Raw genomic sequence first — 72,089 nt, forward strand, 5'->3', positions numbered from 1 at the left:
GGCCGAGGGCTAAATTAGGGACTCGGACATGGTAGACTCAAACGGGCCGAGGCGCAAACTCGGAGGAGTCGCTCGAACGAGGTCACTCGGACAGGCTGAGGCACTTGGGCCGAGAGCCGAATATGACACATGGCCGAGGGCCGAATCCTATGGCTCGGATGGTTTGACTCGGATGGCCGAGGGTCGAATGGTCCGAATGGTCGACTCAGACGAGCCGAGTAGGTTTGGGCCGAGTGGGCTGAATACAAAAGGGCCGAGGGCCGATTCTGAGACTCGGCCCAGAAGCGACCGCTCGGACGGGCCGAACGCGGTGCAACGTCGATAGCGAGAGTTCGATTTCGCTCGATTCTTGCTATTTAATCAATCGTGGCAAGCATAAACCTCCAGATCCTATTTAGGGGGATAGGGGAAGAGATTTGTATACCTTAATAGAGCTGTAGGCTCGTCGATGGTGCAATCGGATCGAATCGTGCGATGGCTCTCTCTCCCTCTCTCTCTCTCTCTCTCTCTCTCTCTGAAATGGTCACAAATGAGCTCTACCTTGGCCTCTTGGCTCTTATGCCCCTTCCCAGGTATAGTTTTGATGTCCCCAATCACTCACTTGCCGATCTTAGGCGTCACAAGGGAGCTTTTTACCATTTTTTGCATGATTTTTGCCATGTTTTACATTGTTTTGCAATAGTAACCCTACCCTTCTCCAGTGCGATTTCCTAATCCTAACCTACTCTAAATGCAACAAGAATCGAAAGTAAAAAACTGAAATAATTTCTCCATGTTTCCCAATCATCAAACAAACAAAATATCCCAAAATACTTACTTCTTTTGAAGATCAAAAACACCCAAACTTCCTACCTATCTCAAGCTCCATTTCGGGGATGAATCCCTTACTTCGATGCTCAATATGAGGCGCGCAAGTGCTCAAGCTTGAATCCATTGGTCCTGGCAACGGAACCAAAATGTGGGAGCTTTCGCTCAACCGCTAAGACCCACGGACCGCTTATTGTTTCAAGTGTTCCAAGCAGAGCACTAATGGCCACCTCTCACATAGCTGACGCGCCATCCATATCTACAGGTGTAGTGAGCTTACCTCCATGCCGTTCGAGTTACCTCCTCTCTCGTGCACTCCAGTACCTCCATGATCCAAGTGCAAGTTGCTTCAAGCAAGCTCCATCCTCAAGATCCACGCTCCAAGCTCCATCACCACAAGCAAGAGAAGAGAAGAGAAGAGACGAGAAGAGAAGAGAAGAAGAGAGGAGAAGATGGAGAGCTTCTCCACCCCACGGTCCCTCACCCTCACACACTCACTCCCTCACACTCTCACACTCCCTCTCTCAAGCACAAGCTCAAGCAAGCAAGAACAAGAAGAAGATGATGAGGAGGAGAGCCACTTTTTGCCACACACAAGAATGAGCTTCTCATTCACTTTCAACTTTATATACAAAACCCTAAATCCCTTTTGGGCGGTCATCCCCTTTTCCCCTTTTTTACATGGCTGGCCATAGCCTAGGCCCTTTTTCCCATTGTCCTTCTATCTTCCTAGCTTCCTTTCCACCACCCGTCTACATTTACAAATTGCACGGGTGAGAGCCCGGGGTGAGAGCCCGGCGCTCCTTGAATTAAACCATGATGCACTTGCGCCCTTTTACAAAAGTTGTGACTTGCACTTTTCCTTGTGTGCCTTTCTCCCTTGTTTAGGACTCTTTTCCTTGTGCGTCTTTGTCTTCCGTTTCTCTTTGCCTTGGCCTTTGTCTTTGTCTTATGCTTTAGCTTTTCCGGATTTTCCACCTTCGTTCATTTGACGGTTATATGGAACCATCTAGCTTTTATAATTTGAAGATTATAAGATAAATGCTAGAAAATGGTTCAAAAGAATAATATCTTTGAACAATTCACAACTAACATTTCAAACAAAGGTAACAAACTTGTCGAAGCATATAATCTATCCAACCTCACTTTTCTTATTGCAAGTCCTTTTTGGTTGTTGGCCCACAAGAAATATGCTTTCTTTGCTAGATCCACCATGCTCTTGAATGTTTTGCAATCCAACTAGGCCACCTTCTTAGCTCTGAGATGACTTTTCCTTTCCCTTGAAATCTATCATTGATGTCTTCAACCATATTAAAGTCACTAGCAAATACTTTTAGATGCCTCAAGTTTAGTAGGGATGACAAAGTTGTTATTCTTTCATGCCTGCAACATGGGGCATATATTGAAACAATGGTTGTTTCTTCTTCCACTTTCAAGTAGATTGCAACCCATCTCCTATTTATGCCTATTTCAATTTTGATTATTAGACTCTTGTACTTATCTTATATTCTTATAGGTACACCATGACTTCTTAGATTGTGCATTGTGTAGTAGTACCAGGCATACCTATTGTCTATTACTCTCAAATTTTTTATGAGCATGTCACCTGCTATCTTTATCTCTTGTAGGCAAATCACATATGGGAATGTTTGATTGTCATCCATTCCGGCCCTTGCAGATCGAGCTCTCTAAGGGTCTGTTAGCCCCTTAGAATTGAAGGATGTTATCTTAAGAACTTGAGCATGTAAAGTTATTATTTTGCTTTACATTTCTTCTACCCTTCCTTTTGCTTCTCAAAAGGATTGTTGCTACTTTCTCCTATCTTTGAGAAGCACCTTTTGGAAGCACTTCTAATCACAATTTTCTTTTTCTATGGTTGAGAGAGAAGTGAGGATCGTACATGGTATCCTCTTCGTTTGTGTGTGCATCCTCATCCACATATTCGATTATCACATTATTAGAACCTTCATTTAAGTCCAAATTAATGTGTTCATCATTTTCTTTGGGTGCATTCTCTACAATGTGATCTTGAACTTGTTGATTTAAAGTATTCCTTGATTAGAGTTGGTCCCTTGATCCCATCATGAATGTTTATGAACAAGGGAGTGTATCCTGTCCTTTTTTCTAAAAGTATTCTAATTATTATTGTTGGTATTATGGTTATTATTATTCTTTCTACCCTTCATGTTAACATTTAAGAAGGCATCAAAATTACATTTATCAAAGTATTAGTTCGTGGAGCTTCCTTTAGCTTCATTTTGGGACACTCACACACATTAAGTGTCCTACTCTTAGACATTTGAAACATGCATTAGGGAGGTTCTTGTATATCAAGGGCTGATTTTGAGCACCCTACCATGGGAACAAAAGATTAACAAACAACTTGGAGCTAATATCCATTTCAATCAATACTTGGGGGTACCACCTATGATTTATCATGTTTGTGGGTCTTTGCCTTAGAAGTTTACCTAACAAGGAAATCAACAATTTGATAAATAGATAGATGTTTCCTTGGAGATTCGTTAGCTCAACCCATATTGGCATCTTTGTTGGTTTGGTGTGTTGGGGGTCAAAATATTTTATCCATCTAAATAGCAACAATGGAGAAATTTTTAGCATCCAACCACTACCCTATGCCTAGGATATTAAGCATATTTTCCTTGGATTCAAACATCAAGAAGAAAAAGTTGTTGGGCATGTATTGCATCTCCACTAATGTATGGCCTAATGGCTCCAAATTATGTTTTATCCAAGCTTTAAAGGTATTCAAATGGCAAACATGGTCCATGATAAAGATCTATTGACATATGCTTTTCAAATTCATTGTTACATAGATTACGACTATTTTTTGGAACTAAAACCAATATTATTATTTATTTATTACCTTTGTCTTGCATTGATGGAGATTCTTGCGAATTTTCCCCCTTTGATTCTCCAGTTTTAGTTTTTGGTTTGCCTCGCCCATAGGCAGTGCACATGAGCTCAAGAGTTGAATTGAGGTGGACCAAAAAGGTTTGAATTGTGGTGCTTTTTTTGCTTCACTGCGCACACATGTAAATAGGTATGTAGGCTTGTAACAAGCTAAAATGATTGCAATAGAGATGCAACTACCTATCAAACTTCTACACATAGGTAATCATTGCATAGTTGAATTTTCAGGAGTAATACATAAAATTTCCATGGTTTCTGGAAGGTATTGTAGTTCAACTATGGTGGAGAAGATTCTCTTGCCATGTTAAAAAGTGTAAATTGTGGCAACCCTTTGTTTCACCACAAGAGGTCATGTGTGGAGGCTTTTAGGAGTGTTGGATTGAGTTCCAACAAGTGTGGTGTGGGGATGGGCTTTAGAGTTGCAATTGACCCTTTGTGATGCTATGCTTGCATGTTGAGGTGTCCCAATGTTCTCATGTCCTCTTGGAAGGATGCTATTGTAAACGCCCCGAACAACGTAGTATGCTTAACAATTATGATATTTTCTTGTTTTCGAGATTTAATATAAAAGAGAATGAACACTTAAAGCTGAAAATGAAAATTACTCACAAAATTACAGCCATGGAAATGTCAAAGTAATGGAGACAAGATTGAGGGTTGAAGATGGGCAACCCCCCCCGAAGGAATGTATTTCTGCTCAACCCAAGTCCCTTAGGGAAGAGCTCAGTTACAATCAACCTGAGAGTGAGAAGAAGTAATTCTCACTCTCACAAGATCATGCAAAGATGTACAAACACACATGCATTATCTATTATGCAATGATAAGAACTGATTTCTTTACAGTATGAGAGAAGAAAAAGGGGAATTCAGCCTTTCTCCATCGTTGATCAGCAGTACATGGATAGAGCTTGCTTCTTGTAGCTAAAATGGAAGAAAGAGCTCAAGAAGGAGGTGCTGTAATGAATTTACAGGCTTGTTGTCTTGTAAAACAATAGTGATAGAAGAGAGAATATGGAGGAATTTGATAATGGAGAAGTGGGGGATGATGATGGGGATGGATGGGGCCAGTTTCTGGCTATCTGTGGGTGCTGTACATGAGTTTACAGCAAAGAAAAATGATGTTGAATGAAGAAAAACGAGCTCTTATTTATAGGAGAGGGGAGAGCTAGTACAAAAGGGGAAAGTGGAGTAGCACAAGACAAGTGTCCAGCCACATGTCATGAGATGTGACAAGTGGTGGGACACTTGGAAACTTGTGTGACAAGTGTCTTGACACTTGTCTCTTCTTTATGGCCTTCCTTTTTGGGTTGAATACTGTCAAGAATAGAAACAACCAAATTTAGTAAGCACAGTCAGAGTACAGAACTTACTATTTTTAGAATGACATCCCTATTTTTTAGGACTAGCATTTTTAGGCTAATTCGAGGCTCCTAAAATTTAGGAACCTCCTAAAATTTAGGGATCTCCTAGAATTTAGGGACCCCCCCAATATGGGTATCATATGAAAGCTTTTTCCGTGTACATCGCAAAAATGGTATCCGAATCTTCATGTGACTTTCCTATGCAAAGAAATGTGCATTTCAAGCTTTCAACCCACACATGCACATTATACAAGCATTTCATGATCATGCCATCTTGTTGATTGTAACTGTCTGTTCTGGTGGATCTAGCCCACACTTCAAGGCATCAATCCTTTCTGTGTGCGAGTCTAACCCTGATATGCGTGAGTTCTAGTCACAGGCGCCCAATCGGGTCATATAGGTGGAAGTGTGAACTATCTTTTCTCTAACCCACCGTGTGGGTCCACCATAACCTGTGACCACTCATCAGTGGCCAGCTCCAATGCACTTTTCTTTATATCTAATTAGTGCAAAGGAAATAAATTTAATAAATCATTATATAGACAAATTAATGAGAAAGGATACAAATTCTGTTTCTATAGAGTTGTGACAGCCCTCTGGCTTTTATTCAAATGTCCTCAGCTGAAAAGCTTCTTGATATTGCTGTAGAATATCTGGGTAATCCTTCATGAATTTTTCATCTACCCATTGTGCATCTGTGGTGGGTAGATTCTTGAATTTTAGCAAGAATTTTCGTGTCACAAGGCCACTTCTCGTGGTTCGATCCTTGAGAAACAAAATCTTTTCAGGTTCCAAGAGTTGCTCTGTTTCTTCAACTTCTGGGGGATCTTCAGTAATGGGTTCCTTTGGTTCTGGTCCTATGTAAGGTTTTAGCAAACTTACATGAAAAGCATTGTGTATTTTCCAATGAGTAGGAAGCTCAAGTCGATAAGAAACTTCATTTATTTTCTCAATCACTTTGAAGGGTCCAAAGTATCTACTGGAGAGCTTTGGAAAAGATGAATTTTGACGAGAACCTTGTTTGAGCCTGCTTTTATCAAACTTTAGCAAGACATATTGACCTTTTTCAAAAGCCAAAGGTCTTCTTCGTATATCTGCTTGCTTCTTTTGTCGCTCTTGCGCAACTTTGATAGTGGCTCGAACTTGATCCATTGTTGTTTTTAAATCTGAAGCAAACTCATCAGCAGCAAAAATCTTATCTTTAGTGCGAATAATTGGAGGAGGAATCACTTTACCCTGTACTATTTCATTTGGAGCTTTCCCTGTGGATGAGTGCACTGTATTGTTGTAAGCAAACTCCAATAATGGAAGATATTTCTCCCATTGTGACTTATGTTCACTAACATAAGCTTTCAACATATCCAAAAGAGTGAGATTCATCACCTCTGTTTGGCCGTCAGTTTGAGGATGAAAAGCTGAGGAGAACTTTAAAGTGGTTCCCAAATTCTCAAATAAAGCACGCCAAAAGTTACTTGTGAATTTGGAGTCTCTATCTGAAATGATCTCAGAAGGCATACCATGTAATCTGAAGATATGTTGAATGAAAAGTCTTGCAGCTTGTGCGGATTTCAATGTTTTATGACATGGAATAAAATGTGATTGTTTGCTGAATCTATCAATTATGACCCAAATCATATCATGACCTTGAGGTGTTCTTGGAATACCTGAGATGAAATCCATTGTGATAGATTCCCATAGATCTTTGGGCACTGGAAGAGGTTGTAATAATCCTGGAATCTTCTGCCTATCATATTTGGATTTTTGGCATACCAGACAAGCCTCAATGAAGTTATGTGTATCTTTTCGTAATGTTGGCCAATAAAAGTAGCGCTCAATTGCACTTAGAGTGGCTGCCCACCCTCTATGCCCTGCATAAGGGGGTTCATGACTTTCTTTAAGCACCTTTTGTCGAACAGGAAGAGTGACACAAAGGCGATTGTTCATGAGAAGGTAACCATCTTTGATGGAATAATCTGGATGAGAACCTCCTTGCTGTAAATTTGACCAAATTGCTGCAAAATCAGTATCTTCATCATAAGTATTCTTCATCGTTTGAAAATCTTCATGATGAGCCACTGTAATAGTTGCAATGCGAGGCACTCTAGAAAGTGCATCAGCAACTACATTTTGTTTCCCTGGAGTGTACATAATTTGAAAATGAAACATAGACAAGAAATTTTCCCATCTTGCATGTTTCTCCTGCAAATGCTTTTGAGTCTTGAAATACTTCAAGCTTTGATGATCGGTTTTAATAAGGAATTCATTGCCTAAAAGATAATGTTTCCATATCTTTAAAGCATGAACCACTGCTAAGAGCTCCTTTTCATAAATGTCATACCTTTTCTCCACATCATTTAGACGGGGGCTTTCAAAGGCTACGGCATGGCCTTCTTGATTTAGCACTGCACCAATACAATCACCGCAAGCATCTGCTTCCACCACAAATGGTTTTACCAGATCTGGAATGATAAGAACAGGTCCAGAAGTAAGAGCTGTTTTCAGCCTTGTGAAGGCTGCCTTCTCTTTTTCCTTCCATTGGAAAGAGATCTTCTTCTTTGTAAGGTCATGAAGTGGAGAAGCCATATGTGCAAAATGCTTGATGAAGCGGCGGTAATAAGAACATAAGCCAAGAAACGATCGCACCTCATGTACATCACGAAGATGAGGCCATTCTTGGATTATCATGATCTTTTCAGGATCCATCTGAATCCCTTCAAAAGAGATGACATGCCCAAGGTAATTTATTTTATGCATGAAAAATTCACTCTTTTTACCATTTACCAAGAGTTGATTTTGTTGTAGTAATTGTAGAACAATTTCCAAGTGTTGATGATGCTCCTCTTCATTCTTGCTAAAGACAAGAATATCATCAAAGAAAGTACCGACATATTGTCGATGCTCTCTAAAGATGCGCTCCATCATTCGATTAAAGGTGGCTGGTGCATTGGTTAATCCGAAAGGAACCACCAAGAATTCATAAAGACCGTATGAAGTGCGGAAAGCAGTTTTGTGTACATCTTGTGGTATTACCCTAATTTGATGATAACCACTCTTTAAATCAATGCGGCTGAAAACCTTTGAGCCTCCTAGACGATCCAAAATGTCGTCAATTCTGGGAATAGGAAACCGATTCTTCACAATGATTTTGTTGAGGGCTCGATAATCAATGCACATCCTGAATGTGCCATCTTTCTTTTGAACAAGAAGAACCGGTGAACAAAATGGTGAGCTACTTGGCCTAATTAGCCCACGGTTGAGTAGGTCTTCGACTTGCTTTCTGATTTCTTCTTGTTGAGGACGGCTCACACGGTATGGTGCTATATTAGGAGGAGAACTGCCCGGAATAATATCAATATGATGGTCTTCTGGCCTTTCTGGGGGAAGCTGATAAGGAAGATCTTCCGAAAAACAATCTTTATACTTTTCCAAGAGCTGAAGTTGCTCTTGGTTTTCAGCATTCATATTATCTTTTACATCAGTGACATAAAGCAGACAACATTGAACACAATCCTTAATTGCTCTAGAGACTTGCATATGGCTTACCATAGGTATGGTGTCTCCAGAAACTCCAGCTTGGATCTCGTACTTCTTGCCTTTGTTGGTGAGTTCTACCTTCTTTTTCTGAGAGAAGATGGTTGAATCTATTCTATGATTCCAGGGCATGCCAAGAATCACATCGCAACCATCAAGGTCTCCGATACAGAAGGTATCTTCGTCACTGTAGCCTTGAATTTGAAACTTGAGCTTGCCAATGTAGGGTATCACAGTCTTCATTGTGTCACCTTCATCAACATTTAAAGCTTGGCGAACTTCTACCGGAGTGTCCATCTCTTCATTCTTTAATCCAAGCTCTTTAGCTAATTGCAAGGCAATAATATTTTCATTCGCCCCAAGATCTATCAAGAATAGTGCTTGCTTACCTTGCAACTGTCCCCAAGCTTTTAATAATTTGCACGTCTCTGGAGTGTGAGTTGTGTTTGCAACTACATCACTGATAGCATTGATTTTCACTGGCGACTTAGGCTTGTTGTCAGAAACCTTGCTTTGTCCCTTGTTTGGACATTGCTTCGCTATGTGGCCTGTTTGTCCACATTTAAAGCACTTCCCTTCTTTCATGAAGCGTTGCTTTTCTTCTTCGGAAAATTGCTTTACTTGTGGGTATAGATTGGAGCGAAATTGAGGAGCATTAGGAGGTGCATAGGGCTTCATCTTCTTTTGATTTGATGGATGCTTTTGCCACTGTTTTTGTCCTTCATTTGGGGCTGAATACTCCTCATCATCAGCTACTCTCTTCTTATCATTCTTTTGGAATGATTTGTTGCCATTGTGCTTCATTTCCCATGTCTCAGCATGGTCAATGAGTTCCCTGAGACTAGAACAATGATAATGATTAAGAGCAGTACGAAGTTTAAAATGCAAACCTCCTTGAAACTTCCTAAGCTTTTCCGAACTGCTGATCTTCTTGAAATGTTGGACCTTCAAAAGTAGCTCCCAAAATCTCTTGGTATAGTCACCAAGTGACTCATTTTTCCTTTGCCAAAGCCGATCCCATTCCATTTTTACATCTCTTTTGAAATGAACAGGAAGAAATTGGCTTTGTATCAGGCGAACAAAGGACCGCCATGATTTTGGGGCAACATGATCATATTCCAACCCCGTCCACCAAGTATGGGCTAAGTCGGTTAAATGTAAAGCTGCAAACTTAATCTTTTCTTTTTCTTTATACTTGTCACGACCATACAAAATTTAAAATTGATGAATAAACTTCAGAAGAAGATCAAGATTTCGGGAACCATCATACATACTGAACTTGATCTTCTTTTCAAGTTGAGATAATGACTTAGTCTTTTTCTTCTTCTTATGCCTTCGTCCATGCTCGGATCTTGAGGTTGAAGATGATGAAGTGCTTGATGGGGATGAAGATGGAGACGAGGGTGAAGAATGTCGACGCCTTTGACGATGATGAGGTCTTCCACGAGAAGGGTGTGACTCTTCATTACTAGAAGAGGATCCATCACAATAGGCGCCAGATGACTTTGAAGAAGAGGATGAGCTTCGACGCGATCTCTTTCTTTGTCTTGAAGTAGAATGGGACTGCCTCTTAGAAGTAGTTGGACTTCTTGATCGGCTCCTTTCATTGGTATGGCTTTGTCTTCTTGAAGTAGATGGGCTTCTTTCCTTGAATTCTTTGGGATTCTCAACTTTTTCTAGTTTGAGAAGTTGCTCACGAATTTGCTGATTCTCCTCTCTAAGGCTTTGAATGGCTTGAAGGATAGCACTCGATTGATCCATTGAGACTAAAGAAAAAAAAATATGCTCACGTACTCAATGCAAGGGCTGAAAACAAACAAACTTATAGTTGTAAGCACTACCAGTGTTAGGGGTGAGGACCGAGCCAAAGCTCTGATACCACTGTAAACGCCCCGAACAACGTAGTATGCTTAACAATTATGATATTTTCTTGTTTTCGAGATTTAATATAAAAGAGAATGAACACTTAAAGCTGAAAATGAAAATTACTCACAAAATTACAGCCATGAAAATGTCAAAGTAATGGAGACAAGATTGAGGGTTGAAGATGGGCAACCCCCCCCCCCCCCCCCCCCCGAAGGAATGTATTTCTGCTCAACCCAAGTCCCTTAGGGAAGAGCTCAGTTACAATCAACCTGAGAGTGAGAAGAAGTAATTCTCACTCTCACAAGATCATGCAAAGATGTACAAACACACATGCATTATCTATTATGCAATGATAAGAACTGATTTCTTTACAGTATGAGAGAAGAAAAAGGGGAATTCAGCCTTTCTCCATCGTTGATCAGCAGTACATGGATAGAGCTTGCTTCTTGTAGCTAAAATGGAAGAAAGAGCTCAAGAAGGAGGTGCTGTAATGAATTTACAGGCTTGCTGTCTTGTAAAACAATAGTGATAGAAGAGAGAATATGGAGGAATTTGATAATGGAGAAGTGGGGGATGATGATGGGGATGGATGGGACCAGTTTCTGGCTATCTGTGGGTGCTGTACATGAGTTTACAGCAAAGAAAAATGATGTTGAATGAAGAAAAACGAGCTCTTATTTATAGGAGAGGGGAGAGCTAGTACAAAAGGGGAAAGTGGAGTAGCACAAGACAAGTGTCCAGCCACATGTCATGAGATGTGACAAGTGGTGGGACACTTGGAAACTTGTGTGACAAGTGTCTTGACACTTGTCTCTTCTTTATGGCCTTCCTTTTTGGGTTGAATACTGTCAAGAATAGAAACAACCAAATTTAGTAAGCACAGTCAGAGTACAGAACTTACTATTTTTAGAATGACATCCCTATTTTTTAGGACTAGCATTTTTAGGCTAATTCGAGGCTCCTAAAATTTAGGAACCTCCTAAAATTTAGGGATCTCCTAGAATTTAGGGACCCCCCCAATATGGGTATCATATGAAAGCTTTTTCCGTGTACATCGCAAAAATGGTATCCGAATCTTCATGTGACTTTCCTATGCAAAGAAATGTGCATTTCAAGCTTTCAACCCACACATGCACATTATACAAGCATTTCATGATCATGCCATCTTGTTGATTGTAACTGTCTGTTCTGGTGGATCTAGCCCACACTTCAAGGCATCAATCCTTTCTGTGTGCGAGTCTAACCCTGATATGCGTGAGTTCTAGTCACAGGCGCCCAATCGGGTCATATAGGTGGAAGTGTGAACTATCTTTTCTCTAACCCACCGTGTGGGTCCACCATAACCTGTGACCACTCATCAGTGGCCAGCTCCAATGCACTTTTCTTTATATCTAATTAGTGCAAAGGAAATAAATTTAATAAATCATTATATAGACAAATTAATGAGAAAGGATACAAATTCTGTTTCTATAGAGTTGTGACAGCTATGCTCTTGCATGCCATGGCTTTTGGGGTCGATTCTCTAACTGTCACCTTTAGAAGTTGATGGAACATTTTGCCAAATAGCAGAATTGAGAAGATTCAGGTTTTTAAAAAGTGTTTGAAATATGTTGTGGGTGTAGAGTGGGTGGCACCATAGGAAGCTCTTTGTGAGTTTGCCAGCCCCTTCCACTCATGGTGAAACCACGTGCCACTCCATTGTATCATCATCATGGGTATTCTAAATTGAGAGATGTTGATGGCAACCCCTCCCTTGAGAGGGGCAAAGGAAAGTGATGTGATTGGCACACAGAGTTCCAATTCTTGGAAGGAACGTTCTTTTGAGGGTGTGTTTCCTTTCATGCAATGTGGGAACCATAAGTGTGACATGAAGTTTTTCATTACATTTTTGAGTCCTCAATTATTTATGTAATGTTATCGATTTAGTTTAATTTTGCTATAACACACCAATTTATACCCTCATTAGCCACCCCACCCACCCCCACCCCCTGCGGGCCCCTCTTTGTGCACATACCCGAACTATTTCTACATGGGGTTTCAATATTCTCTTTTGGGTATTTTCAACTAGGACTTCATCTTCATTTGTTAGAAATTTGACCATCTTCCTTGTTTCCTTTTGTCTTTCATCCCCTCTTTCAAATTTTCTTTAGAGTCGTTAGGGACGTTAAGAAGAAGTGGGTGATATTTATTTGAATTGTTGTTCCTTTTTATTATTTGTGTTTTTCTTACCTTTCCTTGGAATAGGTTGAAACCCATTTTTTTCAGCTTATTTGCATCCTACTAGGCTTTGCTATTTAGTAGTTTCAATTCAAGAGAAGTAATCATTGATGTGATTTTTCATAAATGATTGGATGCTTCTTGATCCCCCTCCCTCCCCTTTGCTTGTTATAAATCCATGATTAGAAGGTTCTTAGGGAGTTTAAGGTTGATATCTAGTTCAATTAAGACTTGTGGATTCCATCTAATGTTGGCTAGGATGTTGGTTGTTGGCCCAATAGCTTGCCTTAATTTTGTTGGGCATGCGTTGCGAGTCCTTAATACACATAGACATGTAACGTACCCTCTTCTTGGTTTTCATTTTGGCTTGCTTGATCGCCACTCAATGCATCTTGATTGCATGGTGTTCTAGTTGCTTTGCCTCTAGTATGTATTGGTTGACCTTTGCCTAGGAGTCTCTTGCTCAGGTCCAATAGTCAGGTGTTGGAATGCAACTTCAATAGTTTGATGGTGTTAACATTTTGGTGGGGGGGGGGGGGGGGGACATCCAATTCTTAGGATGTCCTAAATACCTTTCTTGATAGATTTGCTGTCCTCCATAGCCATATTGCCAACTTCCAACTTGGTTTGCTGAGTTGTTTTTGGATTAGAGAGCATGGCTAGATAAATGTGTAGAGGTGTAGAGTTGAAATGGGGGTTACTAATAATTAAGCCCTAGGAGGTGAGTCCACTAGGCTAAGAATCTGATTGGAAAGCTGCACTTGCCGGAGTCATTGCAATAGGCACGATCCCAAATATTGGCATAATGTTGTTCACATTTGTCAAGAAGCCTTAAATGTCACATGTTAGAGAAGGGGGAGATTGTAGTCAACCTAAAGGCTCCATGAGATGAAGGTCATGTTAGAGCTTCCTTTGAGAGGAATGGTGGGAGGGGAATGATCTAGGGAACCAAGCATGCAACTCGGTTTTCAAAATAGCTTAATTTCGATATAAACACACCAATTTATACCCTCATTACCAAACCCCCCTTCCCTCCTATTAGGCTTTACTATTCAGTTGTTTCGATTCAAGAGAAACAAGCATTGATGTCATTTTTTATAAATGATTGGTTGCTTCTTAATCCCCCTCCCCTCCCCTTTGCCTATTCTACATCCATGATTAGAAGGTTCTTAGGGAGTTTAAGGTTGATATCTAGTTCAATTAAGACTTGTGGATTCCATCTAGGGTTGGCTAGGATGTTGGTCGTTGGCCTAATAGCTTGCCTTAATTTTGTTGGGCATGCATTGCAAGTCCTTAATACACAGAGACAGATAACATACCCTCTTCTTGGTTTTCATTTTGTCTTGCTTTGATTGCCACTTGATGAGCTTGGCTGCATGGTGTTCTAATTGCTTTGCCTCTAGTCACATGTATTGGTTGACCTTTGCTAGGAGTCTCTTGCTTAGGTCCAATAGTCAGGTATTGGAATGCAGCTTCAATAGTTTGATGGTGTTAACATTTGTTGAGATATCGAGCTCCACTCGTGATATGCCAGGGTGACCGTTGTGCATTTATGTCACCAACTTGTCAGTTGCAGATGCGGTTGGTACACCGCCCATGAATAATAGCTAGATGACAGCTATCCTTATCTACTCTAGTTCGTGGCTCAGTTAGTATGCCACCTTAGTTAGTTGAGTTTGGTTTGAGACCCATATATAGGGTTCTTCTATTTCTATGTACGAGACTTCTTTTTGGCTTACACAACTAAGAAGAGGAAAACTGTTTTCAGCCTCCACCTTTGTGTGTATTCCCCCATTGTACAAGCAAGAAAGCTACAAGTGAGACTCCTTCCTTCTCTCCCACAATCTTGACATGGTATCAGAGCCTTGTTCGTGGTAAGGAGCTCAAGAAATCAAGCCAACTTCGCGGTGTTTCGGTAAGAGGACCAGTGTTGCTTTCATTCTTCTGTTTTGGGAGCAAGTCTCTACAGGTAGCACAGCCAGAAAGTGCAAGAGTGCATTGTCTCAGGTTGAGACGCCCTTCGCGGTGAAGCAAGAGGGCAATATATGCTGCGGGAGAGGGATTTAGCCCTTGGTGACCCTGTTTTTTTTATTTGAGGCCATTTCGGGGTCTGTTTTGGAGGCAGAAGTTTTCTGCACGCACTCAGGAAAAGGCCCAGTTTTATACTGTGCGACCACTGTTCTACAAGTTGGTGAAAAGTTACTGTAGAAATTGCATCGTATGCCTGTGCGCAGAGACATTGGGAGTTACAGAATCATCCTTGTTGCCTGTTGATGCAAAATCGTCACTAGGAAGTGATTGTGTGGTCAAATACCACTTTCGCCAGTTTTGCAGAATTGCCCTTGTGAGGGTGAAGCTGTGTTTTTTGCAATGACAGAATTTTTTTGCAGTGTTCTATAATGGCGTCTGATTCTCTTTCACAGATTGTAACTGAAAAGCTTGACAAAAACAACTTCCAAGCATGGAAGATTAGAATGACGAATTTCCTTATGGGAAGAGGATATTGGGAATTTGTTGCAGGAAATGAAGAAGAACCAGTTCTTCCTGATGTTCCCAATCAACATCAAATGCAGGCATTTAAAGCATGGCATGAGAGAGCCAGAAAAGTTATGTATCAGAGCCTTGTTCGTGGTAAGGAGCTCAAGAAAGCAAACCAAGTTCGCGGTCTTCTGGTAAGAGGACCATTGTTGCTTTCATTTTTCTGTTTTGGGAGCAAGTCTCTACAGGTAGCACAACCGAAAAGTGCAAGAGTGCATTGTCTTAGATTGAGACGCCCTTCACGGTGTAGCAAGAGGGTAGTATATGCTGTGGGATTAGGCTTTAGCCCTTGGTTGCTCTGGTTCTTTTTGATTTGAGACCATTTCGGGGCTTGTTTTGGAGGCGAAAGTTTTCTACACGTACTCAGGAAAAGGCCCTGTTTTATGCTGTGAGACCACTGTTCTACAGGTCGATGAAAAGTTACTGTAAAAAATTGCATTGTATGCTTGTGCGTAGAGACATTGGGAGTTACCGAATCATCCTTGTTGCCTGTTGATGCAAAATCGTTACTAGGAAGTGACTGTGTGGTCAAATACCACTTTCGTCAGTTTGCAGATTTGCCCTTGTGAGGCTGAAGCTGTGTTCTTTGCAGTGACAAAATTTTTTGCAGTGTTCTGTAATGGCGTCTGATTCTCTTTCACAGATTGTCACTGAAAAGCTTGACAAGAACAACTTCCAAGCATGGAAGTTCAGAATGATGAATTTCCTTATGGGAAAAGGATATTGGGAATTCATTGCAGGAAATGAAGAAGAACCAGTTCTTCCTGATATTCCTAATCAATAGCAAATGCAGGCATTAAAAGCATGGCATGAGAGAGCCAGGAAAGTTATGTACTGGCTGTCTATCAGTATTTCAGACTCTATGATTGTGCATATTCAAGATGCAAGTACGCCAAAGGAGGCATGAAATACTTTCTCAAAAATGTATAGCACAAGTACACAAGCTAGGAAAATGCAGCTCAAGCAAGAGTTGCACAATGTGCAAAGAGAAAGTATGAGCATCAATGAATACCACATGAAGGTGAAGAAGATTGTAGATGCACTTGCTTCCATTGAGTTGCCAGTGGAAGATGATGATTTAGTTTCTGTGACCTTGAATGGTCTAGGAAAGGATTATGCACAGTTCCGAACATCCATTTCCATCCGTGAAAGATTTCCTGATTTTGAGGAGTTGATTGCTCTTCTAATTTCTAAGGAACAGAGAAATGGTGGTGCATCCTCTTTAGGAGGAACTTCAAAAGAAGCTGTCTTCTACTCAAATGTTGGAAGAGGTAGAGGCAGAGGTAGAGGAGGCCGATCTGGAGGCCGTGCTAGAAATCAGAATATGCAGCAAACTCAAGAAAACCAGTCCTATGGAGGAGGACGTGGTAACTCTAGAGGCAAGGGGAGCCAAAGAGGTCGTAGTGGATGGCAAAGAGGCCAAAATGCAAACAGTAATGTTGAATGCTACTACTATGGTAAAATGGGTCATATGGCTAAAGACTGCTATAAAAAGCAGAATGGCATCATGAATGGAAAATTGCAACAAGGGAATTATGCATCTTCTAGTAGACAGGGTGATGACAAAAATGAGCATTTGTTTATGGTGCAGCACATGAACAATTATGTGACAAGTGTAAAAGAAAGCAACAATGTATGGTATGTTGACTCAGGTGCATCAAACCACATGACAGGTCATGCAGAATGAATGGAGGATACAAGGAAAATGGAAAAACCAGGATTTGTGGAGACTGGTGATGATACTACACATCCTATTGTGCATATTGGAAAAATTCCTTTGTCTATGCAGGATGGGAAAAAGAAATACCTGTCGGATGTATTTCATGTCCCGAATATCACCAAGAATTTGGTTTCTGTTGGTCAAATGGTTGAGCAGGGCTTGCAGGTCAGATTTAATCCTCATGGATGCTTTGTTGAGGATATGAAAAATAAAGGTCGCTTGATAGCAAAAGGAAAGAAGAAGGACAGAATGTTTACGTTGGATGCAGACATGTCTGAATTGAGTGCAACAATGTTTGCACATGGGACCGGTGTAGTTGCAGATATTGATATCTGGCATAAACGCATTGGTCATGTTAATGTACAGCGACTTAAATCAATGCAGGCCCAAAATATTGTTGCAAGATTGCCTAAATTCAAGGTTACAGAAATGCATAAGGTATGTAAAGCCTGTCAGTTTGGAAAATAGGCAAGGAAACCATTTCCTAGACATGTTCAAGAGAGTAAGAAGCCATTGGAATTAATCCACTCTGATGTGTGGACTACTAAAGCTACATCTATTGGAGGCTGTCATTATTTTGTCACTTTTATTGATGACTATAGCAAAAAAGTTTGGGTGTATTTTATGAAAAAGAAAAGTGAAGTTTTTGGGCATTTCAAAACTCTTAAAGCTATGGTTGAAAAAGAAACAGGCCTGCAAATAAAATGCCTAAGGTCAGATGGAGGGGGAGAGTACCTCTCAAATGAGTTTGCAAGGTTCTTGCAGGAGCATGGCATAAAGCAGCAATATTCATGTAGTCATACCCGACAGCAAAATGGAATTGCAGAAAGAAAAAACAGGCATATTGAAGAGGTATCTCGTGCCATGCTCAATGAAAAAGGCTTGCCAGATTTTTATTGTGCTTAGGCAGTTGCTACAGCAGTCTACATAATGAACAGGACTTCCACTGTAGCAATACATGGCATGACTCCAGAGGAGAGGCATACTGGTAGGAAACTAGATATTTCTCATTTGAAAATTTTTGGTTGCATTGCCTATGTTCATGTGCTAGATGAGTTGAGATCCAAGTTGGATCCAAAAGCTGAGAAGTGCATCTTTATTGGTTATTCTCTACAGCAAAAAGGATATAGATGCTATAACCCTTCTACTCGTAAGTTTACAGTGAGCAAAGATGTTATTTTTAATGAGATGAGTAGCTGGTATAAACCAATAAATGTGATTGATAATGTAGATGCACAAAATGGTAATGCTGCACAGAATTCACAGCAGCAGTCACAAGATATTAGTGGACCTGGAGCGTCCTCTAGCAGTGGTTCACATTCTTCGCCATGGACAGGCAGATTGAGATCAGGAGAATCTTCTCAAAGCAGTGCAGATAGTGATATGCAGGTATCACGAAAAGGAAAAGAGAAGGTAGATCAGCCCATGTTTGATGTGAATGCAGGTCACTCTTATGTGGATGGTGAATCTAGTGGCTCAGAACAGAGCATTGATGATGAGTTGGGTATTCCTTCTATTGTTACACCTGGAGTAAGGAAGACCAGGGATGTTTTGAGAGCACCTGGGAGTGAACCTACTTTGCGCAAGTCTACCAGAGCTAGGTATCCTATGGATAGGCTGAAATATGATGGATTTACAGCCATTCACTATGCATATATGGTCAAAGTGATACAAGAACCAGAACCCACTTCTTTTAAGCAAGCCACGGGAAAAGAAAAATGGGAGAAAGCCATGGATGAAGAAATGGATGCCTTGGAAGCAAATGTTACATGAGAATTGGTACCTTTGCCTAAAGATAAGCATGCAATTGGTTGTAAGTGGGTTTATAAGGTGAAACACAATGCAGATGGTTTTGTGAATAGATACAAGGCAAGATTAGTAGTCAAGGGGTATGCACAAACATATGGCATTGATTATGAAGAAACAGTCAGTCCGATTGCAAGGATGGCAACCGTAAGAGCAGTCATTGCTATGGCTGCATAAAAGGGATGGTCTTTACATTAGATGGATGTAAAGAATGCCTTTTTGCATGGTGATTTGCAAGAAGAGGTCTATATGGAGCAGCCACCAGGTTATGTGCATGCTGTTCATCCTGAGTTTGTTTGCAAGTTGAAGAAAGCCTTGTATGGCTTGAAGCAAGCACCTAGAGCATGGTCTGACAAGATAGGACAGTAACTTGTCACTATTGGCTTTCAGATTTCCAAGGTAGATTTCTCACTTTATGTGAGAAAAACAGAGAAATGTATTATGCTACTTGTCATTTATGTTGATGATTTGATTATGACAAGTGACAGTGATGAAGATATCCTTCATGTGAAAATGGTATTGAAGCAAAAGTTTGAGATGAAGGATTTGGGAGAGCTGCGTTATTTCTTGGGCATTGAGGTGATTAGATCACCAAGTGGGATACGGCTCTTGCAGAGGCAGTAGGGATTGGACATGCTGTTCAAATATGGGATGGCAGGTTGTAAGCCTATTTCAGTTCCTTTGGAGCAGAATGTGAAGTTGAGCGCAGATGCAGGTGAGCTTCTAGAAGACCCTACTATATGCATAGTAGGAAGTTTGATTTATATGACTATTACTAGGCCAGATTTGAGCTATGCTGTTGGATTGGTAAGTCAGTTTATGCAGGCTCTAAGGAAACCACATTTGGATGCGGCTAGACGCATACTCAGGTATGTGAAGTCCACATTGCAGTATGGACTACTTTATGAGAATGGGATTCACATACAGTTGTATGGATACACTGATGTTGATTGGGCTGGTAGTATTTCTGATAGACGATCTACCAGTGGATATGTGTTCTCTTTTGGGAGTGCTGCAGTCACTTGGAGCATCAAGAAACAACCTACAGTTGCCTTGTCGAGCATAGAGGCTGAGTACAGGGGTGCAGCAATGGCTGCATGTGAGGTAGCTTGGTTGCATAAGCTACTTTATAATATGCATCAGTCTACAGATGGGCCAGTTGTCATTTATTGTGACAACATGAGTAGTATACACTTGGCAAATAACCCAGTCTATCATGCTAGAACAAAGCACATTGAGGTGCATTATCGCTATGTGCGGGAGAGGGTTTTACTAGGTCTTATTGATCTAGTTTATGTCAGCACAGAGAATCAGGTAGCTGACATATTTACGAAGGCATTGGGCGCGCAGAGAAGCTGCGTAAGTTCAGAGACTTGCTTGGTGTGCAGGAATTGGGATTGAGCTCGAGGGGGAGTGTTGAGATATTGAGCTTCACTCGTGATATGCCAGGGTGACCGTTGTGCATTTATGTCACAGACTTGTCAGATGCGGTTGGTACATCGCCCATGAATAATAGCTAGATGACAGGTATCCTTATCTACTCTAGTTCGTGGCTCAGTTAGTATGCCACCTTAGTTAGTTGAGTTTGGTTTGAGACCCATATATAGGGTTCTTCTATTTCTATGTACGAGACTTCTTTTTGGCTTACACAACTAAGAAGAGGAAAACTGTTTTCAACCTCCACCTTTGTGTGTATTCCCCCATTGTGCAAGCAAGAAAGCTACAAGTGAGACTCCTTCCTTCTCTCCCACAATCTTGACAACATTTTGGGGGGAGCATCCAATTCTTAGGATGTCCTACATACCTTTCTTGATGGATTTGCTATCCTCCATAATCATATTGCCAACTTGCAGCTCGGTCTGCTGAGTTGTTTTTGGATAAGAGAGCATGGTTAGAGAAATGTGCAAAGGTGTAGAGTTGAAATGGGGGTTACTAATAATTGAGCCCTAGAAGTGAGCTCATTGGGTTGAGAATCATATTGGAAAGCTACACCTGCCGAAGTCATTGCAATTGGTACCATCTCGAATTTTGGCGCAACGTGGTTGACATTTGTTGAGAAGCCTTGAATGTTGCATGTTAGAGAAGGGGGAGCTTGTAGTCATTTTAAATGCTCTCCCATGTGTGGGGGAGAGCATGAGATGAAGGTCACGTTAAAGCTTCCTTTGAGAGGAGTGGTGGGAGGGGAATGATCTAGGTAATCAAGCATGCAACGTGGTTTTCAAAATAGAACTTATAATCTTATTAGGAAATGGTTGCTTTCTTGCTAGTTCCTCTATCGGAAGTTCTCTATTTCTAGAGCGTACTTTAGCAATTAACATACATAGGTCTATTAAATTGCACAACAAGGCTTAGAGCCACTAGTTAGCATTAATTTGGTTAAATATATAAAACTTGTAAAATCTAAGGAAAAGCTTGTAAATTGCAAAAGTTGTAGACTCTATTATAATGAGTCTTAGAAATGTTCAATGTGAACACTGAGCAGCACGACGATGCGGGGGGGGGGGGGGGGGGGACCGTTTTGCCTCTTGAATTTGAATAAAACCAATCCAAATCCCGTGAACTTGAATAGAACCAACTTCCAAGTTCCAACCCACAAGTGAGCTTGGGAAGCATTAGGTAGTGGCGTGTATGCATGGGTAACAATACCAACTTCCGAGAGGAAAAAATTGGAATTGGTTCTTCGGTTTTATTGGGTTTTAAAATACGAAAAGGGGGCGGTTTAACTAATTTAATGAGCGGCTTGTGGTGGGTACTCGGTGGGGTCCGGGGACACGGGACAGTGATATAGCTACTATTTCAAAACGAAAATGCACACGATTGGGCCACGTGGACCGGCCTGTCGCCACGTCGGTGCGCAGCCGGGGTCCGAAAAAGGCGGCAAGAAAAGAGGATGGCAGTGGACGTGTGCATGGCGGAGGGGAGAGAATACTGGTAGAAAAATCAACCCATTTTCAAATAATAAAGACGCGTGAATTTAAGTTCCCGTTAAATTATACACGGCCCATCGATCGTCCCTCCTCTCGAGTCTCCAGACATTTTAAAAGGTCTCCACATTCGTCGAGGCTGGAGAGAGGAAAATATACAAACACGGAAAAATAACCAAATTTCAAGAGAAGAAACAGCCTTCCTCTGTTTTGCACGATCTCTCTCACACACTCTCCAAACCTTCACACACAGTGACACCCACACAGCCCTCTTTCTCTATATGCCTGGTTACCTGATGTGTGACTCCATAGCCTGACATTCCAGCATATTCTGCCTCACCCCCATTTCTCCACGTTTTCGTAACAGCATTCTCTCCTTCACTTCCTTCTGCAGCCTCGTTTTTGTATCACGTGGTAGATCCTCTTCTTCTCGGGGAAGGTTACACTCGCTGATCAATCCATCCATCTATCATCATCGGTTACCTGTGCCTGTATCGCCATAGTCGCCCTCTCACATTGCATTATAGAGGTTCCAGTTGCTACGCTAGATTACCTTACCCTGATGTCTCTCACGTTGCCTTTACAAAGGCTGCATTGCCATCCTGGAGACCTCGCCTGAAGTTTCTCACATTGCCATTCTGGAGGTTCCATTGTTGCTCTCCAGACCTGCCCGATGCCTCTCACATTGCCATCACAGAAGCTCCATTGCCATTATATAGAGACATTCCATTGCATCAGGGAAGAGGCAGGCATGCGACGGTGCTGAGGCTTGAGCTCGATGAACAGTCTAAAGAAGCTCTCATCTAAGGGCAGCAGGCCTGTGCCTCCTTCTCCATCACTGGACTTCGACCTTGGCTTGGATGACGATGGAGCCGCGAGCATCCCATGGAAGCTGCAGGAGATTGTGGCAAGAGCAGGGGAGGAGGCAGACCAACATTTCTTGGAGGTCACCCTGGATGTGCAAGAGGACTCCATCCTTCTCAGAAGTGTGTGCCCTGCCTCAGAGAACCCACATCCGCAGGAAGACGCGAACCTTCTTGCAGATGGCCATAACATCACAATCAACAACAACAACACCAATCCCCCTACTGCAGCAAAAAACAAGGGATTCTCTGGCATCCTCAAGAAGAATTTCTCATTCTCCCAAGAACACACTAAACGCAGTGGCAACCTCACCAAGCTTAAACAGTTCTCCCAAGAACTTGCTGCCCCTGTCAAACACTTGTCCCATGAGCTTAAGGCTGAGATTAAGAGGATCTCTGGTAACATCAATGTGGCTGGGAACAGGGCAGGCTCCTATGCTGCCTTAGCACGGCGGAGGGAGCTCACTAGATCCAAATCTGGCACTGCTTATGCTCTTCAAGGGCTTCAATTTATCAGCAAGGCCACTGGCAATGCCAATACTGATGCTCTCTGGAAAGCAGTTGAGGCTCGCTTTCACCAGCTTGCCACCGATGGACTTCTCTCCAGAGATGACTTCGGCTTCTGCATTGGTAAGAAGCCTGCAAATTTCCACAGATTGGTTCCCCTTGCATGTATCCATCATATCAAAACACTGCCTAAATTTGTCACGTTCATACCATTCTCCCAGAAAATCTCATAACCTAGATCACTGAGGCTTTGATTGAATTCACTGTATGCTGCTCATTTTACCGAATCAAGATGAGCCCCCCATCATTATGCACAATCTAACAAACAGAAGACCAGCTTGCCAGTTGTGCTGTAGGCCATTGTGTTACACCCTCAGTTAATGGTTGCCAAATCCATTCCATGAAGATGGTAACACTGCAGCTACTAAACATGTCGGGACAGTGTGAAAAGAGTGCATGTAGAATCTGCGGTATGTGATGTGGTTTTGTGTTCTCTGCTAACAGAATCTTGTCTTTGCTCACTTGGGTTTTCATGACATTGGTATGTGCAGGGATGAAAGATTCGGGCGACTTTGCTAAGGAGCTTTTTGACGCTCTTGCTCGCAGGCGAGGTCAGCTGTTAAAAGCCATATCCTTAGAAGAGCTGAAGGACTTCTGGTCCCTGATCTCCGATCAGAAATTTGATTCCCGTCTTCAAATATTCTTTGACATGTAAAAGCCTCTTGAGCTGTTTTGATAAGAAAACAGCACTAAGCTTTAATGTAGTTAGCCTCCTGGGTTGCGATTTCAGCTCTGGTATTTGTGGCATTTTGATTAAAATTATAAGCAAGCATTTTAATTGATGATGTAGGTGTGACAAGAATGCGGATGGCCGAATTTCAGAGGATGAAGTGAAGGAGGTGAGGATTTTGAAGATGAGATGAGGAGGGCTTGGCAAGTGATTTGATCTTTCGAAGTGCTGTTAAAGCTAGAATGGAACTAAATCTCCAGTGTATACACATTTGCAGATCATAGCGTTGAGTGCTTCTGCAAATAAGCTTGCCAAGCTAAAAGACCAGGCAGATGAGTATGCAGCTTTGATCATGGAGGAGCTGGATCCAGACAACCTTGGTTACATCGAGGTACCTTTGAGCTCTGATAATAGTTGATCTGCTTCTTGTAATGTATTCCCTCATTCGAGAGCTTCTCTTTCCTCTTCTAATTGGTGAACTGGTCATAAACCCTTGTAAAAATCTTTTGATTGTGTACATGTGAGCTGCATATCAACTGGCCACCTTCTGAAAGCTGGAAGTGTAGGGCTCTAAAATTTTTAGTAGGAAAGAACTATTACTGGTTAAATCACCTGTTTTCTGATGTAATCAACGTTTATTTGCAGTTATGGCAGTTGGAGGCTCTACTGTTGGGGGAATATGGTGGCTTTGTTAAGGACTCAACATCTAATTATAGTCAAACCTTGAGCCAGAACCTCGGACCTCCATCAAGAAGAAAGAGTGTGCTGCAAAGGAGGACAAGGGATGCTATGTACTTCATCTACGAGAATTGGCAAAGAATGTGGGTTGTAGCACTATGGATCATGGCCATGGTTGGTCTCTTCACCTGGAAGTTCTTGCAATACAGACAAAGAGCAGCATTTCAGGTGATGGGCTATTGTGTCTGCACTGCAAAAGGAGCTGCAGAAACATTGAAGCTCAATATGGCTCTCATTTTGTTGCCAGTTTGCCGTAACACAATTACCTGGCTAAGGTCCTCCTCCCTGGGTTCATTTGTCCCTTTTGATGACAACATTAATTTCCACAAGGTACATGAAGTACAATCTCTTTAAGCAATATAGACTGTGGCTGTACTCTGTGGGCTGCCATAATTGGGGTTGCTTCAAGTTTGGGCTGCTATAATTTGGTGGTTTTGAAGCGTGGGCTGCTTAAACTTGTCTGTTTGAAGCTTGAGGCCAATGTCTACTTAGGATGTTAGTCCTTAGGGTATTTTGCATTCTGCTGTCTCTACCAATATCTCCTTGTGTAACGTTTGATTGCCTAGTGATTAATGGATTATGTTCTATTTTACAGGTCATTGCTACAGCCATTGTTGTTGGAGTTTTCCTACATGCTGGCATGCACATGTCATGTGATTTTGTACGCTTAGTTCGAGCTGACAAGGACGCGTTTCTGATATATCTGGGTTCAGATTTCGGTTTCAAGCAGCCCTCTTACTTGCAGATAGTGCTCAGCATAGAGGGGCTTTCTGGCATCTTAATGGTTTTGCTCATGTCCATTGCCTTTGTTCTAGCCACTAGGTGGTTCCGAAGAAACCTTGTGAAATTGCCTCGGCCTTTCCACCGCCTCACTGGTTTCAATGCATTTTGGTACTCTCACCATCTCTTTGTCCTTGTCTACAGCTTGCTCATCATTCACTCCATTTTCCTATATCTCACAAATGATTGGAGACAAAAGACGGTAAGGAGCTCACATCTAGCATTGCTTTCATCCTGCTGGATTGCTAGCTGCAGCTGAAAAACTCTGAAAGTACTTGTATGTTCATTGCAGACATGGGTCTACCTTCTGTTTCCAGTTGGGTTGTATCTAGGAGAGCGTACACTTCGCGCTCTTCGTGCTGGCCATTACACAGTGCACATAGTGAAGGTGCATAGCTATTTTCACACTCCCTGCCATGTATCTTCTCTTCTGATAGTACTGAAGTTCAGTCATTAATTGCTGCATATTGGTGCAGGCAGCCATTTATCCTGGCAGTGTCCTTGCATTGCACATGACCAAGCCTCCTGGTTTCAACTATCAGAGTGGAATGTATTTGTTCCTTCAATGTCCGGAGATTTCACCGTTTGAATGGTAAGTAAAAGACAATTCGAACTGTGTAACTGCACTCTTTTGGTTTGCCTGAGATGATGGGGGTTATTTATCACCACACCTATTGCCAGGCATCCCTTTTCCATCACCTCTGCACCAGATGACGATTCTATCAGTGTACATATTCGAACAGCTGGAGATTGGACAATGGAGATGAAGAAAGTCTTTTCCAAGGTACTCAGTGCAATTTGAAGCACACCAATTTTCTTCCATGGGAAAGAGTTTCTTTACTGTGATTTTGAGTTATGTATTCGACCATTTGCCAGATAATGGAACCTCCGGTGGGAGGAAAGAGTGGCTTACTTAGAGTTGAGTGTAAGTCGGGGGATATGTCCAGGTGAGCAAGAATTCGTTGTTTATTGGCCTTTCATCTTTTATAAGTCCTGGTACAATAGGTATCTGCACTGCCGGGACTGGATTGAAGTGGTTGAATAAAGAACTATTGTTTCATTATAATGGACAAGAACTTTAACCTTGCTGTGCTTGCTACTTTTGCTCTCATCTACAAATTTGGAGAAGCATTCGCAGGTTCCCGAGGCTTCGCATAGATGGACCATATGGGGCTCCAGCCCAAAATTACAGAAAATATGATGTTCTCTTGCTCATCGGGCTGGGAATTGGAGCCACTCCCTTCATCAGTATCCTGAAGGACTTGCTTCACATGATAAAGATGGGTGAGCATGAGCAACAGCAGTCAGGAAGCGTAAGTACCTCTATTGCTGAGTTGCTTTAGCAAAGAAGTGTGATTCTCAGTATGCATATGCGTTGGAAATGGACTGGCTCGGGATCATAACCAGTTGCTTGTTTGCCTTACATTGTTTATCATCATCAAATTTGTTTCTTTGCTCTGAGCTTTCCTCACATTGTTTCGCACTATCTTTGTCAGGAATCAAGTCTGGATTTTAGCCCTCTTTATCCTGAAAGCCCGAGCTCAAAGCGGAAGCGCAAGTATAGGTGCCCGACAAATGCCTACTTCTGCTGGGTTACAAAGGAGCAAGGATCTTTTGAGTGGTTTAAAGGAATCATGAATGAGGTTGCAGAGATTGATCAGAAGGTGAATGCATACTTTGAAAAACACAGCTTCTTAAGTGGATGTGATCTCTAGACTGATTTACACTGGTCTTCTGTATTCTGCAGGCAGTGATTGAGCTACACAACTACCTCACGAGTGTCTATGAAGAAGGTGATGCACGCTCTGCCCTCATCACCATGGTGCAATCCTTGCATCATGCCAGAAATGGGGTAGACATAGTATCGGGAACCAGGGTGAGCAGTGCTTCCATTGGTTGTGCATTCCTCAATGTGTGTTGTTTTTGGGTCCAATGCAACGCTTACTGATTACTAACGCTCAGGTTCGGACCCATTTTGCGCGGCCCAACTGGAAGAAGGTGTTCTCAAGAGTGGCAAATGCACACAGGGACTCTAGAATAGGTTTGTGTTGAATGCTCACTCCCGTCTTTACGAGCAATCTACTTGGATTCTGCCGACCGCTCATTCCTGTTTTCTGAGTAACCTGCTGTAATTCTGTTTTTTCTAGATTTTCACCAGTTGAGCTTAGTTCATGTCTTTCCACTTTGATTGTTGCTTCAGATGTAAATTCTCCTGTTGTTATCCCTTTCAATTGAATCATTCTGCAGATTTCACTGATATGAATGAGACTCTGCAGGTGTTTTCTACTGTGGGCCTTTGATTCTTGCCAAGGAGTTGGAGGAGCTGGCACGAGAATACAACCATAAGTCCAACACACGGTTCGAGTTCCACAAGGAGAATTTTTAAGAGAGAAAATATATAACACGCTACAGAAATGTTATCATGATTTCTTGAAAAGCGGCAAAGATACTCTCTTTTCTGTTCTCGAACATAGTGACATGGCAATGTACTAGGGACCCACCCAGTATAGACACACATCAGAAACACAGAAACAGAGCATTCTAAAACCATGGCTGTATAAAAATGGACACAAGCTACAATTTGTGTAAGGAAGCAAGAAGTTTGTTTCCATTGCACAATAAGAACAGAGCAAATCCTAAGAAGTCCGGATAAAAGTGGTGTTACTCCAAGCAAACCATGCAATCAAGCCCCCTTGAAAGCTCCACATTTTGACAAGCCCAAAGTCTGGAATTTTTGTCGGTCACAGCAAAATACTAGCAACAGAGCATATTATATGCTCCACCCCCTCCTGTGGAGCGAGAAATTTTTTAGAACTTGTAATTGGACATCTTATCACTGGCTTCTTATCAGCTCTATAACTGTCAATTATCAAGAGTGCTGCCTTTCTTGTGCAGCAGAAAAATTCCTTGTAACTAAAACAATTTTTTAAAACAGAATCAGCACTGGAAATTTTTATAGTAGCTGATGATATATTATTATTTTATGCTGGATATGTCCTGTTTGTACCGCGTGTGTTACTGTTCATCAAACTTCCTACCATATCTTCTCCCCCTGTGGAAAAACAAGTTAAATGGTTTGCCACTGTTTAAGGTTGCTTGCGAGCACAGAATGATTCCCCCCAAAACAAGATAACTGACTGGATGCAGTAATAAGCAAACTGAGGTTATGGCAAGCGAGTCAACCGTAGGTGTTACCAAGATGGTGATAGACACAGTAAGATGAGTGAAGCTTTGGTTATCTTATTATAGTTTTGTTGTTAAGAAGGTTCGAATTATCTTATCAGAGAATACTTAAAGAGGATAGGATATGCATGTATTGTCGTAGATACGAGGCCAGATAATGTGTGTACTGGCGGAGAAATATGGACAGCCGTAGCCGTATTGCAAGAAAATCTCTCTATCGCAGCTCCTTCGGGATCTTAAGATGATGCAGAAGAACTTTGCTTGCAAGGGGATTTGTTACCGGGTTGTTTTTCTGATCGAGAGTGGCTGTGACGAATCGAGACTCGAGAGGTTTTAACGTGATTAGAAAAAAGGGGGAGGGGGGGGGGGGGGGTAGTTTTCAGAGATTGTTTTGTCAAAAGGCTGTCAGAAGGCAGAGTTGAATTCCGAGGGGTGAGTGCGCGTGTCTCACCGCTGTCAAACTTCAAAGGGCGAGAGAAATTATGATGAATGGGGATGGAATGGTGGGTATAGAAAAACACCCCCAACACACGCAAACGCCGTTTCAGGTGGTTGTTGGCAGGGACCATCATCTTCATCATCATCATATCATTCTCTCTCCCCCCATCCCTCTCTGTCTCTCCGCCCCCCCACCCCCCCCTCGCTGTGTCTGTGTCTCTGGAGTCATATCATTATGTTCATTCATTGTATGATGATGACGATGATTGTTGCGCTCTCTCTCGAGTCTCGAGTCTCTCTCTCCACCCCTCTCACTCACACTCTCTCTCTCTCTCGCTGTGTCTGTGTCTTCTGTGTCTCTGGACTCTGCCTTGTTTGTGGTTGAAATCCCGAGGCATGTGGTGGGTGCTCCTTATAAAGAGAGAGAGAGGGAGAGTGTTAATACGGACGGTTTTTGAATTCAAACCATCCCGTGCCGTTAAAAGCATATTTGCGTAAACGCACGCGCTTCACCACAACTCGAAGTCAAATGTTGAATAAAAGCTTCATACTCTTTACATAACATTCAATTGTAAAGATGGTAGATGCGTGCAATTCCATTCAAAGAAATATCTCCTATTTTAATGTTAATAACAAACCAAAGGTCCTCTCTTGTCTCGGCTGTGTGCTCCCAAACAAGTTTTCCATGACCATTGCATTGGAGGAGGAGGATGAGACTTACCACGACGACCCGACCCCTTGCATCGCAGCATAACACATGCCATGGGACCTTCAAGTTTCACATGCTAGACAAAAAGGGAGACAGTTGGCACTTTAGACCATTTATAATGTCAAGAGACCATGGAAATCCTTCCAACTATGCGATTAGTTTTGCACCCTAACTACTTTTCCAAGCATTGTAGAAACAAGTTTACGAAAAGTGCCTATTGTTTTAATCTGAAAAGGTACACCACAATGGATTCTCATGAAATTAGCCATTAGTTAGCCAATTTGCCCAAGGAATTGGTTGTATAAAAGGCAAAAACCAACAAATCGTGTCTTGTTGCCTAAAAGAGCATTTGCACACTATTAGGTAGTAAAGGAAGTGAAATGGATAGAGAAGGAGGTAGCAAACAAGATGAGTAAGGAAACTCGTGAATATGCTTGATATAGTAGATATTATGCAAATTATGATGCGACAATTCATTGCATATTTGAGAGCATCCCTATCTAATTTGTATGTCTTAATGCATGGCTTTTGTACACTAGCCTAATCAAGTATATCATGAAGGACCTCACTCTATATGTGTGCATGCATACACATGTTTCCTTGTAGGCTATCTTAATTGCTCAGCTAGGGCAAATGTAACGAGTTGTTGACTACTTTAAAGTCTCATTATTTATGACAAAAGTAGTAGAATCACACTATGCTTCCTATACTTTTTGGATGTATGGTAAGTAAGATAAGTTGCACGTAGCACCTTATCTTTTACTTACACACACACACACACACACACACACACACACACACACACACACACACACACACACACACACACACACACATTATGCCAATGTGGTGTTCACAATAAGTGTACCAACTAATGGGATTGAAATAGGGTGGTCTCTCCCTCTTTGAAGGGATGCAACCATCTAGTTAATAGCCATTACAACAACCCATTCAAATTCAAATGACACATTTATTTCCCTAGCTAACACAATCATTGCCACCAAAGTATGGATCAAGAAGCAACATTGTTGGGTGGACAAAAGAAGAAGCTTCTCAAACCTCCTAGAAGATTCCTACATGCATCTCTCTCTCTCTCTCTCTCTCTCTCTCTCTCTCTCTCTCTCTCTCTCTCTCTCTCTCTCTCGTGACCAGTGCCATTGGAGAGCTCAAAGGAAAATTATAGCAAGCATGATGCACCTATCTTAGTTGTAAGGTAGCCATTAGAAAAGGGCTATGTAGTCCTTGGATTTTTTAAGTTGGCAAAAACTGTTAGATATGATCAATGCCCCACCCTCATTAGGTGCTACCAATGATCCATGGTGCTCAAAGTTGTAAGGCCCCCATTATGAGGAGAAGCCAAATGTGAGCCCGGACATTGGTTGAGTCCTGACTTGTATATCAGATGAGGTCTATGTGACCGGATGGCAAAAAGGTGACTGTTGTGGGTCTAATCTTTGGGTTAGACGGAGTGGTTAAGCTGGTAGCAACTCGAGGCACATTGCATTGAGTTGCGTGGTAAGGGAGTTAAAAGGGGCCCCTATTGTGGGGTCCGGGGGCCGCGGAAGCGGCCCCTGGCTGGGGGGTCCCAGGGGGGCCAGCGGCCCCCCTGGCGGGGGTCCGGGGGCAGCGCCCCCGGCCCGATGGTAAAGGGAATATTCCCTGGAATATTCCCTGGCCGACTAGTGGAGGCTCATATGGTAGGTCGGTCAGCAGGCCGACCTAACGACCTTCGCGGGCTATAAAAGCTAAACCCCTTCGCAGCCATCTCACACTCATCTTTCACCCAGTCAGAGTTGTTGTTCCAGCTAGCCTTAAGCTCTTCACCTATCTTCTGTCTAGATCGCCATCTAAGCTTCACACAGTGGAAGCGCACGGGTGGACAGAGCCATCTTTGTATCAGTTGTTTGGAGTTAAAGAATTTTACTGATTCTCCTCTTATCTGTTGTGTACTCTCTATCTCTTTCTCAGATTCTGTTCGCTGCGCCGTGTAATATTTTACATGGTATCAGAGCCCAGGGGGCTCTAGAGATCGGAGAGCGTGCAAGAGGCAAAGGCTTCAACAGCAAAGAGAAACGATGTCGACTCCGGGAAGCAGTTCTGGCGCATCAGGAAGCGGTGCAGGAGGTGGTGCTGCTGTACCGGCTATTCAAACACTGAGGATTCGTCCACCAACCTTCAGCGAAGGCAAGTTAGATGGTACAAACTACACCTTGTGGAAGTTCAAAATTACAACTATCCTTGATTCTTATGAGCTTCTGGAGACTGTGCTGGGGACTGACGCAGAACCACAGCCTACCCCCGACCCATCAAATCCTAGTGTGATGATTCCTCCGAATGCAGATCTTCTACGAGCTTGGAAACGAAGGAATGCAGATGCATTGTGTGCCTTAGTTACAAGCTGTTCTGACAGTGTTTTGACTCTGATTCAGCATACAACCAAAGCGTCAGAGGCTTGGAATGTACTAAGGAGTCAGTATGAAACACGAAACCAAACAAGGATTCAAAACTTGGAGAATCAACTAGCAGCGGAGAAGTTTGCTGAAGGAGAGACGGTTGAAGCATTCATCACTCGGATTAAGAATCTGCGCGACCAGATGGCTGGCGCTGGGATACAAAAGACTAGCGAAGAGCTAGCTCGGAGGTGTCTTCGGATTTGTCCACAAAAGTTTGATGGACTAGTAACTGCCCTTAATACTCAGGTGAGACCTCAAGCTTTGACTTTTGAGGAGTTTTGTGCATTATTAATGGAGGAGGAGTTGAGGCTGAAAGCCCGAGAAGGAAGCAACAATGGAGATGCTGCATTCTCTGCCAATGCAAAAGGCAAAGGTGTTTCCTCCACCAAAAATGATGGTGACAAAAAGAAAAAGGGCGGCAAGAAGAAGTTTCAAGGAGAGTGCTTCTACTGTAAGAAGAAAGGACATGCAATTGCAGATTGTCGTGTCAAGAAGGCAGATGAAAAGAATGGTACCCTTAAAACTAAAGGGAAAGAGACAGCCAATACGGCTGAAGCAGAGTTGGAATTATTCATGGCGACCATTGAGGAAGTGTGCTCCTCGGCGCAAGAAGAATCTACCACTGACTCTTGGGTGTTGGATAGTGGGGCCTCCCGTCACATGACCAACAAGAAAGGTCTATACAATTCTATGCAGCCTCTACAAGAATCCATCACTGTGACGGTTGGAAATGATGCTAAATGCCCTGCTGCGGGCACAGGTACTATTTCTTTTGTTGCTGCAAATGGTGAAGTCAAAAAGCTTTCAAATGTGTTGTATGTTCCCGAAATCAGGAGAAATCTCTTATCAGTTGCTGCCATAACTGATCTTGGTCATGAAGTGAGGTTCAAGAAGACAGGTGCAGAAATTATTGATAGTGCTGGCACAATTGTTGGCAAAGGAGAAAGAAGGAACAACCTGTATGAGCTAAGTGCTCTTACAGCCACCGCTGGAGTGGGCACAAGTAAGCTTTGGCATGAAAGGTTTGGACACATCGGATTTGCAGTATTGAAGGAGATGCAAAAGCAAGGTATGGTTGCTCACCTACCTACAATAACTGAATTGAAGGAACCATGTGAAGCTTGTATGATGGGCAAGCAACAGAGAAAGGCATTTCCACAAGAAAGCAAGAATAGAGCACATGCTCCTCTAGAGTTGGTGCATGCTGACTTGTGTGGTAAGATGCCTACACAGGCCTTGGGGGGATCTTCTTATTTTATGTTGATTGTCGATGACTACAGTAGGAAGATGTGGGTGTACTTCCTTCGTGATAAGGCTCAAGCTTTTGGTAAGTTTAAAGAATGGCTAATACTTGTTGAGAATGAAACAGGGAAAAGTGTGAAGAAATTTAGAACAGATGGTGGTGGTGAGTTCAACTCAAAGGAGTTTGAAGGCTTTTGCAAGAGCAAAGGGATCAAGCGTCAATTGACGACGCCTCACACCCCTCAGCAGAATGGTGTTGTGGAACGCAGGAATCGTACCATTGTGGAGATGGCAAGATGCATGCTAAAGGGCAAGGGATTGCCTAACCATTTTTGGGCTGAAGCTGTTAATACTGCAGTCTACATTCTAAATCGGAGCTACACAAAGGCTCTCAAGGGAAAAACACCTCATGAGGCTTACACTGGTAAGAAACCATCTGTTTCACATTTCAGAATTTTTGGATGTGAATGTTATGCACATGTTCCAGATGAGAAGAGAAACAAGTTACAACCAAAAAGCAGAAAATGTATCTTCTTGGGTTATAGTGATGAGCAGAAGGCTTACAAGTTATATGACCAAGAGGCAAAGAAGATCATCGCGAGCCGTGATGTGGTGTTCAAGGAGGAGCCGCATACAGTGGAGGAGGAGAAGGCAAGGTCTTCCACTTTATCATCAAGCGAAGAAGTAGTCCACTATGAACCTGTCCCGAGAGCTATCCCTATCCTTAAGGAGGAGGAAGCATCATCTTCAGATGATGAGGAAAAAGTTCACCAACCTGACATCACCCCACCGGAAAAGCCATTGCCGCGCTGGGTGAAGCAACTCTATGACCACAATAATCCTAGGCCTGCATCTGTTGAGGAGAAGGCAGACGGACCAAGGAGGTCTCAGAGAATAGAGGAGCAAAGGAGGGCTTCTGCTCACATAGTCAACATGGCCTTGATGGTTGAGATTATGAGAGAAGTAAAGGAGCCAACTGACTTAGAAGAAGCACTTGCAGATCCATCATGGAAGGCTGCTATGCAGGCGGAGTATGACAGCATAATGAAGAATGACACTTGGGAGCTAGTGGATCGGCCAGCAAAGCGGAAGATTATTGGCACCAAGTGGATCTGGAAGGTAAAGTACAAGGCTGATGGTACCTTAGAAAAGTACAAAGCTAGACTGGTTGCCCAAGGATTTTCACAAGTTGAAGGGTTTGATTTTCAAGAGTCATTTGCCCCAACTGCCAGAATGACCACTATTCGCACGGTACTTGCAGTGGCTGCCCACAAGAAGTGGCCAGTGTACCAAATGGATGTTAAGTCAGCGTTCTTAAATGGTGACCTCAAGGAGGAGGTGTACGTGGCTCAGCCACCAGGGTTTGAGGCCCCCCATTCTGAGAACAAAGTGTGTAAACTGAAGAAGGCATTGTATGGGCTGAAACAAGCCCCCAGAGCATGGTACCAGCGGATAGATAGGTTCTTTTTAAACCTAAACTTCAAAAGATGTGCCTCAGATGCTAACTTGTATGTTTACAGGGATGGTAAAAAGTCTGTAGTGATTGTCCTATATGTGGACGACCTTCTTATTACAGGTGACTATGAAGATATGATCAACCAAACTCGAAAGGCTTTGAGTTTTGAGTTTGAAATGACAGACTTGGGCTTGCTGCACTATTGTTTGGGGATTGAAGTCTGGCAAGAGCCAGGAAAGATCTTCATCTCTCAGAAGAAGTATGCATGGGAGATCTTGAAGGCATTTGGCATGACCGAGTGCAAGGAGATAGCTACACCTATGGAGGTGAATGTAAAGTTATCCGTTGAGGATACATCAGCACTAGCAGACATTGGGAGGTATAGGAGGTTGGTCGGCAGTCTAATCTACTTGTGTAACACCAGACCAGATATCAGTTTTGCTGTTGGTGTTTTGAGCAGGTTCTCAAACAAACCTCATGAGAGTCATTGGAAGGCTGGGATGCGGGTGCTCAGATACTTGAAGAAAACTCTTGACTATGGTATCACATACAGTTTCGGAACTTCTCTTGTGGGGAACTGTGACTCAGATTGGGCAGGAGACATTGATTCCAGGAAGTCAGTTTCTGGTTATTGTTTCTCTTTGGGCTCAGGAATTTTCTCTTGGATTAGTAAGAAGCAACCAACAGTGGCATTGTCTTCTACCGAAGCAGAGTACAAGGCAGCTTGTTTTGCTGCATGTGAGGCCGTATGGTTGAGAAGGATTCTATGGCATATGGGAGTGCAGGATGAAGAACCAACTGTGCTGAGATGTGACAATCAGAGTTGCATCGCCATTGCCAAAAATCCAGTGTTTCATGCACGCACCAAACATATAGAGATCCAGTATCACTATGTGCGTGATTTGATGGAGGATGGGATAGTGGAATTGGTCTACTGTCCAACAGAGGAGAATGGAGCAGATATCTTCACCAAAGCACTTACGAAGGATCTGCTTCAAGTTCATCTTCAGAGACTCGGCATTGGGCCGAGGAGATAGTTCACCTATGGGTGGACATTGAGGGGGGGTGTTAGATATGATCAATGCCCCACCCTCATTAGGTGCTACCAATGATCCATGGTGCTCAAAGTTGTAAGGCCCCCATTATGAGGAGAAGCCAAATGTGAGCCCGGACATTGGTTGAGTCCTGACTTGTATATCAGATGAGGTCTATGTGACCGGATGGCAAAAAGGTGACTGTTGTGGGTCTAATCTTTGGGTTAGACGGAGTGGTTAAGCTGGTAGCAACTCGAGGCACATTGCATTGAGTTGCGTGGTAAGGGAGTTAAAAGGGGCCCCTATTGTGGGGTCCGGGGGCCACGGAAGCGGCCCCTGGCTGGGGGGTCCCAGGGGGGCCAGCGGCCCCCCTGGCGGGGGTCTGGGGGCAGCGCCCCCGGCCCGATGGTAAAGGGAATATTCCCTGGAATATTCCCTGGCCGACTAGTGGAGGCTCATATGGTAGGTCGGTCAGCAGGCCGACCTAACGACCTTCGCGGGCTATAAAAGCTAAACCCCTTCGCAGCCATCTCACACTCATCTTTCACCCAGTCAGAGTTGTTGTTCCAGCTAGCCTTAAGCTCTTCACCTATCTTCTGTCTAGATCGCCATCTAAGCTTCACACAGTGGAAGCGCACGGGTGGACAGAGCCATCTTTGTATCAGTTGTTTGGAGTTAAAGAATTTTACTGATTCTCCTCTTATCTGTTGTGTACTCTCTATCTCTTTCTCAGATTCTGTTCGCTGCGCCGTGTAATATTTTACAAAAACAAGAGGGTATTTTGACAAGGTGTTGCTTTTTCTCAATTGGTTGGTCAAGCATTAATTTTGTTTTTGCATTGGAGTCTTTGTGTCCACCAACTTCATATGCCTTCTTGCATAGAAGAAGAATAGAGGTGCAAACAATAATGTATTCCAAGAGAAGATTACAAGGATGGAAGAGCCCCATGTTATAGGTGCTCTAACGAGTAGCGAAGCCTAGAATACAAGTATGATTGCCACAATAGCAACCAATGTGCTAAGATGAATACCCATAGGACTTAGGTACGTAGTGTGTATACAAAAGAGAAAGCTAATACAATATGCAAATCTGGACAATTTAGGTATATGTTACAAGCAAGAATAAAAATGCAAATATAGTACATAAGGTATATGCCACTAGTTGGTGGAGAGAGAGAGAGAGAGAGAGAGAGAGAGAGAGAGAGAGAGAGAGAGAGAGAGAGAGAGAGAGAGAGAGAGAGAGAGAGAGAGAGAGAGAGAGAGAGAGAGAGAGAGAGAGAGAGATGCATATTGATGTCTTTTTAGATATATGAAAGGAGTATACAATAAAGAGATACACATCAAAGTTTAGTTACAATTCACTTTGGGGTGCCATTGGCACAAAAAGAAACCTATGTGAGGGCACCATTAGCACAAAAAAGAAACTGATTACTAAAGCTATCAAAGTTACTAAATCTCTGTGACCCAAAAGTAGGTTAGTGCTTAGGCATTCTAAACTCCTCTATGATGAGTTTGTCACCTTGATAAGCTATCTATTTTCCCTCCTTTCTAGTTGTTTTCATCTTGGCAATTTCACTTGGCTGTGCTTCAAGGTAAGCTAGTGTAAGTTCATTTGTTATCCACACTTTGGTTCCCTTGAAACATTTCCTTTTTTTTTATACATTGACTTTATCTTCTATTCTTTCAAACTCCAAAGTTGCTTGATTCTTTCCTTGATGTTTTGTCATACTATTATCCACTTGAACTCTTTTTAAATTTAAACTCCTTACTTGATTATGTGTGTGTATGTGGGACAAAAAAACACACTTTCACCACTCTTTGATTGCAACAATTTGGCAACACTCTAGCTACTCAAACAACATATTTAGCTCAGCATGGACTCTAATAAGGTAAATTTTTATAAGGGGTGGACTACGATAACAATTTGGTAAGGTCTTTGACACTAGTAATACACATTTGAAGTTTTGGTTCTTACATGTTTCTTTTGCATGGATGCAGGTATCAAGCTTTACCCTTACTCTTTCTACGACATTCTTTGTTGGAGATGCATATATTTGTAAACTAATATAATCTACTCTTCAAAGAAATTAAAAAAAAGGGTATTTGTATTTTGAAAAAATTGTCTTTGTATAGTTGGATGATGGAAATGTATGTGTCTTTTATAAAAACTTTGTGGTAGCCATTGTGGTATAAGATAATATCTCATAAATGCATTTATGGTTGAATATTGCTATGCTACCGCTTCTTGGCAACACACACACATGAGAGAGATAATCTTACTACATGAAGGATTGTAGCATGTTCGAATTGACAAAAAAATCGAGGTTTGTTTATGTGAATCCTTTAAACCTAGCAATGCAGGTCCAAGGATCTAATCATACATCTTTTCTTTGCTACAAACGTAGCCATCAAAACAATCTAATCATACATCTTTTCTTTGCTACATCAAGACTACATGGTCACGCCTTATGCAAGTTCTTCACTAAATAGAGATGCTAAAACAAATAAGAGAGTTGAGAAACTATTGTTTAATAAACATGTTAAGAGAAGACAATAACAACTCATTGGTGATCACAAGGTTTTGATGTTTTTACCACTTGAAGCCATTTCAAAACTGGCATTTTTGTCTCTTTCTTTGATCAATTGCCTTCAATGAACAATTCAGATTTGTGAAGGACCATTTCAAATTGTGTGTTCTATTAGAGTCTACAAAAGTATGTGTTTTCATAGTGTTATATGCTCAAGAAAGGATAGAATTAAATGTTTAAATAGCCTAGCTACAAGAAGGTATTTCTTGTATGACAAATTCTAGTTCAATACCAAAATGTTTTTGAAGGGATGTCACCCGCCCTTTTGCCACCCCCCCCGTTCAGGTTGAAATAGGCTAGCTACAATAAGGTATTTCTTGTATGAAAATTCCTAATTCAATACCAAAAATATTTTTTGAAGGGATGTCACCTTTGCAAGCAACTTACGTTGTCCCCTTCCCTTGCCCACCCCCCTCCCCTAGGGCTTTTGGCTTCATAGTTCCACTCATTCAAACATGCATACACAAGGTTTGTGGTTTGCAAGAATATCATTTTTTATTTGTATGATGTTATGGCTCCTTATACAACAGTGCATAAGTATGTTTCAAACAACAAATAATAAAAACTTTTACCACATTATTATACAACTCTTAAACCATCATTGTTATGTGAAAAATGTTGGCCATAAGAAATTTATAACTTCCTCTATACATTCCATGTCACCCTCTTTCATAATTCTCTCTCCCTCTCCCTCCCTCCCTCTCTCTCTCTCTCTCTCTCTCTCTCTCTCTCTCTCTCTCTCTCTCTCTCTCTCTCTCTCTCTCTCTCTCTCTCTCTCTCTCTCTCTCTCTCTCTCTCTCTCTCTCTCTCTCTCTCTCTCTCTCTCTCTCTCTCTCTCTCTCCATAGCTCAGCACTTGTAAATATCCTACCCCTAAGATATTCAACCTTCCATTATGCTTATGGAACTTCGATTGTGATATTTTCACTTTGTCTTTCTTGGAGTGGAGGAGTATAGGGCTTGAAGTTTCCTCAAAAGTCTTAGAGATTCTTGAGATCAAGAAGTCTCAATAATGAGAGTGCACCAAAAAATCATATAGTGAAAAAGGAACTTTTTTGACACAAGGCATAGGCTTATGACTTGGCAAAACTAGTGGCATCTAGCTCCTCAACCCACTTTATTTTGCCTATACATAGATGCTAGAACAACATTCCTTTAAGATCTAGAAAAAAGGGTGCTAAACACGTTCCTTCATGATCTATAAAAAAGGATCCTTTGCAAACTCATGGTATTCTATATGAAGATCCAATCAAATATTGCATACCTACTTGATTTGACATTTGAAACATGATGACTAGTTAAACTTATAGTAGCTGCCCCATTTTACCTCAACTATGTCTATCCAATGTTAAGCTTTTTTGCATAAATGTGTAGCACGAACATTCAAGATCTAAAATTTGTTAACTTTGCACATGTTTTGATCATGTATGATAGGGTGATGTGAAACAAGAAGATTGATATGATCTTCCTCATGTAGCATGAGAAAGTTTTTATATAAGATGTGTTCTTTAAGGCCTCCCATGTTTCCAAGTGTTCACTTGTTGCTTTCATGCAATGTGTGTTCCTCAATGTGAGAATGCGCACATACGTGGACTTTTAGCAATTTCTTATAATGGAAAATTTCATGATTTGATTCTAGGGGGTAATGTGGCTTATGCAAACACTTTACTTAGATACATCACCATCATCATTACTTTTGTTCTTTATTGTCGACGATAGTGGGAGAATGGTCAAAATGTTTCTGCACCTACAATTTATTGTCCTCATTTTTGACATGAAAACCTCTTGTACTATATCGCTTATAATATAGTAGTTTCCCTCTTTATGTCACATAGGGTCCTAAGGGCAAACCTTTAGAACTTTTACCGTGACTTTCTTATTTTCTTTGTTCCAACTTGCTTTAGGCTTGTACCCATGGGATGTTTATTACTAGGAAGAAAAAGGCACATGGAGAAATTAAACCTGAGATATAGTGCATGTGAGAGCGAAAGCCTTGATGGGCCTCTTGTATTCAAGTTGCTAAGGGTAGCTTTCCCAAGGACATATTTCAAGTTCCAATGGCAGTTGCAACATTGCATATTTATTTATCAAGTGAGTTCTAAATATTCTTCCTAGGTTGTATAGAGATATACTAGGGCTCATTGTGTGCTTTATCATAGTAGCTATGAACAGTGTTCCATTTTTAGCACCCCTCACACACATAGATGGAATGGGGAAGCTCATTGCATTGTTCGTGAAAAACAATTCTAACAGCAAAAACAAAAGTACATCTGGCTCGGAAATTGAAAGGGATCTTTGCATCAAATGGCAAGTATTTAGCTTGTCTAAGACTATGGCTTTGGTAGATTTCAAGGTCTTGCCCAAAAGTTTTCTTAAATGTATGCAATTCCATTTACACAAAACCTCGATTTCTCATGAACATTGGAACATATTTAGCACCTCTTGCATGCGGGATTCGGTGAGATTTTGGAGGGGGACCTTTGGGATGATGTTGAAACCAATGCCTTAAATTGGTGATGAAGGAAACCGAGAAAGAAAGGGCTTAGAAATTCTTGCATGGGAACACACCCCCCCAAGAAGCCTCCTCTCTCAAGTGCAGGAACACCTTTTGGAGCAACGTGGCTGGCCCCTTCGCTTTGCTTGGTTATTGACGAGCGAGGAAAGGGAGGGCGCGCCACAGGACAATCAAGCTCATGCATATCGGTGGGTGGCTAAGGCTTGCTTACGTGGCTCGCCGATTCCTACCTAATCGATGGAAAGACCAAGGGGGAAGGGAATCGTCATGTGGTGGCTTGTTTGTATCCTTGGAACAACATGTTCTTAAAAGCTCACCAAGCCTAGCAATGTGCTTGCTTAGTGAAAGGTTTCTCAACGCAATTGGCTCATCTTCTGTGCTTTGAATGATAAAGAATTCTACATGTTGCATACACTTACATAGACCCATTGGCACAAAGATTTGCCCCCGGTGCTCTCCTATCTCATGCTCTAGAATTTCTTTTCTTCCTTCACAAAGAATATTAGCCTTGATCACGAGAAGGATCAAATATAACACTTTGGTATTCGCATGTCAAAGAGTTCCAAGTTGATTTGGAATATAGAGACTATATGCCTCCAAAATTGATTGCAAAATTTTTGGCTCAAGTCCCCTTCGTTGGATGAAACCATGATGTGATGCAATGATTTGTGTAGAAACTGATTATGTAATAAACCATTTGCTGCACTAAGGCTACTTGTATCACCGCATTTCAATTTTACTTTTTTCATACGTCATGATGTCTCAAAGTCATCAAACATCATCATAGATGTTTCTCATGGGGAGCAAGGCATTTATTAACAACTTTTGAAGCCCTTCACCATGCTTGATATATGCAAATAGTGTCAATTAAGAATAACTTTGGTTACTCTTCTCATCAAAATTGATCAATGGTTGTGATGAGTAAAGATCCTCCACATCGAAGTGTACCATTCTAGCTACATGTACTCCTACCTTATTTTGGGGGCTAAGTATGGTTGTCTCCTATGTATAGAAGAAACAACTTATTTTGCTTGCCACTCACAAGGTCCATGAGCTTCCAACGATAATCCTATGGCCCATTTGAGGTCCTAAACTATCATCCAACTTGAAATCATAATTGATCAATGGTTATTAGTAAAGATCTCCCACATCAAAGTGTAGTCTAGCTACATGCATTCCTACATTGTCTTTTAGGGTAAGTATGGTTGTCTCCTATGTACATGAAAACACCTCCTTATCATAATTGATCAATGGTTGTGAGTAAAGATCTTTCACATCGAAGTGTACTAGGCTAGCTACATGTACTTTTATATTGTTTTTTGGGCTGAGTATGGTTGTCTCCTATGTACAGGAAAAACAACTCATTTTGCATGCCATTCACAAGGTCTATGATCTTCTAATGATAATCCTACAACCCGTTTAAAGTCCTAAACTATCTTCCAACTCAAAATCACGATGCTTTTCCTCAATAACTTTGAGATAACCATAATGAAAACCTGTGTTAAAACACACTTTTTAATGATCTATTCAATTTTCTAGATTCTTAAAGATATTATCCCCATTAGATGATTTTGTTTTATATGTTACAGTTGATTTCGGTATTGTTTTATACAATGTAGTTTGATATAATAACTACAAATTGTGGTTTTCTTTGTCAATATAGATGCAAACATAAATTTTCAATATAGGTTTATCACACTCTACGAGCTTGATGTTGGGACCATTTGACATACTCTAAATGTTTCTAGAGGTTCAACCACCTAGTCTATTTACATAGCAAATCCATATTACAATGGGAGATGCACTTACGTATACTTATCACGTTGTAGTCATCATATGAACTCATCTTGTCCTCGATCCAAGTGCATGTCCCTTCACCTTCTTCAATCCCTCTTTCTTATCACCATGATGGAGGGGAGACATCCATGATGAGCTCCAGGAGATGAAGAGAAGGAGAAGGCTTCTTGTTCCATGTCCCTTATCCTCTTGCACTCTCAATGCACACACTCTCACTCTCTTGAAGGCACTCACCATGAAATGGGATGGAGAAAAAGATAATAGGATGTAAGGAGATTCACACAACTATGCTCGTAATCTGACTCTCCAAACTAATTGTGTAGTTTAGGTCAGTCCTAGTGATCGTCAAATAAATAAGGTTGCCCACAATCTTTGATACATAGTGACATCCTCAATCAAGTCATGCTCATATGTACTAAGCTTAGCATTAGCATCCAAAGGTATAGAGATAGGATTGCAATAAGCCGTACTATACTTCTTCAACATATCCAATGCATACCATGTTTGTGACAACCATATATTCTATGGAGTCTTAATTATCTCTATGTTGAGAAGATAACACAGCTCCCCTAAATCATTTATCTCGAATTTAGCCTTATGAAGACCCTTCATATTATAAATCTCTATCTCAGTATCACCCACAATGATTAAATCATCCATATATATAGTAATGACTATAATACTTGTATTACTCTCATATAGATAGAGTGAGTGATCAACACGTGCTCTATGAAATCCAACACTGACAAGGTATTCTGCAATCTTATCATGCCATGCCGCCCCAAGTGCTTGCTTTAGCCCATACAAGGCCTTACAATGCCTACACACATAATCTGGATGATTCTCATTCACATAACCAGATGACTTGCTGCACATAAACTTCCTCTTGCAACTCCCCCTACAAGAAGACATTCTTAACATCCATTTGATGCATGATCCAGCTATTGTTATGATAACTCTTATAGTGGCCATTTGAGTCACTAGAGCAAAGATCTCCTCATAGTCAATACCATGAGTCTGTGCATATGCTTTAGAAATTAGATGTGCATTATAGCACTCAATAAATCCACCTAACCTTGTAAACCCATTTGCAGTCAATAGCTTTCTTGCCTTCATGTAAGGATACTAACTCCCATATATCATTATCCATAAGTATAGCCATTTCCTTATCCATAGCATGATCTCAATTTTCATTACCCATTGCATCCTCAAAACAAGTGGGTTCCATATCTTACACAACCTTAGCCATGTATGCATATTGATGAGCTACGTAGCTATCATATATCAATGGCTGTGTTAGCTTTCTCACTCTACTTGACCTGCGTGGACCTGGATCACTACTAGGCGCTTTAGCATCCTCTTGTTCCTTCCGCACACTAGGTGTTTTAATAGATGGAATCCCAAACTCCTAATCCAAGCTCTGCTCAGTAGAGCCATCTAAATCAGCATCAACATGAGAGAAACTTGATGATGCATCTGTCACAATAGGTGAATCCCCAACTTTCTCTTTACCTTTTCTTGATATTTGTGATCTACCTGGTGGCATAATGTGTGATCTCTTCAATTTGCCACTCCAAGGTCTATCAACAAAACCATGACTAGGAAAATCTTGTGATCTACTCAATATTTGTGACTCTGCTGACCTATTTTCTGCACAACCACACTCTCACGCTCATCAACCCCAACTGCATTTTGCACATTACTATCCCAACTACTCATTTTTGTAAAGAAGCTAATTCCCACAGGTAACCATTAAACTGAAAATACAAAGAAATAGACTAAATGCCAAGAAACTGTAGCCAAGGTGGCTAGGCATGAAATGATATTACAAGAATCAAATGATAAGAGGCTACATCATGGTATGCACCCCAAGCTATGGTGGCCAAGAGTGTTTGCCCTCTTAGATGGTGGGAGGTTGAGATCTCAAACATATAATGTTGTAAAATGACAAAAAGATCCTTCACATGTTACATCCCCACCTTTTATACTTAACCCTAGCCTACCCTAGACGAAGGAATTTATGCTTTATTACAATTTCATAAAAACAACATCCTTGCTAACTTTTAGCTCATGTGTAATAGGGTTATAACATCTATATCCCTTGTGCTCAAGAGAATATCTAACAAATACACATTTTTCTGCTTTGGGATCCAATTTATTATGCAACTCATCAGGAATATGCACATAAGCAATACATCCAAATTCTTTCGTATGGGATAGATTTGGCTTTCTACTCGTGAACTTCTCTTTAGGTGTCATAGCATGTACAACAACATTAGTGGGTCTCTTGTTCATAATGGATACATCAGTGGTGGCAAATTGCTTCAGCCCAATAGTAATGAGGCAAGCTTCTTTCTAACGTCAATGCATGTGTCACCTCTACAATATGCATGTTTTTCACTCAACAACTCCATTTTTCTTGGAGTATATCTATATGTATACTTTTATATATCCTTTTTCTACAAAAAATCACAAAACTCATTGGAGAGATATTCTCCCTCTCCATCCAATCTTAGGCATTTAATATGTGACCTTATCTCCTTCTCAATCCAATCCTTAAAGCTTTTAAAGTGTGAGTGAACACCTTACTTTTCTCACACATAAACTAAACCTACACTTTACGAGTGATCATTAATGAAGAAAACACAATACCTATAACCACTCAACGTTGCATTCTTTGTAGGACCCCACACATTAGAATGTATCAATTCAAGTACCTTTTTGCATACATGCTTTTCATGTGAAAATATGTGTCTTGCTTGCTTTCCAACTTGACATGTTTCACATGCTTTGTGTATCCCATTAACTCTAAACTTAAGCAAGCCATCCACAATCATTTTTGACTGCATGTATTTCAACCAATGCACATTCACATGACCAATTCTCCTATGCCAAATTTCAATACTAGACATAACACTTGAACCTTGTGCAAACATAGCAACATCCATTTTAGGTAGACTTACATCAAGAGCAAACAATCTACCGTCATGTTTCTCTTTTGCAATCAACATGTAATCATTTTTTAGATATTCTACATAACAACATTAGATGTGAACTGAAGCTATAATCCCTACTCTACCATCTAACCAACAAAAACCAAGTTTTTTGTAATATTTGGTACATGCAACACATCGGCCAAGCACTTATTTTTGCCATCATGCATATTCAAAGAACCATTTCCAACATTAGTAATGGGGTGAGCTATATTATCTCTTGTCTCCACGTAGCGCAAAGACTTTGGACTGCGCATCTCTCTAAATTACCCTCCATAAGAACTCATGTGGTTAGAGGCACCTAAACCTACATACTATACACCATTCTTTGATGAACGATCAGCAATCATAGTATGTATAAAGTGGTGCATAACAAACAACTGTTCATTTCTATCATAATTGTTTCTGCCATTGGATGCATAATTACCTTGCTGCTTTTTTCTATTTCTAATTTCAACCTTCTTTTAGAAGTAATTTTTAAAAATGTGGCCTTTTTGACAACAATGGAAACACTCTTTGTTATTACTAGAATTCAATTGCCTATTAGAATTTGCAACTTGTCCTCTTTGGCTTCTCCTTCCATGGGACTATTCTCCTCTATTTTGCTGTGCATTGTAACCTTGACCACGATCATTGTAAAAATTACACAGCGCAGTGAACAGAATCCAAGAAAGAGATAGAGATAGAGATTACACAACAGATAAGAGGAGAATTAGAAAATTTCTTTAGCTCCAAACAATTGATACAGAGATGGCTTTGTCCACCCGTGCACTTCCACAATGAAGCTTAGATGGCGATCTAGATAGAAGATATGTGAAGAGCTTAAGGCTAACTGGAACAACTCTGACTGGGTGAAAGATAGATCATAGATGGCTGTGAAGGGGTTTAGCTTTTATAGCCCGTGATGAAGGCAGTTAGGTCGGCATGACCGACGTACCATATGAGCCTCCACTAGTTGGCCAGGGAATATTCCACAAAATATTCCCTTTACCATCGACCCCTGCACCCCAAAATAGGATCCCCTTCTAACTCCCTTACCCCGCAACTCAATGCCATGTGCCTCAAGTTGCTACCAGCTTAACTACTCAGTCCAATCCAAAGATTAGACCCACAATGGTCACCTTTTTGCCATCCGGTCACATAGACCTCATATGATATACAAGTCAAGACTCAACCAATGTCCGGGCTCACATTTGGCTTCTTCTCATAATGGGGGCCTTACAACTTTGAGCACCATGGATCATTGGTGGCACCTTATGAGGGTGGGGCATTGAGTATATCTAACAATCATCACCTTGGCCTTTTCCCTAACCTCTACCTCTGATAGTAGAGTAAAACACCTATTCAAACTTGTTTTTTTTTTTGCAAAGAAGAGGAATCCAAGCCAATGTTCTTCTCCTAAAGTATTAGCATAGAAATCAAGTTTGCAAAATCGGGGATATCATCCCTCATATTTATAGATAACCTCAAGGTCTTGTATTCATCTCCAAGTCTATCTAAGCATGCATGCACAACATCATCATCATCAACTACCACAGTAATAGATCGAAGAGCTTCCACAATACCCTTGATCTTCAAGGCATAATCATCAATGAACAAGTTCCCTCTTTTCACTTGGTTCACCTCTGAGTTAACCTGTGATTTTTTGGCCTTTGTATTTACTTCAAACATCCTTGCCAAATTCTTCCATACAATAGCGAGGGTTTTAGATTCAATAGTCCATCATGCTATTTGTGACACTGATAGACAATCAATACATGACTTTACTTTGTGCCTATTTCTTTCTTAGCCTTTAATTGTTCTATAGTAGCATTTGCACAAACTTTAGGTGCTACTGCCATGTCTCCTTCAATGTAATTCCAAATACTTTCTCCCTTCAAGAAATTTATCATCTTGAACTTCTATGTAGGATAATTATTCTTATCAAGCTTCTTGTTGATAATCTTGTTGAAGTTGTCAGACATTTTGAAAAAACTGACAACCTTGCAAAACTTGCAATCGACAAGCAAGCTCATATCAAGTTCACCACAACTAAACATGCAATCTTTTTTACTAACTGCACAACAATAACTTCAATCTAGAATTTGTAATTTGCAATCTGTATGCAAATGCCTTTTGTGTCTGCAACCAGTTAACACTTGAAACCTTATCGATTCAAAATTACACTTGTAAATGGACACAATCAAAACTTCAGTATATCCAAAAATTGATGTTGGGACCACTTGTAGGTCCAAAAGGGAGATCAAAATGACATCGTATATAGACTATTTTTCCTGCTCACCAAGTTTCACTGCAATTGGAGACTATAACCCTACCAGCCTTGGGAGGCTCTTGTGGCTATAACCTAAGGCAAATTGAGTAAGATAGAAGAGCTTCTTACCCATTGCTTGCTTGCTTACTTTCATGCTCTAACACCTTCACCTCAACCTTCAATCAAGTTCCATGTAGTTGTGAAATAGCTCTGATATCATGAAAACGAGCAAGGGAGGAGAGAGGTGAAGTACCCAAGAGCACACACACATAAAAGTAATGGAGACTTGAGTATACGAAGAGATAATACTAAAATCTTCTTCTTCTTCTTCCATATACAAAAGAACTAAGCCTTGTTGCTGCCCTAATCTATACAGAATGCATAATAGGACTGACAATTCCCCAGGGGGAAAATGCCTAATCTTATATTAGATAACTCATAGAAACTCAAAGATAATCACGTAGAGACATAAGAACACATACTTCAACACTAATAATTAGAGAATGAGAAATAAAACATAGAGAACATGCTAAGAATAGAATAGGAACACAATGAATGATGGCACAAATCAACTATCAGATTTGCTATATAATAATTAGAATCCATCATACACATGTCATGAACATAAGAGAAGATCCCAAAAATGAGAATGACACCAGTTTTCCCCATTAGGCTGCGTTTTTACAACTGCCTATAAACTACACTTCATGAGGCATCTAAGGGCCACCTTACATATAGAACTACCATGACTAAGGTAAAATCATGCTAAAGGGCATAACACATGAAGTGTGTCACCATGGCTAACACTTGGTACAACGCGATGGCTGGCTGGCACATCCATGACTTGAACCCTGGCATGATTCATGGTGTCAAATGCCTCATCTAAAAAATTGATATATCTAGTGAGAAAAAATATGCCTTGCTCATAGCCTTCACCATGAAGTAAGCCACAAAAACAAATGAGAAGCAAAACCTCTCTTGTAGGATGCTTATAGCCCTCTCATATGGTTGCATAATCCACTCAAAAGATAGTCAAAACAAAATAAAGGCATACATAGTGAGTATGATGGGAAAACAAATAAACAAAATATGATAGTGGAACAAATGAGTATCTCATGAGCATCATGAGAATCAATGATAGATTGCTCCTATGCATGCTTCTCATGTGATACAAGAGGTAAAACTTCCATGTCATGAATCTTATCCAATGTAAGCTCCCTGATCTTTACCTATTCACACTGATGTCATGCAATACATCATTGATATCAGCCTTGATAACAACAACATCCGAAAATTTATTTTTAGTAATGATCAATCTTCTTAACACTCTGCAAAGTAGTAACCATTTCTACAAGTCTATGATATTCAACTTGCATCCCATCAATTTTCTCCTTAAGAGCATTCTTTTCATGAATAAATGCTTCCATATTTTCAGACACAAAGGACTATTGCAACATTGAATAAGGCTAAGTAATAACCTGTGACATCCTACCAGCAATAGCAACCCATTAATCATGCATCACATGAATCAAGGTCATCCTCATAGTAGCCAAATCTTGCTGCATGAACACAAGACCATCCAAATCCACTTCCATATCACACAAAAGTTGCTTCTCAACCTTAGGTAGAGGTTACAATCGAGCATCTAAAAGAATCTTGTCACTGTTATAAATCAAGCTCATTCTGAAATTTTTACTACATATTTGCTGTCCATTCCTTAAAAGCAGTCGAAGACATCTTACATTTAGACAACATATCACCATATTCATTAATTTTCCTCCACAAAGCATCCACTTCACTAGCATGCAATTCTTTCATTTTTTCCATCTCAATGAGCATAACATCCCTCTTAGGTTTCATGCATGTCAACTATTTGTGAAAAGATTGAACCACATCCAATTTAATAGCACCACTTGCATGCATATCAACCATAAACCTATGTAATCCCGATACAATTGAGCAAGTATCAGGATTTTGAGGCACACAACTTGTTGTAATGACTTTTCTATCATAAGGTATATCATCTCCCTGTTGTATAGAATTAGATTGCTTAGACATATTCTTCATTTTTTCCTTAGATAATCTGACTTTCTTTTGTATACCTGTAATAACCACATCCTCATGAACTGGATCATGCTTAACATCCTCCTTCAACCATGTAGAAAAATCCAAGGACATAGCACTACCCATAACCTCAACATTTGATACATCATGTGAAGAAAAATCGATAGACAATAGAGCAACAAGACATTGTCCTTGATCATTGTTAGCATCCAATGAAGCATGAGAGTGATGCAAATCCTTATCATCAAGATCCACAAGAATACCATCCACTAACTTTTTCTTTTTGCATACATTACACTTATCCCCCTTTCGTGATTCCCGAAGAGATGCATGCAAAGTTGAACATGCCACCTGCAAATGAGCATATAAACCTACCAACATTGGACTAATTTGATACCTGCTATTGCTTTCTAATTGTCAGTTCATGCACCTCTTGCATGAGTTTATAATGTAAAGTACCATGCCAATTAGGGATTGCTACAATTTTTAGCATAACAAAGAATACCAAATGTATATTTAGTGATAACATCTCTATTGATGAAAAGAAGAATCCTTTGCAAAAACCATTTAATGAAGAAACTTCTTTTTGGATTAGCATGTCTCAAAACAGATTGATTTTAGGCACTCATAATATTGCTAAACTCCTATTTCATAACCTCATTTGTGCATCTCCAATGCTTAAGTTGGTCATTAATCTCAAGAGAGAAAACTTGAGATAGAAGAGAAGGTGTAATTTCCAATTTACCCCCAAAATTTCCACTTTCCCTAAGCATAGCAAGATGTTGTTGTGTATGCATATTATTGTTCCAAGATTCCCACAATAATTCAACAAAAAACAACAAACCAATCTACTTGAGCCACCCTCTAGTGTTCGGCTCAGATGTATCCATGAAAATGGTACAATCGATGATTGGTGTTGGCAAATCACGATCTTCATCACTTGAAATAGTTGGTGATGCCTTTAGTGTAGTTTGCTTTGACTTAGAAGGAATGAACCTAGGAGGGCTATCTGTTGAGATATCGAGCTCCACTCGTGATATACCAGGGTGACCGTTGTGCATTTATGTCACCGACTTGTCAGTTTGTAGATGCGGTTGGTACACCGCCCATGAATAATAGCTAGATAACAGCTACCCTTATCTACTCTAGTTCGTGGCTCAATTAGTATGCCACCTTAGTTAGTGGAGTTTGGTTTGAGACCCATATATAGGGTTCTTCTATTTCTATGTACTTGAGTTCTTTTTGGCTTACACAACTAAGAAGAGGAAAACTGTTTTCAGCCTCCACCTTTGTGTGTATTCCCCCATTGTGCAAGCAAGAAAGCTACAAGTGAGACTCCTTCCTTCTCTCCCATGTAAAATATTACACGGCGCAACGAACAGAATCTAAGAAAGAGATAGAGAGTACACAACAGATAAGAGGAGAATCAGTAAATTCTTTAACTCCAAACAACTGATACAAAGATGGCTTTGTCCACCCGTGCGCTTCCATTGTGTGAAGCTTAGATGGCGATCTAGACAGAAGATAGGTGAAGAGCTTAAGGCTAGCTGGAATAACAACTCTAACTGGGTGAAAGATGAGTGAAAGATGGCTGTGAAGGGGTTAAGCTTTTATAGCCCGCGAAGGTCGTTAGGTCGGCCTACTGGACCTACCATATGAGCCTCCACTAGTCGGCCAGGGAATATTCCCTTTACCATCGGGCCGGGGGCGTTGCCCTCGGACCCCTGCCAGGGCGGCCACTGGCCCCCCTGGGACCCCCTAGCCAGGGGCCGCTTCCGCGGCCCCTGGACCCCACAATAGGGGCCCCTTTTAACTCCCTTACACCGCAACTCGATGCAATGCGCCTCGAGTTGCTACCAGCTTAACCACTCCGTCTAATCCAAAGATTAGACCCACAACAGTCACCTTTTTGCCATCCGGTCACATAGACCTCATCTGATATACAAGTTAGGACTCAACCAATGTCCGGGCTCACATTTGTCTTCTCCTCATAATGGGGGCCTTACAACTTTGAGCACCATGGATCATTGGTAGCACCTAATGAGGGTGGGGCATTGATCATATCTAACATCCCACAATCTTGACATGGTATCAGAGCCTTGTTCGTGGTAAGGAGCTCAAGAAAGCAAACCAAGTTCGCGGTCTTCTGGTAAGAGGACCATTGTTGCTTTCATTTTTTTGTTTTGGGAGCAAGTCTCTGCAGGTAGCACAGCCGGAAAGTGCAAGAGTGCATTGTCTCAGATTGAGACGCCCTTTGCGGTGTAGCAAGAGGGTAGTATATGCTGCGGGATAGGGATTTAGCCCTTGGTTGCTCTGTTTTTTTGATTTGAGACCATTTCGGGGCTTGTTTTGGAGGCGAAAGTTTTCTGCACGCACTCAGGAAAAGGCCCTATTTTATGCTGTGAGACCACTGTTCTACAGGTCAATGAAAAGTTACTGTAAAAAATTGCATCGTATGCTTGTGCGCAGAGACATTGGGAGTTACCGAATCATCCTTGTTGCCTGTTGATGCAAAATCGTCACTAGGAAGTGACTGTGTGGTCAAATACCACTTTCGTCAGTTTGCAGATTTGCCCTTGTGAGGCTGAAGCTGTGTTCTTTGCAGTGACCAAATTTTTTGCAGTGTTCTGTAATGGCGTTAGATTCTCTTTCACAGATTGTCGCTGAAAAGCTTGACAAGAACAACTTCCAAGCATGGAAGTTCAGAATGACGAATTTCCTTATGGGAAAAGAATATTGGGAATTCATTGCAGGAAATGAAGAAGAACCAGTTCTTCCTGATATTCCCAATCAATAGCAAATGCAGGCATTAAAAGCATGGCATGAGAGAGCCAGGAAAGTTATGTACTGGCTGTCTATTAGTATTTCAGACTCTATGATTGTGCATATTCAAGATGCAAGTACGCCAAAGGAGGCATGAAATACTTTCTCAAAAATGTATAGCACAAATACACAAGCTAGGAAAATGCAGCTCAAGCAAGAGTTGCACAATGTGCAAAGAGAAAGTATGAGCATCAATGACTACCACATGAAGGTGAAGAAGATTGTAGATACACTTGCTTCCATTGAGTTGCCAGTGGAAGATGATGATTTAGTTTCTGTGACCTTGAATGGTCTAGGATAGGATTATGCACAGTTCCGAGCATCCATTTCCATCCGTGAAAGATTTCCTGATTTTGAGGAGTTGATTGCTCTTCTAATTTCTAAGGAACAAAGAAATGGTGGTGCATCCTCTTTAGGAGGAACTTCAAAAGAAGCTGTCTTCTACTCAAATGTTGGAAGAGGTAGAGGCAGAGGTAGAGGAGGCCGATCTGGAGGCCGTGGTAGAAATCAGAATATGCAGCAAACTCAAGAAAACCAGTCCTATGGAGGAGGACATGGTAACTCTAGAGGCAGGGGGAGCCAAAGAGGTCGTGGTGGATGGAAAAGAGGGCAAAATGCAAACAATAATGTTGAATGCTACTACTGTAGTAAAATGGGTCATATGGCTAAAGACTGCTATAAAAATCAGAATGACATCATGAATGGAAAATTGCAACAAGGGAATTATGCATCTTCTAGTAGACAAGGTGATGACAAAAATGAGCATTTGTTTATAGTGTAACACATGACCAATTCTGTGACAAGTGGTGCAAAAGAAAGAAACGATGTGTGGTATGTTGACTTAGGTGCATCAAACCACATGACAGGTCATGCAGAATGATGCAGGATGCAAGGAAAATGGAAAAACCAGGATTTGTGGAGACTGGTGATGATACTGCACATTCTATTGTGCAGATTGGAAAATTTCCTTTGTCTATGCAGGATGGGAAAAAGAAATACCTGTCGGATGTATTTCATGTCCCGAATATCACCAAGAACCTAGTTTCTGTTGGTCAAATGGTTGAGCAGGGCTTGCAGGTCAGATTTAATTCTCATGGATGCTTTGTTGAAAATATGAAAAATAAAGGTCGCTTGATAGAAAAAGGAAAGAAGAAGGGCAGAATGTTTATGTTGGATGCAGACATGCCTGAATTGAGTGCAACAATGTTTGCACATGGGACCGATGTAGTTGCAGATATTGATATCTGGCACAAACGCATTGGTCATGTTAATGTACATCGACTTAAATCAATGTAAGCCCAAAATATTGTTGGAGGATTGCCGAAATTCAAGGTTGCAGAAATGCATAAGGTATGTGAAGCCTATCAATTTGGAAAACAGGCAAGGAAACCATTTCCTAGACATGTTCAAGAGAGTAAGAAGCCATTGGAATTAATCAACTCTGATGTGTGGACTACTAAAGCTGCATCTCTTGGAGGCTGTCATTATTTTGTCACTTTTATTGATGACTATAGTAGAAAAGTTTGGGTGTATTTTATGAAAAAGAAAAGTGAAGTTTTTGGGCATTTCAAAATTCTTAAAGCTATGGTTGAAAAAGAAACATGTCTGCAAATAAAATGCCTAAGGTTAGTTGGAGGGGGAGAGTACCTCTCAAATGAGTTTGCAAGGTTCTTGCAGGAGCATGGCATAAAGCAGCAATATTCATGCTGTCATACTCCACAACAAAATGGAATTGCAGAAAGAAAAAATAGGCATATTGGAGAGGTATCTCGTGCCATGCTCAACGAAAAAGACTTGCCAGATTTTTACTGGACTGAGGCAGTTGCTACAGCAGTCTACATAATGAACATGACTCCCACTGCAGCAATACATGGGATGATTCCAGAGGAGAGGTATACTGGTAGGAAACCAGATATTTCTCATTTGAAAATTTTTGGTTGCGTTGCCTATGTTCATGTGCCAGATGATTTGAGATCCAAGTTGGATCCAAAAGCTGAGAAGTGCATCTTTATTGGTTACTCTCTGCAGCAGAAAGGGTATGATACTTCTACTCGTAAGTTTACAATGAGCAGAGATGTTGTTTTTAATGAGATGAGTAGCTGGTATAAACCAGTAAATGTGATTGATGATGTAGATGCACAAAATGGTAATGCTGTACAAAATTCACAGCAGCAGTCACAAAATATTAGTGGACCTGGAGTGTCCTCTAGCAGTGGTTCACATTCTTTACCATGGATAGACAGATTGAGATTAGGAGAATCTCCTCAAAACAATGCATATAGTGGTATGCAGGTTTCATGAAAAGGAAAAGAGAAGGTAGATCATCCCATGTTTGATGTGAATGTAGGTCACTGTTATGTGGATGCTGAATCTAGTGGCTCAGAACAGAGCATTGATGATGAGTTGGGTATTCCTTCTATTGTTACACCTGGAGTAAGGAAGATCAGGGATGTTTTGAGAGCACCTAGGAGTGAACCGACTTTGCCTAGGTCTACCCAAGCTAGGTATCCAGTGGATAGGTTGAAATATGATGGATTTACGGCCATTCACTATGCCTATATGGTCAAGGTGATACAGGAACCAGAACCCACTTCTTTTGAGCAAGCCACGGGAAAAGAAAAATGAGAGAAAGCCATGGATGAAGAAATGGATCCCTTGGAAGAAAATGCTGCATGGGAATTGGTACCTTTGCCTAAAGATAAGAATGCAATTGGTTGTAAGTGGGTTTATAAGGTGAAGCACAATGCAGATGGTTCTGTGAACAGATACAAGGTAAGATTAGTAGTCAAGGGGTATGCACAAACATATGGCATTGATTATGAGGAAACATTCAGTCCGGTTGCAAGGATGGCAACCGTAAGAGCAGTCATTGCTATGGCTACATCAAAGGGATGGTCTTTACATTAGATGGATGTAAAGAATGCCTTCTTGCATGGTGATTTGCAAGAAGAGGTCTATATGGAACAGCCACCAAGTTATGTACATGCTGTTTATCCTGAGTTTGTTTGCAGGTTGAAGAAAGCCTTGTATAGCTTGAAGCAAGCACTTAGAGCATGGTCTGACAAGATAGGATAGTATCTTGTTACTATTGGCTTTCAGATTTCCAAGGCAGATTTCTCACTTTATGTGAGAAAAACAGAGAAAGGTATTATGCTGCTTGTCATTTATGTTGATGATTTGATTATCACAGGTGATAGTGATGAAGATATCCTTCATGTGAAAATGCTATTGAAGCAGAAGTTTGAGATGAAGGATTTGGGAGAGCTGCGTTATTTCTTGGGCATTGAGGTGATTAGATCACCAAGTGGGATATGGCTCTTGCAGAGGTAGTATGGATTGGACATGCTGTCCAAATATGGGTGACAGGCTATAAGCCTATTTCAGTTCCTTTGGAGCAGAATGTGAAGTTGAGCACAGATGTAGGTGAGCTTCTCGAAGACCCTACTATGTACAGACGCATAGTAGGAAGTTTGATTTATATGACTATTACTAGGCCAGATTTGAGCTATGTTGTTGGATTGGTAAGTCAGTTTATGCAGGCTCCAAGGAAACCACATTTGGATGCGGCTAGACGCGTACTCAGGTATGTGAAGTCCACATTGCAGTATGGACTATTTTATGAGACTGGGATTCAGATACAGTTGCATGGATACACTGATGCTGATTGGGCTGGTAGTATTTTTGATAGACGATCTACCAGTGGATATGTGTTCTCTTTTGGGAGTGATGCAGTCACTTGGAACAGCAAGAAACAGCCTATAGTTGCCTTGTCGAGCACAGAGGCTGAGTACAGGGGCGCAGCAATGGCTGCATGTGAGGTAGCTTGGTTGCATAAGCTACTTTATGATATGCATCAGCCTATAGATGGGCTAGTTGTCATTTATTGTGACAACATGAGTAGTATACACTTGGCAAATAACCTAGTCTATCATGAGTAGTATACACTTGGCAAATAACCCAGTCTATCATGCTAGAACAAAGCACATTGAGGTGCATTATCACTATGTGCGGAAGAGGGTTTTACTAGGTCTTATTGATCTAGTTTATGTTAGCACAAAGGATCAGGTAGCTAACATATTCATGAAGGCATTGGGTGCAGAGACATTGCGCAAGTTCAGAGACTTGCTTGGTGTTCAGGAATTGGGATTGAGCTCGAGAGGGAGTGTTGAGATATCCAGCTCCACTCATGATATGCCAGGGTGACCATTGTGCATTTATGTCACTGACTTGTCAGTTTGCAGATGCAGTTGGTACACCGCCCATGAATAATAGCTAGATGACAGCTATCCTTATCTACTCTAGTTCGTGCCTCAGTTAGTATGCCACCTTAGTTAGTTAAGTTTGGTTTGAGACCCATATATAGGGTTCTTCTATTTCTATGTACTTGAGTTCTTTTTGGCTTACAAAACTAAGAAGAGGAAAACTATTTTCAGCCTCCACCTTTGTGTGTATTCCCCCATTGTGCAAGCAAGAAAGCTACAAGTGAGACTCCTTCCTTCTCTCCCACAATCTTGACACTATCACTGCAATTGTCTTCCTACTCATGAACCCCTCTCAGCTATTGTCGCCCCCTCTTAACATGTAATTTTGTTGCCCCCTCTTAACATGTAATTTTGATGCCTTCTTCTGCCTCATGTTCACCATATTAGCTCCAACAATAACTTGTGAAGAATTGAGGTGCAAGAAAGATGAGAACAAGAAGGAAGATGAAGGTGTGGACGGCATTGTTGAGCAGGCTCTTCAAAAACTTGCACCAAAAATCGTGGTTTCCTTGCCATGTCTCATCCTTTTCCCCTTTTTCTAGCTTGACATTGAGTGAATCTCCTAGAAAAGAGGAAGTGTGTTGAACATTGATTACACTATGCACTCTAAATGAGTTTAACACTTGTCCTATGTCCCCTCAATTGGACTTCATGCAACTGGAATTTTATGACTTCATTCAATTTCAGTGTGAAAATAAGTGCAATTGAGTCTAGTTGCCCTTTTAACCCATCATTTACTAAGTTTTGGTCATAAGTTATAAATCCTTTCAAAGCATACTCTACCAATGCCATAATGATACTTTCCCAAGTCATAATAGCTTGCAAAAAAACTTTAATTATATATCGAGAATAAGCCAAGTTCCCATGGCCAAGCTCTAATATTTGATAATACCATTACTCCCATGAGGTTCCATAATGCTTGAAACAAGACTATTAATAATTCCAAAATATGCGCGACACCTCATAGATCGCCATAAAAGTTTGAGTAGCTTCCTTATGAGGACCAAAAACAATTTGAAAGATAATAACATCAGCAAACATCTGACAATGAAATTATGGTACTCCATTTAAGAAATCAATCCATGCAAATTTATAGACAACCATAAGAGTGAGAGAATCATAAATTGTCTTATGAGGCAAAGCCCTACTGCTTGCCTGCTGTATGAAGCAACATTGCAGAAAGTTGAACCATATTAATTGCAACTAGGGCTTCCTACGAACATCTTTGTTGAGACTTCAAGCTCAACTGCTCGTATGTATGTGTGTGTGATTGAAATTAGCTACAGCTATGTCTAGTTGTACTCATGTGTGGGACATTAAATAAGTCGAAGTTGACCATGACTAACCATAGTTAGTTATGATTAGTGGTAACCTAGTTATACTATCTCTTTCATGTTAGTAGAGATTGAATAATGAAGATGAATGAGACGAGTTGACTGCTCACTCTTTGGCTCCACTCTCTCTCTCTCTTATCTTTGAACATGGTATCAGAGCCAACATGAATGGGCTCTTTGAAGCATGACATTGAAGGAGTCTGGATCTGGAGATTGAAGATAAGAGTCTTTGTTGAAGAAGAAAGGTTGCCATTGTTCCTATCAAGGTATGCATCAGGGTTTATGCTTTGTGCTTGTGCAAGAGCTTGCTATGGCTTGTTTGCGAGCTTCATAAGGGTTCATTGAGTACCTATGAGTGGCCGTTTGACATCAAAGACATCAGATCTAAAAAACATCATCAAAGGAGAGTGTGCATGCAGCCCGTTTTTTTTGTAGAAGCCATATCTTGCTACAGAAATGGATTTTGGACAAATGAGCCACAATTTTTTTGACCATTTTGACAAGATCTACAACTTTGTAAAAGAATTTTTTTTCAAATTCTTCACAGATTTTGAGATATTTAGCAGAGACTTGTGTAGACTAGTTGTTTACTGCAGTAAATAGTAGGTGGTTCTAGGGCAGTGGTAGATTTCATCCTAACAATGTATATGCTCTTATTCTCATGAATTTGAGCATGGTTTTGGAGTGTCAAATGCTCAACTTTGGAAGGTTTGAACAGGCTATAAATGTGTCCTGAACTGTGGACATCAAGTATCTATTACTTCTTGAAGAAATCTATGACATTGGATAGAATATGTGGACCCTGATTATGGGCATATGTATGTTGTATGTTGTATGAACTGAAAAGAGCATTGAATGCTGAATTTTGGAGCTGAAAATCAAATGCATTGACATGATTATTAGCTATACATAAACAATACATGAGTTATATGACATTGGTTCTTGAAGATAGGGCATGTATGAATGTCGGTATGATCATGTCTTGGTCTCTACATGTGTTGGCATATGTATGTTATGATTTGAGAAGCTTTCGAGCTATTGGCTGACTGTTATCAGACCGGGAATATATTTGGCATTTGTACTTGCTGTACATGTACTACAGTGTGCCTGAAAGGTCATGTATAGACTCTTGCATATAGTGGCAAATGTCTAGGATGTTTTGGGGCTTGTTTGACACATAATATATCTCTATTTTGATTGAGAAAAGGTTGTTGGTCATTTCTTGGTTGTTGATTGTAGAATGTATGTTTCTCTACTGTCAATAAGATTGAATGTACATAGGGTATGCAACAACTACATGCTCCATGAACTAGTTGATGTACCTACATGATGTGCCACTTGATTGTGGATGTATTTGACATGTTTGTGGGTTGAAATACTATGATTTCATCAAGGATTTTGTTACAAAAAACTGTCATAAAAGTTCAAGGCTGAAATTGGTTAGTAAGACATCTTGGTTTGTAGGGAGTTAGGCATTTATTAAAAACTATCTGCTGCAATATGACAAATGCACATGGCACTGATAACATCACCCAAATTGTTGATAACAAGAACTTCACACTATGGAAGTTCATGATGCAAATTTTTTTGATTAGCAAATGATAATGGGATTTATGCATGGGGATTAAGTTGAACCTGAATTACCTGAATGGAATCCAACACAGGATTGAGGAAGAGCTCACCGATAGTGGTTGGAAAGAGCTAGCAAAGTACTACATTGGTTTTCTTTGTGCATTTCTGATTCAATGGCTATGTAGATTACTAGTTGTCGTTCCTCAAAAGATGCTTGGGATACACTCATGAAAAATCATGGTAATGTCACATGTGCAAGGAAGATACAGCTTAAGCAACAATATTATAATACGTCCAAAAAAGGTAGGAGCATTTAAGCATACATGACAGAGATAAAGACCATAGCTGACAGGCTGGCTACTATTGGGTCTAGTGTTTCAGAGGATGATATTATTGTGCTGACATTGAATGGGTTTGGCAAGGAGTACAAGGCATTTGATACTTCTATTTTTGTAAGAGTAGAACCCCCATGATTGGGATTACTATTGCATGAAGAAGTAACACTTGGTCTTAACACATGTTCTAGTTTGTCTCAAGGTAGAGACACTATTCCCTACTCTAGCTAGTGTGGCAGAGGTGGCAGAGGCTGTGGTTCTTTTTGAGGTTAAGGATACACTCAAAATACCTATGGATAGGAATATCAAAATGCATGGAATAGCTTGAATATGCAGGGCTAGTGAGGATTTGGTGGCTTTAGAGGCAGGGGGAGATCACCTAGAGGTAGAGGTGGTGGATCCTGGTAGTCAAATAACAGTCTAACAGGGACAAATATTGTCATTATTGTGGTAACTATGGGCATATTGCCAAATATTGTCATAAGAAGCAAGAAGACATGAAAGCAAAAGGTAGACAACATGAAAATTATGCATCTTCTAGTGGTGCTTAGGATGATCATGGAGATAGGTTTTTTGCTATGCATCATTTATCAAAGAATGCGCCTAAGCATGGCAAAGATGAGAAATGGTTCATAGATTCAGGGGCCTATAATCATATGACACCCCTTGGAGAATGGTTTGATGAGTTGGTTGCAGGTTCTCATGAATATGTCTACGTTGGGGATGATACCCAACATGATATTCAGCATATAGGTGTGGTCCCATTTCTTATGCCTAACGGCAAGAAAAAGAGTCTACATGATATGCTTCATGTACCATCGATTGCTAAAAATCTATTGTCCGTTGGACATATGACATAGAAAAATATGCAAGTCAGATTCAATAAGGATAGATGCTTTATTGAGGAATATGGTAATGGCTACAAATTGATTGCAAAAGGTAGAAGGGATGGCTGAATGTTTACGTTAGATGCATCTATTATGGAATTGAAGGCAGTCATGTTTTCCCATGATGATGGAGTTGTACGGGATGTTGAAATTTGGCATAAACATATTGGCTATGTAAATGTTCAAAAGCTGAAATCTATGCAACAAAAAGAGTTTGTACTTGGGTTATCTAAGTTCAAATACAATGATCTTGGACATGTATGCTCTGTTTGTCAGTTCAGAAAATAAGCAATGTTTCCTTTTATGAGACATGTTAGGAACAATTCTCCTCCATTGTAGTTAGTACACTCGAATGTATGAGGTTTGTCTCATAATGCTTCTTTTGGTGGTGGTTGATATTACGTCTCTTTCATTGATGATTTCAGCAGATATACATGACTGTGCATTATGAAAAACAAAGATGAGGTGTTTGGTGCCTTTAAAGACTTCAAAAAGCATATTGAAAATGAATTGGGATATTATATCTCATCTTTAAGATCAGATGGAGATGGAGAATATGTATCTAGAGAGTTTGACAAGTATCTTGCCAACTATGGTATAAAAAGATAGCCTATTTGCAGTTATATACCACATTAGAATGGTGTAGTAGAGAGGAAAAATTGTATGCTTATGGAATCGGCAAGGGAAATGCTTAATGAAAAGAGTTTGCCAAATGCTTATTGGGTTGAAGCAATGGTTACTGCTGTTTATGTGCTGAACAAAACTCCTACAACCGGGATTCATGATGTAACTCCCTATGAGAATTTGTATGGGCACAAGCCTGACATTAGGCATCTTAAGGTGTTTGGCTGCATTGCTTACATGTATGTTCTTGATGAAAAGAGGAAGGAATTGGATCTAAAAGCTATCAAGAGTGTTTTTCTAGGTTATGCACGAGACATGAAGGCTTACAAATGTTATGTACCGTCCACTTATGAGACCTTGATTAGCAGAGTTGTAGTTTTTGACGAGTTGGATTCATGGTATGGTAATCCTACTGTAGTGGTTTTTGATGGGATCAACCAGCTTTACTAATGCCGAAAATTCTTCTTTAGGGTGTACTTCTAGAAGTGGTCCTATAGGTGATGCCTCATCTATAGTTAGTCATTGGATAAGACGATTGCGTAATCGTACTCCTACATCCATTGACACAGATATGTCAGTGAGGGGGAGATTGGATAAAGGAAAGGAAAAGATGTTTGATGATGTGGTTGGTCCACTTGCAGTAAGTTATGAGTCACCTGGCAGTGACAATTTGGATAGTGAGTTGGGAATACCTTCAGTTAATTGTGCTGCCTCATGAGAGGCAAGCTCAGAGCGAACCTCAATTAAGGAGGTCTAAAAGAGTCAGAAAACTAGTTGCCAGGTTGACATATAGTGGATATTCAGCCTGCCATTATGCTTATATGACTAGAGTAATAGGTTTCAAAGAACCTACACAGTTTGATGATGCAGTTGCATATGAGAATTGGTGTGCTACCATGGATGAAGAATATGCAGCATTGGTTGAAAATGGAATATGGGATTTGGCCAAGTTTCTTGAAGGTAGTACCCATTGGTTGCAAATGGGTCTACAAAGTAAAATGCAAGTTAGATGGTTCACTAGAACAGTATAAAGCCAGGCTGGTTGGAAAGGGATATGCACAACAATATGGCTTGGATTATGAAGAAACTTTCAGTTTAGTTGCCAAGATAGCAATAGTGAGAACGGTCATTACATTGGCAATGTCTAAGGGCTGGAAATTAGCAGATGGATGTTAAAAATACTTTTTTAAATGGTGAATTACTTGAAGAAGTGTATATGGAGCAGCATGAAGGCTATGTTTATCCTGATTTTTTGACATATGTGTGTAAGCTTAAAAAAGCTTTATATGGGCTGAAATAGGTATTGAGAGCATGGAATGCTCGGATAAGTAGTTATTTACAGTAGCATGGATTTCAAATAGCTCATGCAAATCACACTCTATTCACAAAGAAAAAAGATCATGGTTATGCTTTTTTGGTGGTTTATGTAGATGATCTTATCATCATTGGAGATGATGATCAAGGGATTGTTGAAATTAAATCATTGCTACAAGCCGAATTTAATGTTAAAGATCTTGGAGAGCTGAATTATTTTCTTGGGATTGAAGTTATACCTACATTGCAGGGTATATGGCTATTGCAAAAACAGTATGCTCATGATATGTAGCAGAAGTATGGCATGACATAGTGTAAAGATATGGAGACACCCTTGGATCAAAATTTCAAGCTAGCAATTGATGTTGGGATTGAAATAGAGAATGTAACTATGTATAGACAAGTGGTGGGCAGCTTAATCTACCTTACTATCACTCATCTTGACTTGAGTTATACAATGGGGCTGATCAGTCAATTCATGCAGAAGCCTCGTAAGCCACATCTATATGTAGTCACGAGAATTATGCGATACATGAATAGTAATGCAAATTAAGGGCTATTTTATGAGTATTGGAAATCCCTTGACTTGATAGGTTATAGTGATGCTGATTGGGATGGTTGTACCTATGATAGGAGGTCAATTAGTGGTTATGCATTTGGTTTGGGCAGCAATATGATTAGCTAGAGTAGTAAGATTTCATTAGAGAAATGGTACTTGCAGGGCAGATTGACTTATTGCATGTGAAGACCAAAGAGCAGGTAGCAAATATCTTTAGCAAATCAATTTTTAAAGGGAATTTTATCTACTTTAGATAGCTACTTGGAGTTTAGCAGTTAGTTTGAGCTAGAGGGGGAGTGTTGAGAAGTCAAGCTCAACTACTCATATGTATGTGTGAGTGACCAACATTACCTACAACTGTGCCCAGTTGTACTCATGTGTGGGACATTAAATAAGTTGGTGTTGACCTAACCACAGCTAGTCATGGTTAGTGGTAACCTAATTGTACTATCTCTTTCATGTTAGTAGAGATTGAATAATGAAGATGAATGAGATGAGGTGACTACTCACTCTTTGGCTCCACTCTTTCTCTCTTATCTTTAAACATTCTTGACCTGAATAATCATAATCTAGTTGTACCAACCTCCTTAATCCAAACCCATTTTTTGCTAGCTTAATTATCTCACCCTACAATGTAGCCAACACAAAAGTTCCTCCACCCACATATTTCACAAACTCATATGGACCAGTATACCGCAGCTTCAACTTTCCCCGATGCTTCCCAAGCTTTGAATTATAAACCATGACAAGATCTCCCCCCTTAAATATCTTCTTCTTAATGTGTCGGTTTACCCATGCCTATATTCTTGACTACACCACCGCTGAAAGATAATGAACTATAATTGGATCCTCTTCAAGTTGCATTAATTACTGCAATCTATCATGCATTGAATCCTCATGAGATAATCTATAGGTCATGGCCACTCTCAGGCTAAAAACTAAAAGCTCCATTGGGACCATTGCTTCAAGTCCATAAACTTGTCAAGATTGTGGGAGAGAAGGAAGGAGTCTCACTTGTAGCTTTCTCACTTACACAATGGGGGAATACACACAAAGGTGGAGGCTGAAAACAGTCTTTCTCTTCTTAGTTGTGTAAGCCAAAAATAACTCTAGTACAAAGAGATAGAAGAACCCTATATATGGGTCTCAAACCAAACTCAACTAACTCAGGTGGCATACTAACTGAACCACGAACTAGAGTAGATAAGGATAGCTGTCATCTAGCTATTATTCATGGGCGGTGTACCAACCGCATCTGCAACTAACAACTCAATGACATAAGCGCACAACGGTCACCCTGGCATATCACGAGTGGAGCTCGATATCTCAACACTCCCCCTTGAGCTCAATCCCAATTCCTACACACCAATCAGGTCTCTGAACTTGCGCAGCTTCTTTGCACCCAATGCCTTCGTGAATATGTCAGCTACCTTATCCTCTGTGCTGACATAAACTAGATCAATAAGACCTAGTAAAACCCTCTCCCGCACATAGTGATAATGCACCTCAATGTGCTTTATTCTAGCATGATATATTGGGTTATTTGCCAAGTGTATACTACTCATGTTGTCACAATAAATGACAATTGGCCCATCTGTAGACTGATGCATATCATAAAGTAGCTTATGCAACCAAGCTATCTCACATGCAGCCATTGCTGCACCCCTGTACTCAGCCTCTGTGCTCGATAAGGCAATTGTAGGCTGTTTCTTGCTGCTTCAAGTGCTTGCAACACTCCCAAAAGAGAACACATATCCACTGGTAGATCGTCTATCAAAAATACTACTAGCCCAATCAGCATCAGTGTATCCATGCAACTGTATCTAAACCCCAGTCTCATAAAATAGTCCATACTGCAATGTGGACTTCACATACCTGAGTATGCGTCTAGCCGCATCCAAATGTGGTTTCCTTGGAGCCTGCATAAACTGACTTACCAATCCAATAGCATAGCTCAAATCTGGCCTGGTAATAGTCATATAAATCAAACTTCCTACTATGTGCCTGTACATAGTAGGGTCTTTTAGAAGCTCACCTGCATCTGCACTCAGCTTCACATTCTACTTCAAAGGAACTGAAATAGGCTTACAGCCTGTCATCCCATATTTGGACAGCATGTCCAATCCATACTGCCTCTGCAAGAGCCATATCCCACTTGGTGATCTTATCACCTCAATGCCCAAGAAATAACGCAGCTCTTCCAAATCCTTCATCTCAAACATTTGCTTCAATAGCATTTTCACATGAATGATATCTTCATCACTATCACCTGTGATAATGAAACCATTAACATAAATGACAAGCAGCATAATACCTTTCTCTATTTTTCTCACATAAAGTGAGAAATCTGCATTGGAAATTTGAAAGCCAATAGTGACAAGATATTGTCCTATCTTGTCAGACCATGCTCTAGGTGCTTGTTTCAAGCCATACAAGGCTTTCTTCAACCTGCAAACAAACTCAGGATGAACAGTATACACATAACCTAGTGGATGCTCCATATAGACCTCTTCTTGCAAATCACCATGCAAGAAGGCATTCCTTACATCCATCTGATGTAGAGACCATCCCTTTGATGCAGCCATAGCAATGACTACTCTTCTTTCCATCCTTGCAACCGGACTGAATGTTTCTTCATAATCAATGCTATATGTTTGTGCATACCCCTTGACTACTAATCTTGCCTTGTATCTGTTCACAGAACCATCTGCATTGTGCTTCATGTTATAAACCCACTTACAAACAAGTGAATTCTTATCTTTAGGCAAAGGTACCAATTCCCATGTAGCATTTGCTTCCAAGGCATCATTTCTTCATCCATGGCTTTCTCCCATTTTTCTTTTCCCATGGCTTGCTTAAAAGAAGCAGGTTCTGGTTCTTGTATCACTTTGACTATATAGGCATAGTGAATGGCTGTAAATCCATCATATTTTAGCCTATCCACAGGATACCTAGCTCTGGTAGACCTGCGCAAAGTAGGCTCACTTCCATGTGCTCTCAAAACATCCCTGGTCTTCCTTAATCTAGGTATAACAATAGAAGAAATACCCAACTCATCATCAATGCTCTATTCTGAGCCACTGGATTCATCATCCACATAAGAGTGACTTGCATTCACATCAAACATGGGTTGATCTACCTTCTCTTTTCCTTTTCGTGATACTTGCATACCACTATCTGCATTGCTCTGAGAAGAATCTCCTGATCTCAATATGCCTGTCCATGGTGAAGAATGTGAACCACTGCTAGAGGACACTCCAGGTCCACTAATATCTTGTGACTGCTGCTGTGAATTCTGTGCAGGATTACCATTTTGTGCGTCTACATTATCAATCACATTTATTGGTTTATACAAGCTACTCATCTCATAAAAAACAACATCTCTGCTCACTGTAAACTTACGAGTAGAAGGGTTATAGCATCTATACCCTTTCTGCTCTACAGAGAGTAACCAATAAAGATACACTTCTCAGCTTTTGGATCCAACTTGGATCTCAACTCATCTGGCACATGAACATAAGCAATGCAACCAAAAATTTTCAAATGAGTAATATCTGGTTTCCTACGAGTATACCTCTCCTCTGGAGTCATGCCATGTATTGCTGCAGTGGGAGTGCTGTTCATTATGTAGACTGCTATAGCAACTGCCTCAGCCCAATAAAAATCTGGCAAGTCTTTTTCGTTGAGCATGGCACGAGATACCTCTCCAATATGCCTGTTTTTCCTTTCTGCAATTTCATTTTGTTGTGGGATATGACTGCATGAATATTGCTGCTTTATGCCATGCTCCTGCAGGAACCTTGCAAACTCATTTGAGATGTACTCTCCCCCTCCATCTGACCTTAGGCATTTTATTTGCAGGCCTGTTTCTTTTTCAACCATAACTTTAAGAGTTTTGAAATGCCCAAAAACTTCACTTTTCTTTTTCATAAAATACACCCAAATTTTTTTACTATAGTCATCAATAAAAGTGACAAAATAATGACAGCCTCCAAGAGATGCAGCTTTAGTAGTCCACACATCAGAGTGGATTAATTCCAATGGCTTCTTACTCTCTTGAACATGTCTAGGAAATGGTTTCCTTGCCTGTTTTCCAAATTGATAGGCTTCACATACCTTATGCATTTCTGCAACCTTGAATTTAGGCAATCCTCCAACAATATTTTGGGCTTGCATTGATTTAAGTTGCTGTACATTAACATGACCAATGCGTTTATGCCAGATATCAATATCTACAACTACATCGGTCCCATGTGCAAACATTGCTGCACTCAATTCAGGCATGTCTGCATCCAACATAAACATTCTGCCCTTCTTCTTTCCTTTTGCTATTAAGCGACCTTTATTTTTCATATCCTCAACAAAGCATCCATGAGAATTAAATCTGACCTGCAAGCCCTGCTCAACCATTTGACCAATAGAAACGAGGTTCTTGGTGATATTCGGGACATGAAATACATCCGACAGGTATTTCTTTTTCCCATCCTGCATAGACAAATGAAATTTTCCAATCTGCACAATAGGATGTGCAGTATCATCACCAGTCTCCACAAATCCTTGTTTTTCCATTTTCCTTGCATCCTGCATCCATTCTGCATGACCTGTCATGTGGTTTGATGCAGCTGAGTCAACATACCACACATCGTTTCTTTCTTTTGCACCACTTGTCACAGAATTGGTCATGTGCTACACCATAAACAAATGCTCATTTCTGTCATCACCTTGTCTACTAGAAGATGCATAATTCCCTTGTTGCAATTTTCCATTCATGATGTCATTCTGCTTTTTATAGCAGTCTTTAGCCATATGACCCATTTTACCACAGTAGTAGCATTCAACATTGCTGTTTGCATTTTGCCCTCTTTGCCATCCACCACGACCTCTTTGGCTCCCCCTGCCTCTAGAGTTACCACGTCCTCCTCCATAGGACTGGTTTTCTTAAGTTTGTTGCATATTTTGATTTCTACCACGGCCTCCAGATTAGCCTCCTCTACCTCTGCCTCTACCTCTTCCAACATTTGAGTAGAAGACAGCTTCTTTTGAAGTTCCTCCTAAAGAGGATGCACCACCATTTCTCTGTTCCTCAGAAATTAGAAGAGCAATTAACTCCTCAAAATCAGGAAATCTTTCATGGACGGAAATGGATGTTCGAAACTGTGCATAATCCTTTCCTAGACCATTCAAGGTCACAGAGACTAAATCATCATCTTCCACTGGCGACCCAATGGAAGCAAGTGCATTTGCAATCTTCTTCACCTTTATGTGGTAGTCATTGATGCTCATACTTTCTCTTTGCACATTGTGCAACTCTTGCTTGAGTTGCATTTTCCTGGCTTGCGTATTTGTGCTATACATTTTTGACAAAGTATCCCATGCCTCCTTTGGCGTACTTGCATCCTGAATATGCACAATCATAGAGTCTGAAATACTGATAGATAGCCAGTACATAACTTTTATGGGTCTCTCATGCCATCCTTTAAATGCATGCATTCGCTGTTGATTGGGAACATCAGGAAGAACTGGTTCTTCTTCATTTCCTGCAACGAATTCCCAATATCCTTTTTCCATAAGGAAATTCGTCATTCTAAACTTCCATGCTTGGATGTTGTTCTTGTCAGGCTTTTCAGTGACTCCATTAGTGAAAGAGAATCAGACGCCATTACAGAACACTGCAAAAATTTCTGCCACTACAAAAAACACAGCGTCAGCCTCACAAGGGCAAATCTGCAAAACTGACGAAAGTGGTATTTGACCACACAGTCACTTCCTAGTGACGATTTTGCATCAACAGGCAACAAGGATGATTTTGTAACTCCCAATGTCTCTGCGCATGGGCATATGATGCAATTTCTATAGTAACTTTTCACCGACTTGTAGAATAGTGGTCGCATAGCAAAAATAGGGCCTTTTCCTGAGTGTGTGCGAAAAACTTCCACCTCCAAAACAGGCCCCGAAATGGCCTGGAATAAAAAAAATAGGGCAACTACACGCTAAAGCCCTCTCCCGCAGCATATACTGCCATCCTGCTACAACGCGAATGGCGTCTCAATCTGAAACAATGCACTCAAGCACTTTCGGGCTAGGCTACCTGCAGAGACTTGCTCCCAAACTCGAAAAATGAAAGCAACATTGTTCCTCTTACCACAACACCGCGAACTTGGTTTGCTTTCTTGAGCTCCTTACCACGAACCAGGCTCTGATACCATGTCAAGATTGTGGGAGAGAAGGAACGAGTCTCACTTGTAGCTTTCTCACTTACACAATGGGGGAATACACACAAAGGTGGAGGCTGAAAACAATTTTTCTCTTCTTAGTTGTGTAAGCCAAAAAGAACTTTAGTACAAAGAAATAGAAGAACCCCATATATGGGTCTCAAACCAAACTCAACTAACTAAGGTGGCATACTAATTGAACCACGAACTAGAGTAGATAAGGATAGCTGTCATCTAGCTGTTATTCATGGGCGGTGTACCAACCGCATCTGCAAACTAACAACTCGGTGACATAAATGCACAATGGTCACCCTGGCATATCACGAGTGGAACTCGATATCTCAACAAAACTAACTTAAATGGAGTCAAACCTGTTTAAACCTTATATGATGTATGAAAAGACTATAATGCTAAATCTAATTTAATATGCCAATCCTTATGATTATCAGTGACTATCTTCTTAAGAATCCGCAGCAAGATCTTGTTAGAACTCTCGGCCCATCCATTTTCTTGAGCGTGATAAGGTGTGGATTTCTTATGCAAAATCATATGTCTAGAAGTCAACTTCTTAATCACTTCATTTAGAAAATGCTTACCATGGTCACCTACCAACTCTATAGGGCAACCAAACCAAGTCATTATATTAAAATAAAGAAACTATGCCACACCTGCTGCCTTATTGTCCTATACAGCTTTAGCTTCAACCCACTAAGTGCAATAATCCATACATACCAAAATATATTGGTTTTTACTCTGATGGGAAACTAGCTTAATAGGATCCACAAAATCAATACCCCACTTTTGGAAAGGCTCTAAAGGCAAAACTAGATGATCCTATATCTTGTCTCTAAGAGGTTGAGGTTGAGGTTGACCTTCCCGCATATAGATAATGTACTCCTTTGCATATTGATGAGCAACTTTAAGCATAGTTGGTCGCCACAAACCAGCTTGAAGAATCTTCTTGCTTGTAATATCACCAGAGAAATGTCCTCTTGTTAGACCTGCACGTGCCTCATATAGTATAGAGGACTGTTCTTCAATAGTTACACATCTTCTCAAGACATTGTCAATGCCCCTCCAACTGTGCACTCCCATAATAACCTGAAAGTGTTTGCTCTAGTATGCCAACCTTCTATATTGATCTCTTGATAATTATGCAGGCATCACTCCATCAAGTAGAAAATTTAGCATTTGATCATAAAAAGAGTTGAATTGATTCACTTGAACACTGAACAACTCTCCATTAGGCAACTGATCATTTATCCTTGATTTACCGACTCTAGTCTACTCAGAAAATCAGCTACCATATGCTCTTTCCCCAGTGTATGCACTATTTGATAATCAAACTCTTGTAAAAGAAGCATCCACCTTGCCAATCTTCTTGTAAGTTGTGGTTTATTGATGAGATAAAATAAATCCTGTGATCCACATGAAAAATTACTTGATTCCTCAATAGGTAATGTCTAAACTTCTGTAATGCAAATATCATTCCAAAGAGCCTCCCTTTTAGTCATTGCATAATTCTTCTAAGCTATTGTAAGCCTTCTACTTGCATAGTAGACATGTCTAAACCAGCCTACAAATCTTTCCTGCATTAGAACTACACCCACTATAATGTCAGATGCATCAACAAATACATGAAATTGAATATCCCACTACAGAGGTTGTAAAATTGGTGCTACTGCCAACATCTTCTTCAACATATCAAAGTCTTTAACTTGGTCATGCCTCTAGAAAAATTGAACGCCCTTCTTAGTAAGCAATGTAAGTGGAGCACATATATAAGCTAAATATCACAAATACCTACTATGCCATTTCACTTGCCCCACGAAGTGCATCACTTCTTGAATTGTTGTAGGTACAACAACCTTCTAAATACGCTGAATTTTCCTTAAATCAATAGCCATACCTTCCTTTGAAATAATATGACCTAATAGAACCCCTCTTTTAGCAACAAAAATAGATTTAAATGGGTTAAGTGACATCCCAAATTGACGGCATCTTTCAAAGCACAACCTAAGATGTTGCATGTGATTTGCTTTCTTGCCAAACACATAGAAATCACCTATGAAAACCCTCATAAAAGAAGTAATATATAAATCAAAAGTTTAATGAGCTGCACCCTAA

At 40.7% G+C, this 72,089-nt stretch overlaps 1 protein-coding gene across 2 annotated transcripts; it reads left to right on the forward strand.

The window, feature by feature from the left end:
- The first annotated feature begins 21,840 nt into the window (after positions 1-21,840).
- Positions 21,841-28,308, forward strand: LOC148033122 (respiratory burst oxidase homolog protein F-like). 2 transcript variants are annotated; one of them, XM_087680844.1, is made up of 15 exons: positions 21,841-23,194; positions 23,623-23,782; positions 23,922-23,970; positions 24,079-24,192; positions 24,447-24,869; positions 25,135-25,521; positions 25,612-25,707; positions 25,796-25,911; positions 26,001-26,103; positions 26,196-26,266; positions 26,449-26,632; positions 26,816-26,983; positions 27,067-27,195; positions 27,282-27,360; positions 27,596-28,308. In XM_087680844.1, the coding sequence occupies exons 1-15, from the start codon at positions 22,480-22,482 to the stop codon at positions 27,703-27,705; spliced, it is 2,904 nt and encodes a 967-aa protein (XP_087536970.1). In that variant the 5' UTR covers positions 21,841-22,479; the 3' UTR covers positions 27,706-28,308. The 2 variants fall into 2 exon arrangements, with proteins under 2 accessions (XP_087536970.1, XP_087536972.1); XM_087680846.1 differs by having other exon boundaries at positions 26,458-26,632.
- The last annotated feature ends 43,781 nt before the right edge of the window (positions 28,309-72,089 follow it).

This window comes from Lygodium microphyllum, chromosome 7 (assembly GCF_053477565.2).
Source record: "Lygodium microphyllum isolate KBCC chromosome 7, Lygodium_microphyllum_v1.1.10, whole genome shotgun sequence".
Classification (NCBI taxonomy): domain Eukaryota; kingdom Viridiplantae; phylum Streptophyta; class Polypodiopsida; order Schizaeales; family Lygodiaceae; genus Lygodium; species Lygodium microphyllum.

What these genes read in the sequence shown, in the direction of transcription:
- LOC148033122 (XM_087680844.1), top strand. Translation starts at nt 22,480, where the DNA reads ATGAACAGTCTAAAGAAGCTCTCATCTAAGGGCAGCAGGCCTGTGCCT. An exon ending in TGACTTCGGCTTCTGCATTG is followed by an intron (nt 23,195 to 23,622) that starts GTAAGAAGCCTG and finishes TGGTATGTGCAG; the next exon opens with GGATGAAAGATTCGGGCGAC. An exon ending in ATGATTGGAGACAAAAGACG is followed by an intron (nt 25,522 to 25,611) that starts GTAAGGAGCTCA and finishes TGTTCATTGCAG; the next exon opens with ACATGGGTCTACCTTCTGTT.